Here is a 58495-nt window from a genome sequence, read left to right on the forward strand (position 1 = left end):
CCACTAATCCACTCTATGCTGCTCATAATCCAACTCTACCCTGTTCAGTTTTACCTTTTTAAACTTAATTAAGTCACGTTTATATATGGCGATCTGGTTATTCATCTTATTAGCCCAATCAATATCATGATCATTACTCAAAATAGGCATATATTTATTTTCAAAGGATTCGATCCGCTCTTTAACTGTAGTCAACTCTTTTCTGGATTGCTCGATGACTAAAAGCATTAGATCGAATGAACATTTGTTGAGAATTGCAATCCATTTTTTGCAAAACTGTGGGTCATACCGGCCAATGGTGGGACAGTTATTCATTCTGAAGGCCCTAGGAATCATCTTGGCACGGAAGTAATCTCTCAATGATATCCCGTGATATTGGAAGTCAATTTCACGTTTTTTTAGCTTTAATAAATCCCTATAAATGACATCAGTAGATAAAGCTTCCATTTGCTCGGGCTTGCATTCTTTTTCAAGGATATTATCAGCATCAGACTCAGAGTAACTAAAAATGTCACCAGCAGGAAATAATAGGGGGTTAAATGGCAATTCAGAATCTGTAACCGCCTTTTCAGCCATGATGATAAACAAACCAATCACAGTCACTCCTCAGAAAAATCGGAAATGAATCAACAATCAGTCATATCATCCAAAACTTGAAAAGCAGCAGCTGAAATAATAATAAGTTTGCAAGGTGCACCACCGTGCTCATAAAAAAACAGAACCATGAGGTTCCTATACAAAAAATCCAAGAAGTGGTAGCAGTATAATAATCAAAAGATGATGGGTGCCTTGACTATAGGATCCAAGCAAGGGTCCAAACATGTAGTCAAGCAGCGGTCCGGCACTCCCAATAGCAGACACAATATATAGAGGTGCCCTCAAATTTAGAAAGTATAACCATGCGAAGGTGCAGCACTCTCAATAAATAAAGCACGACAACTGTGTCTTAGTTATCAACGTTTCAGTACATTGACGTACTCCGTCACACGCCCGCGACGGTGCGGACGTGATGACGTCATCTATAGCCGACTCCGGAGGGGTGGCTGGTCCCGCTCCCGGCGTGGTTGTCACTAGTGGTGTAGTATTTAAGGTAAGAACTCACTGTATGTATTTTTATCCTGAAGATAGTACGTCAATGTACTGAAACGTTGATAACTAAGACACAGTTGTCGTGCTTTATTTATTGAGAGTGCCGCACCTTCGCATGGTTATAGTTTCTAAATGTGAGGGCACCTCTATATATTGTGCCTGCTATTGGAAGTGCCGGACCGCTGCTTGACTATATGTGTGTGTGTGTGTGTGTGTGTGTATATATATATATATATATATATATATATATATATAAAAATCATACTTATCGCCTCTCCCAGATGAGCAGGGCAATTGCCCCATCGTGCCACAATGTTCCCAAAGCTTGTCACAATTATATGATGATACTTTGGAGACAAAGGGGATTCAAGATCGGGGTGGGGCAAGTACAAGGCTGTCTGGTGGCTTGTGCTTGCCGAGGAGGCATAACCATGCCCACCATGATGTTGCAGTCACAAGGGAAGCAGTGGAGTGGAGGCTGGGCAGTCCAAGTTGCAGTTAGTAGGTTGAAGTTGGTCATGCTAGGTGCAAACACAAAGCACTTGGTACAAAGTGGTAGGGTTCCAGACCAAGCAAAGTCTCATAATAATGTGTGCAGGCCCATATTTGTAGAACGGCTATGTAACTCCTGGTCTAGATTCATCACTATCATCGATGTTTATTTGCAAGGTCCCACAAAACTCTACAGTGTGGACAATCAAGTACTTATTGGGTTGATGAAGGGGGTGAAGAAGTGAGTGCTTAGTGACAAAACACTGCATCGTATTCTACAACTTACTGCTTTGGTTGCTTCTTTTATAACTTTCAGTTAAAAAAATTCCAAAAACAAAAAACAGCTATATAGCAGCAGTCCCCCCAATGTCACATGTTGTTTGGCACTTACAAGATTTACGTGCATGTAGATTACTTTGGGGTATGTGTATATTCTCCATTCCTGTCACCGTATCAGTGTGCTCCAGGCCAGAGTTCCCTCCAGAATCAGAGATGGATGCAGCCATGACAGTCAGGATCAGGTGATTAGTCAAAAGCCAACCAGAAGCCAGTCTGCAATCATATGATACTCTCAGCCAATCCCTGGACAGCCTGGGGTATATAGAGAGCTTCTTGAACACTCCAAAGCTCCCAGTACTTTGTTGTTTTCTTAGCTGTTTGCTTTGTTGTTATATCCTGCTGCAAGCTGCTAGTGTATTATCTCCAGTTCCTCCAGCATTGTGACTTCCAGTGCAGTTCCATCACCAGCGCTCTTAGCTCCATATGTTCCTGTTCAATCCCGGTGTCCAGTGCTTCGGTTCAAGTCCAGTGTCCAGCATTCTGGTTCAATCCCGGTGTCCAGCGTTTTGGTTAAAGTCTGGTGTCCAGCATTCCAATTCAAGTCTGGTGTCCAGCATTCTGATTCAATTCCGGTGACCAGCATTCCGGTTCAATGCCGGTGTCCAGCATTCCCATTCAATTCCAGGGTCCAGTATTCCTGTTTAATCCCGTTGTTCAGTTTTTCCGTTTTAGTCCCGGAGTCCAGTACCAGACTTTACCACGCCACTCTACTCCTCTCGACTGCATGAGGAAAAGTTATATCAAACTCCCAAGCTTCTGCCCAGACCTCACTGACTCCATTCCAGCCAGAACCCTCAGTCCGGGTTCACAGCCAAACACATCCTTGACATTGGGTAAGTGAATTGTAATGCTGGGTACACACTTAACAGATATATCAGCAGATGGTGGTTGTTCATACACACTGAACAACCATCATCTGTCTTCTGGCCGCGGGTCCCGGTGGCCGTGGGGGGGGGCGTGTCGCACCCCCCTCCCCGCTGCCTCTTCTGCAAGTGTGTGGGCGGTCGTTTGATCGCTTGTACACACAGCATGATGCCCCGATATATCTGCAGATATATTGGGCATCGGCTGTGCAGCACAACCGACGCGATATGTCTGCGAACGACTTTGTAAACAGACATATCGCTGGTACACACTGGCCGACGCACACAAGATATATTGGCCGATTAATCAGCCAATATATCTGCCAGGTTTTACCCAGCATAAGAGTTTGGCTTATTTATTTTATGTTTAATGCTTATGCTTTACTCTACAAGTAATAGCTAAGGGACTTTTGTTGTATTAGGCATTTAAAATCGTTCAGTGAATGTATGTAAATACAATGCAGTGGAAACTGGTTTACCCATTCATCAAATATACAAGTGTGAACAAACCATTATGATTCACCTAACCTAGATACAATTACAGAGATGATTTTCTAATTCTGTCTATGATTTATTATGATCTCTACATTATTTTTAGAATCCTAGAATGTCCACCTGTTCCGACATTAATGTGGCTGCCTAGCAGTATAATTCCATAACTGCAGAAGACAATACAATCACATTATTTAGTTACAGCATTCCGTGCAAGGAACCAGACCTAGAACAGCTTATTGTAATGAAAATAAATTACCTGAGCTTGGCTGCAAATCTTCCCAACATTTAAATGAGTACAAAATGCATTAGAGAAAGTTGCCTTTCAGCTTAAATAAACCGTTGAATCTATCAAAGTTTATTTCAAAATGCAATCTGTTAAATGGTCCAATGTACAGTAATGGATCAATGAAGAAAGCTGCCAACGATTTGTCCTGCCAAGAACCTAGAGAAGACGTGTAGATGTTGATGAATGAGCTATTCTTTAATACAACAGTATTATAGCCTGTATAATCATTGCTACCACTGCGGTATCATATACCTGATGGCAATATCATATTCATTTAAGGACACAATAGTAACATGTTACATTGTTCAGGACATACAGTACATTAGCAACATTTACCTTGGCAGGATCCTCAGACTGAAAGAGGCTGGCATTGGCACCAGGACACATTGCCCAAGGACGCTATTAAAGATAATATTTTTATTTGAATTAAATCAATGTATTTAATAATAATCAATGTGTTAATATTAGTCAATGTATTTGATATTAAACTGTCACAATATCAGGACAGTTATTATAAACAGTTTATTAGTGTATAAGCTTTATAGCCTTTGACTTTGCACCATGACATATAGTAGTGTAAAAGAAAAGGTGAACTCTAGTGAGCATGACCATATTAAATGGTGGCTGGGGTTTAATTGAAGAGTGGCTTGTGTATGATAAACATAATAAATATATAGCTTATAACTCATAACTTGGCATATAGAATAAGAGAATGGACACAATGTATTTGCCAATGCACCAAGTGGGGGGATTCAGGCCCTGATACAGAGCCGGACGCTCTGACAGAGCGCTCACTCTGAATCAGGGCCATCCTTCATTTTTAGAGCGGCCTCCTGGCCGCTCGTATACCTGTGGGTGACCACCCACAGCTATAGCGAGCGGCCAGGAAGATGGTCGCGATGGTCAAGACCATCGCGACCATCGGGCTCGCAACGAGACCCTTGTGGTACGGTCTCGTTGCCACAAGCCCTAGAGTGCTTTCGGCTCAAACAGAGCCGAAAGCACTCCCACTGACATCACTTGTGATGTCAGTGGAGCCGGCCCCAGATGGTAGGCGTTCCCATGGGAACATCTCCGTCTGGGCAGCCACGCCCCCGGCCCGCCCACCAAAGGGGGCGTGCTGACACTCAACATCGACAGCACGCCCCCTTTGGTACGAGACCCGGAGCGACGGTTTGCCCTTCGCTATCCGGGTCTCGCGCATGCACACGACGGAGCCGGCTCCGTCGTGCACATGCGCACTGGGCCACCATCGACCCGCTTGTGAGCGCTCAGCGCTCGCGAGCGGGTCAGTTCAGTGCAATGCTCGCAAAGTGTCTCTGATATGACCGGCAAAGACACTTCATGGTCAGTAATATCAGTAACGTTCCCTCGCATCCCATCGAGGAGCGCAGGAAAATGTGCGATGTTTGGCCACCATATTAACCACTTAACTGACTATTTTCTTTTCTAAAAACCGCTCCAAAATTGCCGTGTTTTTTTGAGTGAATTAGGTGAGGAACATCTATTTTAACTTATCCAAAATGATTTCATAAAAAAAAGAAAAAGTGTTTTTTTTAAGATTTGTAAAAATAAAATTAAGAAAATAGTTTTTTCAAACATCGAAACCACCATCGGAACATCGGAAACATTGCGACTTTCAATTTGAGACCGGTTTCAGGCACCAGGGGCCTGATTCAGAGATGTGCGCTAGCCCCCTCGCAGTGTGTCCCAGCCGCAGCCTGCTTGACAGGCTGCAGCATTTGGTTGGATGAGCGGGGCATTCCCTGGTAGCATTTCCGGAAACGGGGCGTGTCGCCCCCTTTTCCCGGGAGGGACGAGGCTAGGGTCTGCGTGGGTGCACGCAGACTTCCTGGCCTCGCAAGCTGCCAGGACCCGGACAGGCTGCGGGAAGCTTTAGCTCCCAGAGCCTGGCCAATGGAGCATCGACAATCGCAACCGATGGTCGCGATTGTTTCGCTGGTGACCCCAGGCTAAGACCTGGCTCGCAGCGCTGGGATCACGCAAATACTGCAATGAGGTGTGTGACACCTCCTTCTGCATTTGCAGTTTATTGCTTGTGTGCAGCTGTGCCATTCTGTCCATCTCCGAATCAGGCCCCAGGTACACTAGGGGGGTGAGGGGGGGATGTTAATTTACTTTTTCCCAGCGGCTGCTAATCTTTGCAGCTACTGGGTGGGGGGTCCTGCTTTGCTGACCAATCAGCAGTGATCGGCAGACACATGAGGACAGCAGGCAAGCAGAAGGACCAGAAGGTTCCTCTGAGAGCAGCAGCTGTGGGAAGATTCTCTATCTGTAGCCGTCCTCATATTTATCTGACTGGTCGAAATTTTGCGACCAGAGCAGATAAAAAAGTGCCTGGTGTGGTCAGAAAATTACGACCATGCCAGGCAAGTGGTTAAGCAGTAATGTGCGCAGAAGACCATCATAGCGGCACCTCGCACTGAACTCAGGGCCTGATTCAGACCCACTCGCGAGCGCTGAGCACTCGCAAGCGGGTCAATGTTGGGCCAGTGCGCATGCGCACGACGGACCCGGCTCCGTCATGTGCATGAGCGAGACCCGGATAGCGACGGGCAAGCCGTCACTATGGGTCTCGCTACAAAGGGGGCGTGCTGTCGATGGTGAGTGACAGCACGCCCCTTTTGGTGGGCGTGCCGGGGGCGTGGCTGGCCAGACAGAGCCGTTCCCATGGGAACGATTACCGTCTGGAACCGGCCCCACTGACATCACAAGTGATGTCAGTGGGAGTGCTTTCGGCTCTGATAGAGCCGAAAGCACTCCATGGCTTGCTGCAACAAGACCCTACCACAAGGGTCTCGTCGCAAGCCCGATGGTCGCGATGGTCTTGACCATCGTGACCATCTTTTTGGCTGCTCGCTAAAGCTGTGGGTGGTCACCCACAGCTATGCGAGCGGCCAGGAGGCCGCTCTAAAATCAGGAAGGACAGCCCTGATTCAGAGCGAGCGCTCTGTCAGAACGTCCGGCTCTGAATCAGGGCCTAAATTCCCCAAAAGATTGAGAAGTGGGAGCAGCTTAAAAACCATGGGTTTCCTTTTGTAAGTTCCCCTGAGAGCTTGTAAGGACAGAAGGCTTTCTTTGAGTGGTGGTGTATATGGCAGGAGCACCTGGAAATGAGGTGAGTTTGATGGAAGAAACCTGGCCAGATACTTTGAGGACTTAGGGGAAATGTATTAAACCTTTTAAAGAGCTCACAGTGGAGTAGTTGCCCATAGCAACCCATGAGCTCCTAGCTAGTATTTATCTACTGCAGCTAGCATTTATCAAGTACAAGTCCACAAGTCCGCTCTTTAAAAGGTTTGATACAGATTCCTCTAACAGTAAAAAAGCATAGATCTAGTATCAGGGGCAGAACTATGGGAGACAATAGAGGCGCCTGCCGCCGGCGCCAGCACTGAAGGGGGCACCTCCTCCATTGCCCACAATATATTCACCCCACTTAGGGCAGTAAATATGTATCCTGAGTGTATCGTCACGGCTGCCCAATACTTGGCGCCTCTTCCTGGCACCTGAGAAGCCACCATAACCATATACTAGTGGAGGGCTCCGTGTCAGTCCATCAGATGCAGCTTCCATCTATCTATAGCCTGTCCCCGCTCATTGATGTCACTGCTCCTCAGCAGCTTCTCCTGCCAGTGTGACTTTGGCGCCCCCCCTCACCCACAACTCCCTGTCCCACTCCTCCCTGGTGGCAGCTCTATCAGAGGACCTGTGCTGCGGGCCCGAGTATAAGCGCAGCTGCAGATCTTCCAGGAGCTGGATGTCAACAAGGATGCGCATAATGGAGCTGCGGGTAAGAGGGCATGGGAGGCGGGGGCCTGGGGCGCCAACGACTGAGTCTGGGGGCAGATCGTTGGTGGAGCAACTTCCCGACGTGAAGCAGTCGGCAGTAGACTGGGTATTTTGTGATTTGTAGTTCCACCATAGTAGCAGTCTTACAGTATCTTGACTCAAACTCAGGGCCTGATTCAGAGCCGCTCGTAAGCGGCCGCTCGTTCGCTCCGAGCGATGTTCGCACATCTGCGCATGCATATGGGTCGTAATGCGCATGCGCCAACCAGTCAGTGCGGTCGTAAATCGAGCGCTCGCTAAATAGTGAGTGCCTGCTAATTTGAGTGACAGGATGAGGCGTTTGTGGGTGGTAACAGGGGAAGGTGCTTGAAAACGGGGAGTGGAGATCCGAATGCAGGCGTGCCAAACGGTCAAAACGGGCGTTTTAAGGGTGTGCATAATTAACAAAGCAGCGTCATCGACCACGTCACTTGGTTGTTTCTTAGCCTGAACTGTTCGCATGATTGCGGTAGGAAAATCCAACCACAAGCCTTGCGAGCAGTTCAGACGCCTTTCGATGTACTTGATTAATCAAATAAATAGCGGAGATGACGTAGGATGCGAGCGGCCAGGGGGCGTCTTTACAAAATAGCGAGCGCATGTTTTGTTCGCTCGCTCAGACATAGAGGCGTCAACAGACCGCAAAGAGCGAGCGCTCAATTTAAATATCCGGCCCCTTTTTCTGAACGAGCGAGCGCAAATAGCGTCCGGCTCTGAATCAGGCCCTCAGTCCTCAAAGCCCCCACATCAGGTGGTTTTCCCCTCTATCTGGGGTATCAGGAGGGCGCCTCACCCCACATCAGTTGGCTTTTGCTTCCATCAGGAGGACTCTGAGCCTCATGCTAATTGCACTATACAGGTCACTATCTTATCTGTGACTAACGCATAGCTGTATATACCTGAAAAAGTGCGGGGAATATCCTGCAAATTTACTTTAGTAAATAGGCCTAATAGAAACAAATTTACATATTCTATTAGTGTTTTTGTGCAGATAGATGGATATGCACCATATTTATTTTCCCCTTTTTTAGGAGGGGGGGCGGACTAAATTATCACTTGCCTTCGGGCATTTGGGATGAACTTATGCCACTGCCTAGTATTATGATATGCTTCTGTACAGACAACCAGGGCTATTTTTCTGGAAAAATTGCTTCAGGAACTGTGGGTGGAGCTATCAGGGACGTACAGGCAGCACGTTTCCCCGGGGGCTTTCTCAGGCACCACTCACAGGGTACTTCTGTGCGCATAGGGAACCCCCGCACCAACAGACCTACTGTATATACCACGGAACTATCACCTAACAGATATCTTTTACTATTTTCACTGTTCTCTCACCAGTTGCTGCGGAGTGCTCAGTTCCTGCACTGCTTAGTAACAGGATCTGAGCCCCATTTTCAGCGCTGGCAGCAGAAACAGCTCTATTGTATCTTTCACTGTGCTGTTGCACGGGACTCTCATCACCAGTCTGATTTTCTGTATGACTGGTGAAAGCAGAACCATTTATCTGTTTTAGGAATCACTCCTGTCTCTGAACTAATTTAATGTCTAGTTGACCCTACGTCACTACTGTCTAATTTGAACCTATTTGTAAATTGTGTGGTGTACCATTACTTCTCCTACCACTTTCCTCTGCCCCTTTTTCCTCCCTCCTAACAGATTATGGCCCTCATTCAGAGCCACTCGCTAGCGGCAGTACGCTCGTTCCGAGCGATGTTCGCACATCTGCGCATGCGTACGGTTTTTAGTACGCATGCGCGAACCAGTCAGTGCGGCCGAAAAACATTTGTACGTAATATAGCGAGTGCCTGCTATTTTGAGTGACAGAATGAGGCGTATGTGGGTGGTAACAGGGGAAGGTGCTTGAAAACGGGGAGTGGAGATCCGTTCGCAGGCGTGCTTAAAGGTCAAAACGGGCGTTTTATGGGTGTGCATAATTAATATAGCAGCGTCAATGACCACGTCACTTGGTTTTTTTTAACTCAGAACTGCTCGCAAAATAGCGGTTGAAAAAACCAACCACAAGAATAGCGAGCAGTTCATATCCTGTTCGATGTACTCGATTAATCTAATAAATAGCGTACATGACCTATGGTGGGAGCGGCCAGGGGGCGTTTTTAAGAAATAAAAGAGCGTATGTTTTGCTCGCTCGTTCAGACTTAGAGGTGTGAACAGACTGCAATGTGCGAACGGATCATTTGCATAGCCACCCCTTGTTTTTGAACGAACGCAAATAGCGAACGGCTCTGAATGAGGGCCTATGTTTCTAGCCTGTACCACCTCGTCTGTCTAAGCCGCACCTCGGCCTGCAAGGCCCCACCTCGCCTCACTAGCCGCACCTCGGCTGCCTAAGCCGTACCTCGGCCTGCAAGGTCGCATCAAAGCCTGTACCACCTCGGCTGTGGGACTGCATCTCAGCCTGTACTGTCACGGCTCACTAGCAGCACCTCAGCTGCCATAACCCCACTTCAGCCTGCTTGGCTGCATCTTAGCGTTACCATCACGGCTCACTAGCCGCACCTAGGCTACCATAGCCGCACCTAGAAGGCTGCATCTCAGCTGGCACCATCTCTGATCTTTTGCCGTACCCCGGCTGTCACTAGCCACACCCCAGCCTTCTAGGTTACATCTCAGCATCTCTCCACCTCAGCTCTCTTATCACTGGTTGACTGTCTTAAGTCATATATTAGTAGCCACAATATACTTATGTAGTCCTAGGTATACCGTGTAAGCCTCTACTATCCCGAGTTAAATCCAGGTGGCCGTCTAAGTGCCGGTGAAAGTGTCGTGTTCTATGGGAACAGTGGGTGGTTGCTATTGGTGAAGACCTCGGTTGTTGGTTCTAGAGGTCTTACACGGTTACCCCTAGGTTACCGTAACACTTGGATATGTCATGTGATCAGGAAGTGCACTGCAGTGTTTAGAGATCAGGGCTCAGCCAGCAGAAGAAAGAGAAGACAGTGATGCATGTAGGAGAATCAATGGACACTGAAGCTTAGTGTAGTGAGGTGAGAGTTACACTGAGTAGGGGGTGAGACAGGCTCCCAGCACTCAGACCCATCTCCATGTGTGCCTCCCCAGCCATTGACCTCACCACACGTCACTGGCAGCTATAGAAAATAAATAAATATATATATATATATATATGCTTAATATTTATAATAAAAGACTCAAAGGGGACCTTAAATTAAAACTTATCTAATGGAAAATACACTTTGACCCAGGACATTACGTCATAGTTGATGAGAGGTACAGGAACTGAGTTTCTGCTGAAATATAGCACCAGAGACAACTAACACAATCGTCTCTGCTACAGTTTTGGACCATGGCTACAAAATAGATAATACCCAGGGTGAGAGTGCAGTAAAGGCGTATCCATGTCCCCAACATAGTACAGCCATGAACCCCTCTGCTGGGCAACCTCTATGCCAGCAAAGTGAGCCACGCCCCCACGAGTGGCCAAGCCCACGTAGCATCAAGGCCCAACACAGCTCCTGACAGCTCTTGTCTCCAATACCCTGCCACCAGTGGCGTAACTAGGGGAGGGCGAGCGGGGTGCGTGCCCTGGGCGCCGTTGGACCGGCAGCGCCCGCCCTAGTTAGCCAGTGTAGCGCCGACCGCAATGAGTGCGGTCAGCACTACACATTTACACAGGACCGGCGCTAGGCTTCCAGCGCCGGTCCTGTGCTGCACGCCTGAGCCCGTTCCCTCCCCCTGAGCGCTTGCCCAATAGCGCCAGGAGGCGGGCTCAGGCTGTGCATAACACACGCATCGCCGCCAGCACTGGCGGCGATGCGTGTGTTAAACAGCAGCCAATGAGAGTCAGATAGACTCTCATTGACTGCTGCAGCACCCACTGCAAGAGCCGAACTTCCGTCCAGCTCCTGCAGTGGGTAATGGGACTGACGTCATGACGTCTGTCCCATAATGCTGAGCACGCCAGCCCGGGCGGGAGCGGCGTCGTGACCAGGACCAGGAGCAGAAATTCAGGTAAGTATATTTTTATATATATATATATTTATTTTTTTAAATCTATCTGCACAAAGGGGGAGGGGATTGGCTACTACTGGGGGGACCTCTACTGGGGGAGGGGTGGCTACTACTGGGGGGACCTCTACTGGGGGAGGGGTGGCTACTACAGGGGGGGACCTCTACTGGGGGAGGGGTGGCTACTACTGGTGGCGCCATTGGGAGGACCTACTCTACTGGGGACTACTACTTGGGGGGGAACTACCACTGGGGGCATTATAAAAGGGGCCTACTACAAGAGACACTGCACTCGGGGGACCACTACTGGGGGCAATAATAGGAAGGGCCACTACAGGGGGCACTGGATAGGGGGGATCACTACAGGGTGCCTGCATAAGGGGACCACTACTGGGAAAACTGCATGGGGGGGACTACTGCTGGGGGCACCATATAAAGGGCACTGCATAGGGGGGGGGACTACTACTGGGGGCACCATATAAAGGGCACTGCATAAGGGGATACCGCTACTGGGCGCACTGCATTGTGGGGACTGCTACTGGGGGCACTGCATAAGGGGGAACACTACGTGGGGCACTGCATTTGGGGGGGCCTCTACTGGGGGTACTGAGTAAGGGGAACTAATTGTGGGCTGTATAAGGGGGACCACTACTGGGGATACTGTATAAGGGGCACTACTATGGGCCTGCATAAGAGGGACCACAACTGCATACTGGGGGTACTGTATAAGGGGTACTACTGGGGTTAAGGTGCATATGGATAGGAATGTTCAGCTTGAAAATAAAGGGGTGTGTCATGTTGACATGCCCCATTTTTAAGTCACCACGCCCATTTTTTTTCCCGCGCGCCAAAGGTGCGCGCACAGCTCGGGTTGTTGGGGTGGGGGGGCTCCCTTTTCAAATTTGACCTGGGCTCCAAATACCTTAGTTACGCCACTGCCTGCCGCTGTCATGTCATACCATCTTTTTGTACATAGACCACACCCCCAAGTCTTTGTGATGTGAAAGGATTATTTCACATGAATTTGGCAAGAGGACTCCGGGTAACCTTTATATGCCTTCATTAATTGTGAATACTGGGTGGGCATAAATATCCATGAGAATTAATGAGTATGAATATCCCATGGACTGCCAAGAGCATGCTCACTGGGCTCCAGGGACACTTTCTGGGAGATCATCACAGTAAGAGAAGCTCCCAGCTTTCAATACAGCCTCCTTGCTGGCTTTAAATGATCATGTTACTTAAGCGCCACAGAATCTTCAGCCCACATCAATAGCTAAAATAAGTAATGCCTAGAGGGGAGATGTATCAAACCTTGGAGAGAGATAAAGTAGAGAAGCTACCCATAGCAACCAATCAGCTTCTAGCTGTCATTTGTCTAGCATAGCCTATAAAATGACAGACGCTGTTTGTTTGCTATGGGCAACTTCTCCGCTTTGTCTCTCTCAAAAGTTTGATACATCTCCCCCTAAGGTGCCTACACACTTGGTGATGTACTCACAATCCGACGTGTCTGATTTCCCCTTGAACTCTCCCCAGCAGCTCCCCAGCAGTCGTGGGCACAATTTGGTGTTAAAAACTGTCCAATGTGACAAATGATCTATCGTGCCTTCTAACTATTCCAGTGCTTCGTGACTGAGATTGTCAGATCTGCCCTACAGCACGGCAGATCTGAAGAAGCGATGTACGACCTGCGGTTACGCGCATCGTGATCGTGAGTGGACACTCACGATTTGGGCATATTTTACACAATTTGTCGTCACAATGCGTCAGAATCAGGCAAATCGTGTAAAAATTGCTTATGCTGGGCATACACTATGCAATCATCTGTCAGATATCTGTCCAATCTGGCTGGTTGGAATGAAAATCTGGTAATGTATGGAAGCAAATAACAATAGAAATTTGCTCCCAAACACTAGAAAACGGACCAGATTTTCCTTCCCACCAGACAGATATCTGACAGATAATTGTAGAGTGTATGCCCAGCATAAGTGTGTATGCACCTTGATGCATTAAACCAGCAGGTGGTGTAAGACAGAGAGGTGTTATGGCGGAATGTCTTATAAATAGTATGTTTGTTAATACGTGTACATTGCAATTGGGCTTTTGTCAGATTTCTGTTATACTGTATTATTACACGTCAGCTTTTATACTGATTCAGTTCCTGAAATCTGTGCCAAATACTAACTAAATGACCAGTCAATTGATGCATATTACAAAAACCACTCACTGCCAAGATTTTATCTGGGTAATAATCTTCTATACACCAGCATGAAACTTTCCACTCTAATTAGCTGAGATATGAACCGACACCAATGTAGGTTGCCATGCGCAGAGGCAGTAGTTCAGCAAGTCCATGAACACTGTTAGTTCTGCATTTGCTGTGTTTCTCACTTCCATATTATATGCTATCATATTGATTATAGAATTCATATTTTAAGAATATAACATATATTGATATTTATATTCTTTTCTCCTCTGCAAGCAGAGTTCTGGAGTTATCCCAATTATATTGCAGAGCTCAAGGTGGTTTAGAGGTCGTTGCTTCTCTGAGGCTCTTAAGACTTGGCCTTAAATATCGTCAGACGATGTCAAAGCAAAGAACATTCATAGATGAAATTAAAGAGCTTTTAATTTAATCAATTAATAACAATTATCCTGTGTTCCCTGAGTGTGGTACAAGTCAAGGTTGTTTAAATTCGGAGGGCACAACAATAATACCTGAAAACAGTTGGGGAAGCAATTCATTCTCTTATAAGGTATGCACTTTTATAAACATTGCTTTTATGCTTTGTATTTATAATATAACAAAAGCTTGAATACACAAAACAACAGACACAGCTGGAGTAGTAAGTGTAGCATACATAATCCAACATTGTAAAGATTTACAAGCATATATAAAAAGGAATAGTAGATTCAATATATGGGGAATAGGGAAGAGAGGCGGATGGGGGTTGGTGGTTGGTGCATTTCAGTTACAAAGCGGAGATGTGGAGCGTATCAGAAATGAACACTGAGCTCAAACATAGATGTCTCTGGGGGATCAAGGGAGCAGATCTAGCAAGAGTAGGGGGCGGGGGTGTTTAGATTAGGAGAGGAAAACTTTTTTAAGAACTCTCTTTGGGAGTGCAGCCATGAGGACCAGGCTTGATCAATGGTGGCATGCTGGTCATGGAGATGGTAAGCAGTGGAGGATTAAAGAGTCCCTATATAAGGAGTAACACTGTGGGATCACACTGTGGAATAGTACTGCAGAGATTCACTGAAGAATATCACTGGAGATAGTTCTGCAGAAAGTCACTGAAGAATATCACTGGAGAATGTACGCAGAGTAGCACTGTTGTATATCACTGGAGATCACTACACAGGAATAGCACTGAAAGGTATCACTGGAGATGGTATGCGTTTATGATGCTGGCGGTCGCTATGCCGACCGCAGGCATCTCCACTACAGAATCCCAGCGAGGGTTAATTAACCTATGCCGGGAGACTGGCGCCCGGTACCCCGATCGAAGGGATATCGGGCGCCGAGTGCGGACAGCCGCGCGGGGGGGGTTAGGTTTAGGGTTCCGGGGTGGGTCTTAGGGTTAAGCTCCCCCCCGGAGGTTAGGTTTAGGCTAGGGGGAGGGAGGGTTAAGCACCCCCGGTGGGAACTTAGAGTTAAGCACCCCCCCCAGGGGACTTAGGTTTAGATGGTAGGGAAAGGGGAGGGGTTAGGTTTAGGCACTTAGAGGGGGGGATCAGGGTTAGGCACAGGGGGGGGAGTTTAGGGTTAGGGTTAGACATCCTAAAGGAGGGTTAGGGTTAGGGGGTAGATTAGGTTAGATAATACTTACCTTTCGCACGATCAGGATTTCCTTCCACGTCGGGCTGGCGCTGCCGGGATTTGAACCCATGCGGCCGATGGTGTAATATATGTATGTATTCCCTGGAGATCAGTACACATAAATAACACTTAAGTATAAAACTGGAGATAGTCACTGAATGTATTAAATGTCGAGTCTGGAATGAAGCTTAGCAGCAAGCCGCTTCTAGGTGTAGTGAAGAGTTCTTCAGGCAACTTCCTGTTTCCTGGAGTCCTGCTTTATACCTTAAGGTAGCTGTCCATTGGAGGAGAGAGTCAGCTGAGAACTGACAAGGCTACCATTGGATAAGGATCCTATCAGGTGATACAGACAACATGGCTGCGCCCATGACCACCGCCGTGGAAACTCCGATATGGAGAATTGCATGGAAGTCACGGGCGACCTGGGGAGAATGCACAGCGTGTCACTCATCGCCGCACCTGACATCTGACTGTGCTCGTGGTAAGTAACAGCTGATCCCAGACTGAATCCTGACATATAGGAGCTATGTAAAGTCACGCAACAGGAATATTATATCACATTCATGTATTGATAACTACATTAGACCAATACAAAGGACAAATAAGAATAAACTATAACAGAAAATTGGTTTAAATGTAGAACTAACAAATTATTTATCTGAAATTGTCTGTAATTAGCTGTGTTATGCTATGCATTACACTGATTGTGAATTACATTGTTTGCTAGGTACATACAAAGAACCGTTAGGGTGCCTGGAGTTTGGGTACCACTGCCCTAACCATTGTGGGGGCCACATGCTTTCGTGCATGACTTTAACTGGTTCTAACTTGCTTATCATCACCAGAAGGAGAAATTTGCAGGATTATTTTCTCCCAGGCTTCAGATATTTTACTAATATAGGACCTGAATCAGAGATGTATATATTGCCGATGTTTACGGAGCTGAGCGATTACAGTATATCGCACATGCATCTAAGTCGCACTGCGCATTCATCCAGATACTTTACCGCACTCATGCGCATCGACTTTTTACTTGCAGTGTGATTGACATTCATGCTGCATTTGGGGAGGTAATGGGTAATGGCGGCAAAGCACGCAGACGTGTCACGATCGTTTCAGGGGGGTATCGCACCCCGCGTACGTAAGAAAAATGGCTCCAACGTCTAAGTTCCCGCGTCCAGTCTGTGCTTCACTCAGTACTGCGAAAATGAAATGTTCTGTGACTGATACTGCGTCTTTCACTGATGCCTGGATTTGCAAAGCAGCCTGTGGGCGCCTCAATACATCTCCCGGCATCCGCAACAATTGCCTATTTTCCCACAGCAGCTATATACAAAGACACAGCAGTGGCTGCATTATCTGTATACAACCAACTACCTATGAATCACCTGTCAGAGAGGTTTCATGAACAGTGATGAATATCTCTCTTCTAGGCCATTTCATTTATTTGTTTCAAAGAAGCAGATTCAATTTCTGTCTACTGCATAAATGTACTCCCAAGCAATTTCACACTTTCCCCTTCCACAATTGCAACCCACTCTGTCATTTGTGGGGGCTCATTAGTATCAACTTTGGTTTTGTCATTGTGAAATAGAGCTGTCCATCACTTGGTTACCATGGTGAGGACCAATGGCAAGCCTGTGTGTAGGAGTCTTCATCTGGCTGTGAATGCTGCATAACCTGTCTGATCGAAGCAGAGGGAGGAAGCAAAGGATGAGAGAGATCCAGACTGAGAACTAAGAAGATATGTAAGTTGGAAAAGACAAAACAAGGTAATGACATTTTCTGCATTGCTTCAGCTTTTGCCATCTCTGTTTTCTGCATTGAATGGATTTGTCGTAGTGTTCTAATTACATGTAGTGTCAGCACAGTCTGCTGTGCTACAAGGTTATAGCAAGGTATGATAGGCTACTCTAGCAGATAGGTGCGTGATACAGTTATAATGGACCGTGTAAGAATGTAACCAGTGAATGGAAACTTATGCAGGAAAAAGAGCTGCAATGAACATAACGGGTAATGTGCATTAGTCAGGGCGGGTGATCTAAAACTACTGTATCTGTATAACTGTCTCTATATACAGATGTGCACACACACATCCATAATCCATTCATTGCCTTGTGGCTGTGCAATAGTTAAAATAGTGTTTAGTAAACTGTTTTATATATATATAATATAATTATATAAGCAGGGGGTGGATTTACATTTCAGGAATTAAACTGGATACAACCGTATCTCCAATACCTGCTAAGGTGTTTTTTTTCTTCATTGTTAGATCCTATCATTTTGTCCTAACCACTGAGCCATTGAAGAGTTAAATGCATGTGTGCTAGTTCCATTGAATTACATATGTATTGACTGCTTGAACCATGTAAGCAACACAAGCGAAAGCTGGGCTGCTCCTGCGTTGATCTATATTGCTGTGAACATTCATAGAAAAATATGCACTTGAATTTGACAAGTAGATTTTTTTTTAGGCAAAATCTAAATAATAAATCTTTACTGACTTGAGCGCTGTAGTTTGCAGTGTAGGAGGCTCAACAATAGACGTCTGTAAATTAGGATTATTCATACTTATGTCCCATTGCTTATTACAAGAGTACAGAGGTTGTGCTTTGCTGTACAAGCATTGTATTCTCAGGTCTTCTGAGCTGTCCTCTCCGGATCTTACATGGCTTGAAAACACAGATTTCATTTTTACCTGGGTTGTGGTGGTTTTCGCAGCTTCCAGTATAATATCACCAGGAGCTGGAGATGTGGAAGTACCTAAAATCATGTGCAGCTGCTTTTGTGGCATTGGAGATATTACAATGTTTATTTCACTATAATTATACACAGTCACACTTAATAGCATTCCCAATTTAAGTTTTGTACCTAAAAAGGAAATAGGGAAAGATTCTAGAGACTGAGTATAATCTCATTTTCTTTTTGAATTTCTGGGTGTGTTACTAATTAATGGCTTTTACTCTGTAGCAAATGTCATCCAGTCTACTAAAAAAATAAAATGCACAAATACTCAGAGAGACACACACACACACGCACGCACACACACACACACGCACGCACGCACGCACGCACACACACACACACACACACACACACACACACACACACACATTATTTCGTTAGTATTGAACTAGATAGTAAATAGAGCAAAAACGCTGAGACTTGAAATACATTTTCTTTAATTCTAATAATAAGTTTGCAGTGTATTAATATTGCCTAACAAGAGACTGCATGAAGGATCAGAAACAATATGCCAAACTACTGACAATTACACTAAGCAGAGCATGTAAGCCAGCGAGAACCTATATTTCCATACCTGACCCTCCTTCTGCTAGATGGCATTATCTTGCCTTATTGACATGTGTTAGAATTACAAATGTGATGAAAAATGATTGGAATCGGTAATTTGCGCTACCAATCTGCCTGATTATAAGTTGCACATAGAGGTCCTGGTTGCAAATAGATGGTAATTGCCCTGAAAAAGTTGCATGTACATATAGTGTATTTACAGCTATATGCTGAGGTGTATGCATGCATGTAAGTCGCTGCCAGTAGAATATGCCGCAATGTTTTCAAACATTTGTTTTGCTTACAAAATACGAATTTGCTATTCGGCAACTCTCCGTCTCTGGTGCGAAAACTGACACACTAATACCCCTTTCATACCTCCTTTCCATTAGAATGTTGGGATGCACCCTGGATTATGTTCACGCGCCCGACCCGGCTGAGACCCCATACAAACATGCGGCCCTACCCAGCAATAATGCTGGGTCGATGATGTGACCCGCCAATCCAACCCTGGTAGCTTGCAGAGTTTAACACGGGAACGTTCCGTGTAACCTGCAGTGTAAACGGGTCCCCTTTACAGCACGGTGAGGTCCGGATGACATCATCTCCAAGCGCCTGCAGACCAGTTCCACTGCACCTGTGTGCAGTGTGAACGACGCCGACCCAGGAATAACCCAGGTCGGGCACCATGATCTGAAGGGGGTATGTCCCGGATCCGACCTGGGTTTAGAACCTTGTTCCAAATACTGTGTCAGACCCGGGAAGTTAGTGTAAAAGGTGTATTAGAAAGCGCCTGTCGACGTCCGCGGAGCAAAAGCGTTTTGCTAGTGCATTTGACCATCTTCATGATCATCAGCCCATATTTACACCTGCCCCTCACCCTTCACAAATAATATGGCTGTCTCAAGCATATTACGCACCTCGTCCCACTTTGTATGTATTCGGAATCGCGGCCCAGATTGCGCCTCTCACAGATTGACCTCACACCTTATGAACTCTTCTCCACACTTTTTGATGTGCAGATCAGTAACTTAAAAATAAGGCTGCAGCAGAAATTAATTTTGCTTGATTACAAAGGAATATTGCTACTTGTTAAATGTTGAGGCTACTCTTTACAATAGTATTGCTAGCGATATGTCGTTTATACATAGATCACAATTATAGCAACTATTTATTTGCATTTTATTCTTTTAGTAGATAACCCATTACTAGGCAATTGTAATATAGCTGTGACTTTGAAATCCAACACATTACCAGTGCACACAATGATGATGGATTTATGAATGATAGGAGAGGTTTTTACTGTGCAAGTAATATAAATGACATAAAACTGTCACTAAATAAACACGAATAACTGAACTACTGTTCACTGTTCCATGAAAACGGTATCTGACAGCAAATGAGTTTAAGCATCATCATTTGTTTTTTTTCTCTCCACCGTCTTCGGTATATGAAAACAAAAAGAGCAAAAAAATAAATAGAATTCCCCACCCACAAAGCAGTCTATAAAAAATATGTGCCAAGGTCACATTGAGATGTGGGGAAAACATATGGACATTATCATTCCATTTCTGTGGAATGGGGCAGCTGTATAACCTTCCTGGTTTATTGATATGGTTCCAAGTAATCATATATTACTCCTTGGCTGTGACATGTATAGTGCTGTCTCTGCTTTTATCAGTATTAGCTGACGTCAAATTGTAAGAAGAAATATTGCTGTACCAGCACCAGCTTCAGTCTGCACAGCACATCTATCATATTGCAAGTTCCGGCCTTTAATGTATATTTGTAGGGTTATACTGTTTAATCAACAGAAAAAGACAGCATTTGCTCTACTGGTTCTTTGTATTCCTAAACTGCAAAAAAATCTGTCAATTTAAAATGTTATATTATATAATGAACCAAGTTGTTTATTTTATTTTCATAAGTAGTGAAAAAATACAAAATAGAACATGTTCAACTCCAGGGGCTACCTGAGTGATGAGAAGAAAACCCTTACACAGAAAGGAGTTAAAGAGCAGAACTCCTTAAACAAAAATAAAGCTTAAGGGTTACTATAATTCAGAAATATATATATATATATAATATATATACACAGGGGCGTCTTAAGAGAGGAGGGGACATGTGTGCATTCCCTGTGCCGGGCCCCCTCCTCTCTCCCTGGCCGCCGGCTGACGCGACAGGCCAGCCACCGCAGAGTTAGTAGACTCTGGGCACTAGAGTGTGCCCAGAGATTACTGCGCATTTTCCAGTGTTCTGTGCAGCACTAACACCTGACGCGGGACCACGGACAGGTGAGTTTTAGATAACATGGGTGCAAGGCGTGCGGGGCCCCTCTGGACCCGGGAGCCCATGTGCACCGCACACCCTGCCCCCATTATAGATATGCCCCTGTGTATATATATATATATATATATATATATAATTTCCAAAACGATCCAGCACTCCCTTGTAATAAATCCGACTCACTGCGTGCACATGCTTCTTGTAATATATGTCCTTTAAGGTGAATGAAAGAAACACACCATGCTCGGCACTGCAGTGTATCCAATGTATTTAGTAAAATTACATTCCAGCAACGTTTCTGGACCACGCAAAATCCTGTCTTCAGGTTGTCATACAGACAAATCGCAATGACAGCCTGAAGACAGGATTTTGCGTGGTCCAGAGACGTTGTTGGAATGTCATTTTTCTAAATACATTGGATACACTGCAGTGCCGAGCATGGTGTGTTTCTTTCACTCACCTTAAAGGATATATATATATATATGCACATACATATAGATATACCCACGCACATATGTATACAGGGATATCAAGAGAGGGGGGTGAGCAGGTAGCAATTAACCGAGCCCATGCTTGTTGGAGGGTTCGGTTCTGTTTTATTTTGACCGGTCAAATTGATATATTGTATTAATGTCTGTCTGATATTAGATTATTTTTTATAAATCATTTTAATTTTCAGTGGTCTATTTACTAAGCAGTGTTAGGAGACAGAGTGAAAAGTGATAAGGTGCCAGCCAATCAGCTCCCAACTGTCATTTTTCAAACACAGCCTGTGAGATGAAAGTTGGGAGCTGATTGGCTGGTACCTTATCACAGACTTATCATTTTTCACTCTGTCTCCTAACACTGCTTAGTAAATAGACCCCTTAGCCATATTTTCCATTCATTTTAATTAGCGCAGAGAATAAATTGGAAGTCCGGGTTAGGTTCCGTCACCACCTTCCTGTCCCCTCTTATTTTTCAGTGGCAGTAGCCTTTCTCCAAATCCCAGCACCCGCTAATCGCGTCCCCCCTTTTGGATCTGCCCCGGTCTTATTTTTTAATACCTTTTAATACCTTTTTGTAGGGGGCGTGGACTGGTCAATGCAGCACAATTAGGCCATGCCTCCTACAGTAACGGGACTAAATGGCCCTGCACATATACATATACAAAAACAAAGCTCAATAACAGTATGGCCAGGAAAGAACAATCACCAAATAAAAATAACACAGTGGTAGCTAGGGAAGGGGGGGACGCCGAGTCTATGATCTTAATGGACAGATTAGATTATGTATTTAGATTATAATAATAATAAAACTAGGACATAAGGCCACCAGTAGACTCATCAATGTAGCCTGGGTGCAAGAGGCCCTGAAAGAACTCTCAGCCAACGGGTGACCCATAATCTGTTAGTTTTATTATAAAAAAGACCCTTTGATCTGGGCCAACTAGGGCCAGGGCTGTATCAAGGACAGTGCCACTGGTGCTGCCATCCAGGGCTGAGGGAGTGACACAGTGGCCTGTCCCTGATTCCTGAAGGTCTTGACACTGTCTCTCTGCTGACCCCGGTGGAGCGGATTCAGAAAGAAAGAATAGCAGCCAAGTAGTGCCCTGCTGGTAAGTATAGGGAAGTGAGAGACCAGGGATGGGGCTTTGGTGGGGCATATATAGGGCATAAAAATAAAGAGGTACCGGGGACGAATCCAGAAGAATATGTCAGGGGGGGCACCACGATAGTGAAAAGGAGGGGGGGATAGCGATGTTACAGAATTTTTTTTCGGAAAGGGGGCAATGGTCTCACTGCATGGGGCATGGCCTCACAGGATATCCTGTACCTACAAGACACAACCCCCCCCCCCCATTTTTATCACGCTGGGGGAATAGGATACATACAAAAAACAAGGCTAAGACAAGTTATGTTATACTGCCTATGGGTACGGCACTGAAGCTAGGACAGAGAGCACAATGTAGCCTGGGTATATTACTTTCAATAATATCCAGGAGCACTTGGTTGGTGTAACCATATATGCAAGTACATACAGTCAGGTGCATAAATATTGGGACACTGACAGAATTTTCATATTTTGGCCTCTATTCACCACCACAATGGCTTTGAAATGAAACAAACAAGATGTGCTTTAACTGCAGACTTTCAGATTTAATTTGAGGGTAATTACATGCAAATCAGGTGAACAGTGTAGGAATTACAACGGTTTCTATATGTGCCTCCCACTTTTTAAGGGGCCAGCAGAACAAAACAATCATGTACTGAGTGTCTCCTCTATATTATCAGGAGATGCCTAGCACACAGCTCCCCTCAGGGGAGTCTGTAGCTGTCTGATCCTAATGCTGGGTACACACTGGCAGATATATTGGCCGATCAATTGATCGGCCAATATATCGGGTGCCCATCGGCCAGTGTGTAGCAGCAATATGTCTGTGAACAACGTCGTTCAACAGACATATCGCATCCATTGTGCTGCACAGGCCATGGCAAATATATCTGCAGATATATAGGTCCATTGTGCTGTGTGTACGGGCGGTCGCGTACACTTGCAGCAGAGGCCGCAGGGAGGGGTACGCGAGATAACCCCCAACCAGCGAGACCATCGGCCAGATGACAAATGATAGTTGCAAATCAGTCGATCTGCAGATATATCTTTTAGGTGTGTGCCCAGCTTTAGGGGAAAGGGGGAGAGTGAGCACTGTTATAGTGTCTGTCTGACCTGCTAGTGTGTCTATCTGAATGGTCAGCCTGTCTTCTAGCACTGTCAGTGTGACTGTCCATCAGTCCAGCTTTTGTATCTTTCTGTCCTGGCAGTGTGTCTGCTTCTCTAACCTGTGAACCTGTCTTCTATCACTGACAGTGTGCCTGTCCCTCACTCCTGCTTGCATCTCTGTCTGTCCTTTCAGTGTGTCTGTCTCTGGCCTTTGAACCTGTTTTCCATTACTGTCATCCTGTCTGTCCCACTTGTGTTTCTGTATGTTCCCAACACATTTCATTTTTTGAGATAATCCTGGACTTCCCCTGATGAAGTCCAGGATTATCTAAAAGAATGAAACACACAATAGGGTTGTTCCATTTGGACCCTCTTATTTTTCTAGATCATATATGGGCATTACACTATATTCAATGTTTTTCATTTTCATGTTACCTGAACTGAATAACTGGAGAAAGAAGAATTCGGGGTAACAGAAAAATATACTTTAAGTACTTATAATTTATCAGTTTGGTACGTTTGCACTTTAAAGAACAACATATTGTTTTAATTAAAGTCTAATTTTAATTTGCTACACTATTGGGCACCATTTCTCTCCATTTTTTTTCAGAAATTATACTTGTGGGAACTACAGTATCCATAGCAAAGGCTGCCACCCAGACAATCGGGGAGGCTATGACCGCAAGCGAGATGGTCCGTCTGCGCCTGTGCATGACAGGGAGACCCGGCAGTACCTGGAAGGCTTCGCTGAAGCCGGAAAGGCACCGCCGGGTCTCCATTGCCGGCAATGGGGCCCGCATCGCTCTTGCCATCTAAAAGATGACGAAAGCGATGCTGTACAAACAGCGGTAATCTAAGATTACCGCTGTTTACTAAATACAGAAAGATGGGATAACCCCTTTAGCGAGGCTAAAGGGGTTATATTTCGTTAATAAATGGAGCCCCTAGTAACTACTCTCTATGGTTGTTAGTCTACTTTAGAAATACTCTAAATATAAATAAAAGTTAAGTTTTGGAGACAGTGAAATTGGGTCAGAGTGCCTAAAGTACCACACACAAAGAAAGATAGTATGTAAATATAAAGTGCAAGTGCTAGCTGTGCATTTGAAATAAATGACCTATTATAAAAAGAACTGTAGCATACAGAAAAATTTAAGAATGAAAAAGTACAGTTTTTTATAATACAGTAAAATTGGGACAATTATGACAGAGACATTATTAAAACAAACAACAAAATCAGACAAGAAGATATAGTAAAAACATGGATAAGAACATAAAAGCAGAAGAAGAAGTCCACTAAGAAACGAAACGTGTTGGTAGCCTGTATCTCACTGATAGACTCCTCCAACTAAAAACAAGATAAGATATCTATCAGTGAGATACAGGCTACCAACGCGTTTCGTCTCTTAGTGGACTTCTTCTGCTTTTATGTTTTTATCCATGTTTTTACTATATCTTCTTGTCTGATTTTGTTTTTTGTTTTTTTGCCACTATGTTTATGTTTTACTGTACTCCTCTAATCTTTATTATATTCTCATCTTTGAAGTGCTACTAGTTCATATTGATTATCCAATTGATTCAAATTATGGCTTACACATACAAATTATAACTCATTTGGACTTAGGGGTAAATTTACTAATATTCGAGTCTGATCAAGTTTGTTTGTTTTTTTTTTTACTCGATTTGCATCACCAAAACTCGGGTGATTTGAGGCTCCTGAAACTCACAAATTTACTAAGAAGTGAGTTTAGCTGAAAATGTGTTTTCCGATGGTAAAGCAAATCGAGATATCTCCCCCGAGTGGCAAGTGTAGATGAGATTACTCACCCAAGATTGCAGTGTTTTCTCTCTGACAAACTCTCTCGAACAAGCAGCCTTCACATATCAGTGAGATATGTGAAGGCTGTTTGTGTTGTACCTGTAAAAAAAGGGTTAAATGTTTTATAAAAATTACTTAGGGTCCCCCCACAAAAGCATAACCAGCCCCAGGCTGCTCAGCCAGTCCTGGTTCCTAAAAATATGGGGGAACCATCACCTGGCTGCTGAGTCTGACCTGGTATGAGAAATAGGAGGGAAAAATTGCGTAGGATTCCCCCTACTGTATATTTATTACCAGTACCCCCTGAGATCCCCGGCTTGGACTGATCCGCTTGGGGTGCGAATGCTTTAGCTAGGGTAACCCGGTGATAGGGTCCCCTGGCTGTGGAATTACACCCCAGCTGGAATCGAGCCTGATGCTGGTTTTAGGGGAACCCTACGCAATTTTTTTCCCCTACTTTTAAAACCAAGACAGGGTCAGCAGCCAGGTGCTGGTTCCTAAAATACGGCGGGACCTTATTCCTCCCCCCCCCCCCGTATTATTAGGAACCAGGACTGGCTGAGCAGCAAGAGGCCGGTTATACTTTGGTGGGGGGAGCCTACATAATTTTTTTTTAATTAATACTTTAGAGAAGACCAGGACTGGCTGAGCAGCAAGAGGCCGGTTATACTTTGGTGGGGGGAGCCTACATAATTTTTTTAAAATTAATACTTTAGAGAAGGTTACCAAGCAGAGACTTACACAAATCACGATGATCTGTGTATCTTTCTGGCAAACTCGCAGCTCAGGAGGTGGTCTATTTGAAACTTCTAATTAGCTGCGAGTTTGCTACAATTACACCCAAGATTGTAATATTGTTTCTTAGTAAATTCCCGAGTTGTATCTTTTTCATGAAAAGTACTTCCGAGTTTGGCCGATGGTAAGTTTAATCAAGTTTGCAATCTCACCCGAGTTTTTCAGTGAAGAATGAGAATCTCTCCCAAACTCACACGAGTTTGTCTTTAGTAAATTTTTCGAGATGAAAAACATGCCTAAACTCATCGAGATTGCTATCTCGACCAAACTCGAATCTTAGTAAATTTACCCCTTAATGTGAAGATTAAATGTAGGTACAATGATATAAAATTATGTTACTGAGGATAACTTCTTGTTAATAAATTATTTTCTGCATTGTGTCCCTGTTACCAGGTTGTGCTTCATTCTTGAAATATCCAGTTTTGGAATGGAAGTGTGTCAAAGGCAAGACAGAAAGAATACAATATTTAAACAAGGTTCCTGCCCACAATTGATATAGATCTGCTAAAAGTTTTGGCTTCTATCCGGTTACCTTAAAATGTCAGATTGCAAAGCAACATCTTCTGACTCCTTCCAAGAAGAAGGGGAACTTCAGCACCAACCAGCCTATGAAAAAAGGCCAAACGATAATGCCAGCAAATTAATTGGTGGCTATTCATCCATGGTGTTCCACAGAAAAGGTAAAGACAAAAGAAAACAAAGTCGAAGTAATCCATGCAATTTATCCAAGGACTTTAAAGACAGTGAAAAAAAAAATGCTATTGTGGTCACTAAGAAGTGTGAGGTTCTTGGATTTGAAGAAGTCTCCAATGAGTTTACTTGCACCTCATCAATTATGGAGTCTTACAGTCTTAATACTAGCAAGGAGACAAAGTTCAGTTTCCGCAAACTGGATGACGGCACCTTTGCCTTAGAGACGAAAAACTCATGTGAGCTTAATCCCGAAAACTGCGAGTCTGGAAAAAAGAGGTCCACAAAAAGCAGACACAAGAAAGGCCGTTATTCACACAAGCCATTGAAAATCTGTTTTAAGAAAAGAAGCAAAGCCCTTAGGAAGTCTTTAGATTCAAATGATGACTACAAATCAGAAGATAAAACGTTGCCATCCTCCGTACAAGAGGACATCACATGTGTTGTTAAAAAACAAGATGAGTGTTCACAACATGATCTGACAACAGGAAAACCCTGGGCAACTTTTAAGAGTCTAGTAACACGTAGAAAGAAATTGCGTTCCTCACTAAAAGTACAATCCCAATTGAGTGGTGGACACCTTGAAGCCAACGCAAGCAGTACTTGCGTTCAGGGGGGTTCAAAGAAAGGACGGTTCTCCAACCTAAGGATTGCATGTATGAAGTTTTCTAGAGGAAAGAAATCAACAAATATCACGCTGCCTTCTGAAGAATCGCTCTGTGCTGCTAAACCATCAGAACCCTCCACATCTGATTGTGAAAGGAGTGACAATGCTTTGGCAGTTAAATATCAACTTCAAAGATCTTTAGATGTAGAAAATGGTGATCTCAGTAACAGCCTTGACATTTGTTCAGAGAAAACCCCAATATGTGAAATAAACTTGGATCAAAATCCAGAAAATAATGATAAAATGATTGAACCTGATCCAATGACTGAGCATGATGCCGGTGCTGTAATTTCTGCAGAAGGAAGTAGGAATGACTATCAGTTCAGAGAGTTTAAAAGTTTGTCTCCGATCCCTAATGAAAAACAAGAGTTACCCGATAAAGAATCAAAACATATAAAGAGTATCCAGGAAACAGAGGGACCTACACTCAGTGAAGACTTATCTCTCAAAGATGATCACAAACATATGATACAAGCCCAAATTAGAAAACACAAAAATCCCCTTGTTGACTGTGAAGATGGATTGAATGAACTCTCTTTGACCAACGATGTCTCCTCCACAGTTGAACCAACCTCAGATCTTTATGAAATGCTTTTAATGTCAACAGCTGTTTCTCTCGTCAGTAAAGTTATCCAGTCATCCATTCAACAGTTAGTTGAAGAGGAAGCTTTGCTTTCTCATGTACAAAGCAAAGACTCAGAGAGATTCTATATTTGAAAAAGAGAAGCAAAAAAACTGCAGGTTCCATCACCTGGACATATATATCGTGCCTTCAAAGTTAACTGCAGGTTCTAAAGTTCAATAATATGAGACAACCTATTGCCTAGAAGTTATCTACAATTTCTATTTGAGCCTGTGCTTCAATTCATGCAAAATGTGGCATATAGATAAGAAATATATGTTGTTTATATTTCATTTCATTCATAAATTTATTTTATTAAATATTTATTTTAAATGTTTGCTTTCATACAAATTTAATGATGATTAAATATAACTTATTGTAAGATCGTCTATTCAATTATTATTTCAACTTTTTTTTATTGATTTCTCACCAGTATATCGATAAAAAAGTTATAAAGTCATAAAAAGAGTAAACGTAATTCACTTTAGCAAAAGAGATACAAAAACATTAGTGGAGTTATCAATGCATTTTAAGCTTATTGTAATTAAGCCCAATAGAGAACATAGGGCCTAATTCAGAGATTTACGTAAACGTAATGCTTATGCAAATTTCAGATGTTTTGAGGTCTGCGTGTGCATAAGCCGCACTTTGCGCATGCAGATCTGGGGCTGTGATGTCGCTTACAGTGCCCCAAACGCTACAGAATGATTGACATGCAGCTGGCGATTGGGGACAGCGATAGGGTGCTCCCAGAAAACGGTGCGCGTGTCGACTTCGTTTCCTGGGCATGCCGAAGCCAGTGGCTGTGTCCTCACGGGCCCCAGCAGCGTGATTTCACCGGACATTCTCCATAATATGAGGGTGGTATTTTGATCACATGCTGCATCTTTGGACACAGCAATGGATCAGAGAAGCCGACAGGAGGTGCCTTTTTTTTACACAAGACTCCTTCTGCGGCATTGCATAAATTAGCACAGCCGCTGGTTACAAATATGCAGCTGCTGTGCTAATAGCATCCATGTCTCAAAATCAGCCTCATAGTGGATATAAAAAAAAGGAGAAAAACAACTATTTTATATATTTTCAACAAAGTTTGTGTTTTTAGAAGTTTTATAGACCAAGTATGGTAACAATACCTCTTATTACTATCATTATGGCGTTTAACATGTAACAGAAATCAATTATGAAAGTACCACCCCCTTTGGGGAACTGGATTGGCCTAGTTGGCGCAAAGAGGCAAGGTGCAGGTGGGTGGCATAAGCATGAGAAGGCAAAAGTTCTGGCTTATTTTTAAGATACAGTCCATGCAGCCTTTTGCTGCAGAGTATGGCCCCTGTCTTCTCTCTGATAGCCCCTGTCTTCTCTCTGATAGGCCCTGCATCTGACAGGCCACAGTGGGACCCCCTCTTACACTACACTGAACTGAACCTCTATTACACGGATTAATACAAGTCAGGGCAGATAATTGTGGGCAAATCAGGTTCCTTATACTTATGAACAGTGAGTAATTGGGGTAAAGCGTCTACATGTGGGGAGATGTTTATGACATCATCACAGTTAAAAATAAGTGAGTGAGAGAAGAGGGAACAGACTGGGGGAGCCAGCGGAGAATATTGGGGAGCGGGGATAGGTGGTGGTGGAAGATGAGTGAGGGGATAGAGTGGGGTTTATGCATATGCAACACTCTAAATCCACCTACTTGGCATTAATATTGTTGGGACTTTTCAGCTCTTGTAGAACCACAAGTCCCAGCACGTATCCCAGGAGCAGATGTTAGGACTAGCAGTTGTGTCAGCATATACAAGAAATTGTCATTTAACAATTTACCAAGTTAATAAATGCCCCTCTGTAACCATTGTTTTTTGTGTTATAAATGAACACAGGTTTTAATTACATTTATTAATATATTTAATTGATACAAGTTGTTATTTAATTAATAACATAACAGAGTATCACAATTTTGAAAGAGTTATTTTTGAGTAGGACCTCAGTGGGTGGGGGGCACTCATTGCTGTCCATTGTAACTTTGAAGGAAAAAATTATATATTGAAGAGGGTTGGAGAAATGAATATTACCCAAAGATGGAAGAAAATAACAGTATTGTAATACATGTGATATAATTTCATTTTAAGGTAAATAAATATATAGTTTTATCACTAGATAGATAGATAGATAGATAGATAGATAGATAGAACCTAGCTGTAACTGCTCAGGCAGGAGAACTGTGAAGTAAATCTCTTATATATTTTTTCTATGTACAGTATGGTTAGTATTTGCATATTATAGAACAATAACTTTGTATTGCACTGTTGTGTTGTGTTACTGATGATCTACCCTGGATGCTATACAAAATATCCAGTTCCTTTTGCATGGTCAATGGGGCTGATCAGTCTTTTTGCAGAGCGTACTTTGTCCGTTTTCACTTGCGCATGCTCTGGAACAAGCTAAGTCATCTACAGTTGATGCTGAGTTATACGCAAACTGAACGCATCTCCACAGGGCCGGATTGAGGGCCATATGGGCCTGGAGCTGAAAATGACCAAGGTCCTATTATGACTTATGAGAAGCAGAGTAGGTGTGACCAGTGCTGTGTGGGTGTGGCCAGTGCCATGTGGGCGTGTACACCCCTATACCCAATGTTTCCCTAAATATGTAAAAGCAAAAAATGCTTAAATTTGTGAGGTAAATAGAAATACAGTTTTACTACTTATGATTTATGGCTGACCGTGTGGAGAGCAGATGGCCAGTCAACGTCATGTTGTCATGACAATTGGCCTATTTTTATATGTAGGCCTGGAGCTGTAGCTCCATCCGCCCCATTGTTAATCTGGCCCTGCATCTCCACTTCTAACTGAAGGGGCGTGATGGGGCTGTAACAGGGCTGCAACGGGGCGTTCGCATGTAGGCTAAGTTCACTGAGGGCGTGTCAACAAAATTGTTTCCATGTGTATTTTTTGCGGTAAGAATAGTGCTCTGCAAGTGCGCACCGACAATAATAATGACTGGTATCAAACCAAGCTAGCGGATAGGGGCGGTCTGACCTCAAAGTTGCGTATAACTCTGCAAATGGGGTGAGCATTCAGTTCATGAACACGATGCAGGAGCAATTGTGGCCGACTTGCATTCAGTGCTTTATTAGAGCTCTTCTTTCTTACTATTGGTCTCTGTTAGATTCCCCTCTATCCAATAGGCCAGTGGTTCCCAAACTTTTTTGAATCACGGCACCCTAAAGTATCAGCATTGTTTTCACCGCACCCCCAAGTTTAAGTTTCTTACTGAGAAATTCAGGAAAAAATTGAGTAAAATAGTAAAGTGAAGTAAATTGTGTTTACCTGTCATCCATCCTTGGGTTCAGTTATATGGTGGTGGACAGGTTTGCACTTCAGTTTATTCACATATTAACATTATATTGAGTATAAATAATTTGATTTGGTTATGGACCACCAACCTGAGGCACCCCTGCAAGTGTCCCAAGCCACCCCAGGGTGCCATGCCGCACAGTTTGGGAACCACTGCAATAGACACCACTGATGTGAAGGAAGCAATCCCAGGCTGCAGGTCACAAGTGCTTCACAGAATAAATCAACACCCATTCATTCACAATGGCCTTATTACTCCATATGGAGACAGGATCAGTCTGTCCTGTCATGTCACACATATCTGTACAATTGCTGATTTAATAAACATTGCAGAAATGTAAAAACTGGATTTACTATCATATTGGAAAACATCGTAATAGGGCTAACATGCAAATACCTAAAACTTATATATACCCATGTTATTGTGGCTGTATTTGAAAGCATTATGCAGTACTACTGGTGACACAGTAAAAAGCTGCTGCTTTAGTAATGGAACCTTTGCCATTTATTTCAGAGCATTGTAGGAATTAATGTTTAGCTATAAATTCACTCTTGTGTGAAATTATATTTTGAGAACAGCAGAAGTAAATGATAAAAAGTCATGTTAAAATAGCCGCACACACCGGTCTGCCAGAGACTAAACAAGGCCCCAGAAAGGCAGAACATTATATTATGGTATGTAAGTGAATGACAATAACAATGCTTTCTCATGCTGTTCTGTGATAAGAATAATGACATTCAAAGCTTTGCAAAATGTGTTTTAAAATGTAAAAAGTCTTGTTTTTGTCTAGCAGTGGGTCTGTTTCCTTTTAAAATTGCATTTGACAAGTTTCAGAGCAATTTTTTAAGGACATTGATCCCTACTAACTACCTGCAGGCAGCCAAACAGATCATCAAAATATTCCATGGAATTTGGATTAATTATATTTTGTAAGGCAGTGACCCATAGACTGCTGTGTGTGAGGACAGGGCTATACCGGACAGTGGGCCTGATTCAGAGCCGGACGCTCTGACAGAGCGCTCGCTCTGAATCAGGGCCGGGCATTTTTTTTTTCAGAACGGCCTCCTGGCCACTCGCATAGCTGTGGGTGACCACCCACAGCTGTAGCGAGCGATGATGATGATGATCTCGATGGTCAAGACCATCGCGACCATCGGGCTTGCGACAAGACCCTTGTGGTAGGGTCTCGTTGTCGCAAGCCCCAGAGAGCGTTCGGCTCTAACAGAGCCGAAAGCTCTCCCACTGACATCACTTGTGATGTCAGTGGAGCGGGCCCCAGACGGTAGGCGTTCCCATGGGAACGCCTCCGTCTGGGCAGCCACGTCCCCGGCCCGCCCACCAAAGGAGGCGTGCTGTCACTCAACATGGACAGCACGCCCCCTTTGGTACGAGACCCGGAGCGATGGATTGCCCGTCGCTATCCCGGTTTCGCACATGCGCACGACGGAGCTGGCTCCGTCGTGCGCATACGCACTGGCCTACCATCGACCCGGTTGCGAGTGCACAGCGCTTGCAACCGGGTCTGAATCAGGCCCAGTGTCATGATGTAAGGAGGGACGGGAGGATAAGCATAAAGTAGCAGACTAAGGGCTAGATTTACTAAGGGACGTTGCTTTGAAACTGCACTATGTACTAGGGAACAAACCGATTGAAAATAGACAATTTACAAAACACCACAATATAAATCACCATCACCATTCTTTTACATAGTAAGAATACAAAACGTGATGTTTATCATGCTTGTAATTAAAGAGACTTAAAGCGCCAGGAAAATTAGGTGGTTGTGAGAGGCGAGATTATTCAAGCCGCATGCCGTCCGAGCAGGGCCGTAACTAGGGTAGTGTGACCTGTGCCATGGCACAGGGCACCACAGGGCAGGGGGCGCTGTTCAGGCCTGTCAATTTTCTGTTTATCATCATTCTCACTTGTAGGTTCCTCTTCTTTTATCCCCAGCATCTCCTGGCCTCTCCTATCTCCTCCCTGGCCCTTCCCCATGAGGCCATGGCCCTTTTTTCGGGTGTGTTATCTCACTATTTGAAAAATTGTGGGGGCGCCAATGCTCTTTGTGGCACAGGGCACCAACAAGTCTAGTTACAGCTCTGTGTCCGAGTGCCCTGGCCATTCAGAACATAAGAGGTGGAACAATACACTTATTAATTGGGAGGGCAATCATTACTTATTGACACGGGGGGCGCAAAAAATAACAAAGGGCCTAATTCTGAGTCACACACAAAAACTGCACGCAGCAGTGTCTACTGGTGGTCACCCATGTGCGATTTTATGCAAATGTCACTACAGGCCACCTACTTTGTGCAAATATGTTCGGGAAACTGTAAGACGCACAAGTTTAGCCTTCATTCATGCTGTAATACCGATTGGAACGTCTTTATACGCCACCACTGAAACGTGCTCAAGTCCTATGGCAGGAGCAGTTTCTCCGGTATGGCCGCAGCCTCCTATGCTTGTGCCTGACACTCCCATAATACGCCCACTGAATGGTCCATTTTTGTGTGCATTACTAGCCACCTCCCAGTCACTGTCCAGGAGCTCCATCACTTTTCCATCACACTACTAATACCTCGTCCCCATCACAACAGCATCTTTGCTCATGACCAGTTGCAAATAATCACTCAACTACATAAACACCTGCAGTGCGTGTACTCAGAATAAAGCCCTAATTGTCTTATGGGGCAAAATTTATTTTCTCAATATATTAAGAGCTCCAAATGAATGTATGATTATATTAAGAGGGTAACATCATTTGACCATATTAAGAGGGCAATATTATTTAGTAATTATTGGGGCAATTATTTTTGATTGTTATTGGGGGCAATACTTATTATTTTGTGATGTGGGCACCATTTAGAGTTCCATAAAATTATAAGTGTTGACCCCATCATAAATTTTATTTTTATTGTCCCCATTAGCAATCAAATATCATTACCCCCATAAGATATATAATAAATAATATTGCCCCCTTAATAATGTTAAAATAATAATACCCTCAAAATTAGCATACATCAATTTTGACCCATTATGAGAATACAACATTTTTTTCTGGTCATTTCTCTGTTGATTTGGAGGTGGAAACCGCAGGTTATGTGCGTCAGTTTGAAGCCATTGTAAAATAATGATTCAGTAATAAACCTAGCTTCAAGAGTTATATAGTAACACGAGCTGAGTCCTCCAACAGCACAGAGCAGTGATTCCAGTCTCCTTTGATATTATGGGTGGAATACACCTCTGTATAAAGCAAAGCTTACAAATCTAATTTGTATCAAGTAGTCCTTAGAGTCACTTATGGAAAAGGTTATTCACAGTAAACAACTGGTTTTATTGAAAACATCTTAGATATTTTATACAGAAAAAGGAGAAATCCTCAGCTGCTAGTAGTACTCTCCACAAACATTTCTGACCTCCCAGTAAGACAAATAGATTCATGCTTTAAAGGTATTCGGAAACGTAAATGCCTTTTGCCTCTCAATGCTTGTTTATTTACTAAGACAAAGTCATTGGATAGACTTCCTCAGAAAGATATCTAGAGGTGTTCTGCCACAAAGGAAATGTAAGGTAGTGCACATATATCTAAAACCAATTTAAATAAATACATATATTCCTATAAGAAATGAATACTGTGTTTACCTCAGAATATCTCCTCAAACTAAAGATGGCAGTGGGCGTGCAGTAGGTCCATAACGAGTATGAATAGTAACATAAGCTGTTTGTGGGAAGTTTAGAGAAGCAGGTAAGAGGCAATATAAGAGAATGCACCATGTGTGGTGAAATAAGTCAGGTGATTTTGATTCTGTTTACAGAGACCTAAACCCATAAATCTATCTCTAAACCCAGATTTCATTTCGTAACTGGAGCCAAGAACCTTTACTTTTATAGGCTTTGCATGTTGTATAGAGATGAGCTAAATATGTAATGCACTATGGGCCTGATTCAGAGATGGGCGGAATTGCATTGCCGCACACAAGCCATTTTGAGATTCCGTCCATCTTAATGCAAATGCAGAAGGAGGTGCCAGACACCTCCTTGCTGCATTTGCGAGCAACATCGCGATGGTTGCTCCTTTGCTCAGGCTTTGCGAGCTGAAGCTTCCCACACCTGATCAGGTGCTGGTCACCTCAGAGGCCAGGAATCTGCATCTGTCGGAGCAGACCCTGGCCTCGTCCCTCCTGGAAAACGGGGACGACATGTCCCCATTTCCGGGAACGGTGACCAGCCATGCCCCTGCGCAACCCCTCCAAACGCAGCAGCATGTCAATCATGCTGAGCTTGGGGGAGTCTGCGAGTGCAGTTGAGCAATTTTTTTTCTTCTGTGTCTAAGTTGCGCTGCTCATGCATCCAGAGCCTGAACCAAAGTTGCGATTGGAAAGCACAGTCTCAGATATGTTTTGAAAGTTTATTGGGCATTGGAGAAGGCTCCTCCTATGGGTGTGTTATGGGAGTGTCATAGCAGTGTAGCTGATAGTTGTTGCGTACTCATACACATAATCGCTTACATTGGAGGCCATACTCTGACGACAGTCTACACCTAGCATGGAACTGGTGAATGTTGCAATGGTGCGACCATTGCTTGTGTCTAAATGTGCATCAAGCAGTATTTGAGCATCTTAAGTGTGCGTCCCAGTCTTTGCACATTCCGACGTATAGATGTACACCAGGGAAGGACTTGTGGCGGTATTTGCATAAAGTTACAGAAGCAATTCTGGCAAAAGACGCACACATGGACACTGCCGCACCCGTCTCAGAATCAGGGTCTAAGTACAGTGGGTAGGTGTGAACTCAGTGAAGCTAATCTAAGGGTAGAAGGCAATCAAACTCATTTATGAAATGGCCTGAAATAGCAGAGCAGAATGCTTCTGATTTGTACGCATCTGTTTAGAATAGTCTTGCCCTGTCCATATATACTCTCGCTCTCTGGCGGTGCCTCCGCAGACTAGAACTGTGTCTTGTTATGCAGAGAAGAGACACACAATGCAAACGTGTTAATATGAAATCCCATCCTCAGTTACAGTGACTTCTTACATTAAAAATAACTTTTTTTTTCGTAGAATACTGCTAATTTTATCTTAATTTAGGGCTTAAACTAATTAATCATAGCATTGAGGGTAAACCAGGACTGTCTTTATTAAATGTGCACTTTCGTTTGTTTAGCTTTGTTTTATACAGGACAAAGTGCAAGTAAAAGGCGCGAAACACGTCCCACTACAAGTATTGAGACCCAATCTCTACCAGAGTCTTTTTGCAAAGTGAAAATGGTCATGTATCCTTCCGCACAGGAAGCAATGCTTCTAAAAGTATGCTATATCCACCCTTTTATCTTATTTCAATTATCTCACTCCACAAAGAGTAATATTGAGTTCCCACTGCTCAACAAAAAAAGTATACATTTTTGTAAGCCACGTCCTAATTTTCAAGAAAACTCCTCACTCAACCTAATTCATCATATGTATTTATTTATTAACATTTATAATGTCAGTATATTCTGTTATGTTTGACAATCAAGAACAAAACAGTAATAAAACAAGTCTGGGTAATAACACACAGACAAAGAGGTAAGAGGGCCCTGCTCGCAAGCTTACAAGCTACAGATCACATCGACTAGTACAAGTGTTTACTCCTCTGCAATCTTAGTCAGAGCATATTGGTGCCCTAGGCAAGATTTTGTGTGGTGCCCCCCCCCCCCCACGTGGAATCCTGAAAAGGAGTGTGGCCTCAAGGAAGGGGAGTGGTCTCACTGTGCTGTGGCCCCTTCCCCCATTGTGCTGTGCTCCCAACACCCCTCTCCCAGCACAGATCATAGTAAAGCGCACAGCACCCCTCTCCCAGCATAGATCACATCACCCAGCACAGCACCCCTCTCCCAGCACAGCACAGATCACACCACTCATCACCCAACACAGCACATCACCCATCACTCCTCTCCCAGCACAGCATCCGTCACTCTAGTTCTCACCCAGCACAGCACCCTCTCTACCAGCACAGCACGGTGTCAGCACCCCTCACCTGACCCAGCATCCCTATCGCAGCAGCGCCCCCCCTCACCCAGCACAACACCCCTCACCCAACACCCTGGCCCTCACCCAGCCTAGCACCCCTCTCCCAGCACAACACAGATCACAGCACCCACCACCCTCTCCCTGCACAGCACGATGGCACCCCTCACCTGACCCATCGCCCCTTCCCCAGCACAGCAGCCCCTCTCACCCAGCACAACACCCCTCACCCAGAACCGCACCCCCCTCTCCAAACACTGCATGGTGCTAGCACCCACCCTCACCCAGCCAGGGCCAGATTAACAATGGGGCGGATGGAGCTCCAGCTCCAGGCCTCCACATAAAAATAGGCCCATTGTCATGACAACATGATGTTGACTGGCCATCTGCTCTCCACACGGTCATCCCTAAATCATAAGTCAGAAAATTGTATTTCTATTTACCTCACAAAATGAAGCATTTTTTTTCTTTCACATATTTAGGGAGACATTGGGGCTTAGAGTATAGGGGGGTACACGCCCACATGGCACTGGCCACACCCTCACAGCACTGGTCACGCCCCCTCTGCTTCTCATAATAGGCCCTTGGTCATTTTCAGCTCCAGGCCCATGTGGCCCTCAATCCGGCCCTGCACCCAGCACACCTGTCCCAGCAGAGAACCCCTTTCCCAGCAGTGAGCACCAGAGCACCCCGGCCATCCTCTTCCAGTTCCAGACTTACTTTACTTGAGCGCAGCTTGCAGAGCTGCCCTACTTGTGGTACAGCAATCTGCGGGCGGGCGGTGGACTCACTTTTCCTGACTCAGGTTGGCAGGTCACGTCCCATTGCATGCCACCCCAGCGCTAACCAGTAGCCACCGTCAGGTGCACCATCCCCGCAATCCATCGCCAGCTGTTCCGTAACTGCCCACTCACTGTTTGCTGCTGCCGGGGCCGATCAGTGCTGTTAGCTGAGCTTTAATCATGGACACTGCGCAGTGGCAGTATCAGCTGCCAGAGTCTCTGCTCAGCCGGCAGCAAGTTTACTCACCTATGCAATAGTAAGAAAATACTTATTTTTGATCTTTGAGGGATAATTGGTATGGTGATCCTCTTTATGTGTTCTCAAAGAAGTGATTTATATAACTTAAAATAAAGGGCAAATAAAAATAAGAGACATTGGGAAAATTAGTCTGAGACATCAAAGCAATTACCTATCTCTCTTATTTTAATCGTTAGTACATTATTTACCAAAATATATGTATAAAATATGTTTATTATTTTTTCACCTGCTTTTTTAACTTTACCATATGGTTTTGTTTTCACTTCCATAGAACTCATTTGTTTGAGAACACTCACCAGACAACACTAAAGAGGCTCACCGCTCATCCGCTGTGCCGGTGGTCCTCAGGTATGCCCCCTGGTGAAGCAGAGCCATGCCCACCAGTGTGCAGCTGCCTGCGTCCTGGAGCGATCAAGACTGGCAGCCGCACCGCCAGTTCTATCTTCCGGCCCAGGCAGCGCTGGGATCTTACGGGTGGCTCAGACGCAGCCCGGGCCATCACCTATGGAGATGCGGTGGCGTGACATTATAGGTCACGCAGCCGCATGCCACGTTGCCATCCCACCCGCACAGTCTGTCACTGAGGCCACTGTTGGGTGCTGGCTAAGGGTTTGGGGGCTCCTCTCTCTCCTCTGCTACCAACAGGTCAGGTAAGTCTTTTTCTCTGGAGGCCAATGTGTTTTATTTTCCTGTGAGTGTCAAATTGATTTATTTTTTACCTGTGGGGGCCAAAATCTGGAAATAATAACAAATCTCAACATATATTAAATATATGTTAATATTTGTTATTATATATTATATTTGATTAAAAAAATAAAACTGATGGCATGCCTTGGCAATATCAATTGCCATATATGTCACTTCAAAAATGTCATGTTAATGTCATGGATAACAGATGAATAGATGCTATTAACCTCTGTGCTATTAGTGAATGTAATAACGGACTGTGAATAGGAATCGTGCAGGTTGAATAAGAGCTAGGTCCTTTGTACCGCCAGTGTGACCCTTCTCCATGACCTTGTGTCTCACTGATAGCACAAGTGGTCCTTAGCAGGACAAAGGTTTATTCTCATCCCTACATTCTGTTAGAGTCTGATTGTTGCTTGGACAGTTCCCTATTTCTTTCTCTTTTTTATCCTTTTTTTTTTTACCCCTCTCTTCTTCCTCTTGTTCTCCCCCCCAAATTTTATGTTTACATGGTACTTTCACATGGGAGCAATTCCATTTCGCCAAGGCCCCCTGCATCTCATAACAACATACACAATATCACCACAGCCCCCTGCATCTCACCACAGCCCCCTGCATCTCACTCCTGCCCCCTGCATCTCACCACAGCCCCCTGCTTCTCACCACAGCCCCCTGCATCTCACCACATCCCCCTGCATCTCACTCCTGCCCCCTGCATCTCACCACAGCCCCCTGCATCTCACCACAGTCTCCTGCTTCTCACCACAGTCCCCTGCATCTCACTCCTACCCCCTGTATCTCAACAGTTTCACCACAATGCCCACTACTGCAGGGTTGCCTACCCTCCCGATTTGGGTGGGAGCCTCCCGATAATCGGGTGCAGCTCCCACCCCTCCCCCCGGAAAGGCAGGCAAGCCTCCCGGTGGCCGCCGATCCCCCCGACATCCCCCGCAATTTACTCCTAACCCCCGTTGCGAGGGCAGCCAGTGACGTGATTCGCGTCATTTTGGCCCCGCCCCCTGCCTCACAATGCCTGTATTATCGGCGTGGTGTAGCGGGGGCGGGGCCAAAATGACGCGATAGCGTGATCCCGCCCCTGTGACACGCCCCCGCTGCCCTGCCGATCTGGCTGCTCCCTCCCGGAAGGAGCAGCCAGAAAGTCGGCAACTATGCACTACTGCCCTGCAACTGGCTGGTGCCCTGCCACTGAGATGTGCTGGGAAGGGCAGAAGGATCATGGATGAGAGCAGGGCTGCCACCAGAAATTGTGGGGCCCAGGACTGACAAAATAGGCAGGGTCCCCCCCTGTGTTTCTGCAACTCCGGCCCCACAGTGTCTCCCCCGCCAACACCCCTTCTGTCCCCTATAGCCCACAGACATTTACCTTCTCCTGTGTCTTCTGGCTGCTCCTCTTCGCGTTGCGGCTGGATCCTCTGTCAGTGGTGTGGCGCGCATGATGTAATGATGTTACGCGTGTCTTGAGTCAATAAAAAAAATGAAAACTTAATTGTACCGGGCAGCTGTAATCCCCCTACATTTCCCTCTCTCGCAGCCACCCCCCCACATTCCCCCCTGTCTCAGTGGCATCCCCACTCTCTCTCAGCGATCCTCCCACATTTCCTCTTGTCTATCAGTGCCACCCCCCCCCCCCACACACACACATATGTCATTAACTCCCCCTCTTCTGTCTGTCAGTGGTGCCCCTCTCCCCATTTACCTCTGTTTGTGTGCTACTGGGGGGCCCTCACTGCCGCCTGTTGCCACCTGGGGAGGAGTCACAGGAGTGTGCTGCTCGGCATATGCTGGGGCTGATCTAGCTGCTCTGAATGCTCTTTGTAAGGTGGCTGGTTCGGGGAGTGATGAGAGATTAGCCCAGGCAAACAGGTAGATTTATATATACAGTATATATAGAGAGAGAGATAGTTATGACTGTCTGTTGTTGAATGGTCGGTTTTTCTGACCATGCCTGTCTCACCCTAGGATTAATACTGCCTGTTTATTTCATCTACTGGGCTATGCATCCGCCCTAAGGGTGTGTAATTATCCTATTTATATTGTGGTTTCTGTTCAACATTTTATAACCTGCTTTTTATTAATTTTTTCTTACACACGTGTCCATTATTTGTGATACTTTAACAAAAACCAGGAAAGCAAAAGTAAAGTCCTCATCTAATATATACAATCAGTGCTGTAACAGGGCTCGCATGCACCCTATGCCAGCCTACCCCCTGTGCACCCGACATCATGACATTGCATGCATGATGTCATTACATTGCACACAGAGGGGGCAGGGCCAGCTGCACCAGCAAGTACAACGATGACTGGAACGTCCTGAATACCCTCCTATCCAGGGGCGGATTGACCATAGACCTCACAGGGAGTTTTCCCGGTGGGCCGGACAGTTTTGGGGCCACTGTAAACAATTTATTTTTCAGATTTATTTATTTTTTTAAATATGTGACCCAACCTACCAAATGAGAGTCGGCCCTGGCACATTAATTGCTGAAACTGACATGATTTGTTCATGGTGGCTGACCCCTCCCCAAGGACCATCCACCTATGGCTGTGCTTCACAGATCAGTCCACCCCTTCCTGATCCACTACTCACCCTCCCTTGGTTACCCGCTATTGGCGTCAGGTGCTGGAAAATAGGGATGTGAAGTGGGCAGCACAGGCAGCATCTCAAAGCCGGGGTCACACATATATACACTGACTGCCTGTCGATCTTATCTGCTGCTGCTGGGATTAGTGGCTGCTGCCCCTCCCGGTCGCTGCGGTAGAGGTCACCCGTTACTTCCGCTCCCCTGCCTGCATACCCCCGGAGATCATCTTCTCTCTCATCACCGGGCATGAGTTAGCCAGCAGTGGACACCAAGCAATGCCTGCCGCTGGATGAATTCCGGAGTGTGCATGCACCTGGGGGGCTGCTGTCTAGGGTGCTGCTGGGAGTTTACCCACCTGGTTGTATGTGAGGGCTGCAGCATCTTTCATTGCATTGTATTACAGGCCCCTGGAAATACGCCAGGCAGACTGGAAGTATGGTAGGGTATAGACTGGTGGTTTATGTGTTCCCTTCTCTGCCCTTACAGGACCTGGTCAAACTTTGAGGCTCTGGAGCTGGGTGGCCGCTACTCCTGGTAATCCAACTCATGTAGTGTCTGCAAATGTGTGAACAAGTTGTGACTCTTGTAGTAGCTGGGGACAGCCCCATGGGTACTCACTGCTAAAGGTGGTACCTACACTGGGGTCAGCCCCTTGGGCACTCACTGCTGAAGGTGTACCTACACTGGGCCCAACACCCTGGACTAACTGCTGAGAGGGTACCTACACTGCAGTTATCACTCTGGGCACTCACTGCTGAGGGGACACCTACTCTGGGGGCAGCCATGAGCATTCACTTCTGAGAGGGCACCTACACTGGGGCCAGTCTCCTGAACACTCACTGCTGAGGAGGTAACTACACTGGACTTAGGCCCCTGTACACTCACTGCTGAGGGGGTAACTACACTAGAGTTAGGCCCCTGTGCACTCACTGCTGAGGGCATGGGCGGATTGGCCATAGCTTCTCCAGTAATTCCCAGTGTACTGTTTTGTGTTTTATTTTGTATATACTGTAAATAATATTTTTACATTGCCCAGTGGTGTAACTTCCCTATGTGCAGCCATTCAAATAGGCTACATAACACAGTCTGCACTTACTGTGTACTGTGTAAATGTCTCTGCCCCCCAGCTGAAATTCCAAAACTTGCCCTGCCCCCATTGAAGTATAAGCAGCCTTGCTTCTCCTAACCATTGCTGACAGGCAGGGTTGTAATAAGGGCTACATGGGCCTGGGGCTGTAAATGTACAATGGCTTATATTGAGAAGGAGAGAATCTGTGACCAGTGCTGTGTGGGTGTGACCAGTGCTGTGGGTGTGGCCAGTGCTGTGTAGGTGTGTCCATTGCTGTGTAGGTGTGGCCAGTGCTGTGTGGGTGTGGCCACCCCCTACACTCTCATCCCCACTGTCTCCCTAAATACATAAAAAGAGAAAAGTTGCAGAATTTTGTGGAAAAAAAAAAATAGAAATACCATTTTAATAGTTAAGACTTATGGCTGACTATTTGATGCAGCTCTTCACCGTCATGCTGCCGTGATGATAGGCCTATTTTTATGTGGAGGCCTTGGCTCCATCAGCTCCATTGTTAATCTGGCCCTCCTGCCAGGAGGAGAACACACGCCCCAAGTCCAGCAGCTGGGAAACTCCTTTACAGAGAGGAAAGTCCTGCCTACTCTGTTACCTATGAGCTTGAGGATTCACCTCTGGGGATTAGCAGAGTGGGTCCCACCCAACAAGACCTCCCCTCCTCAACATTTAATTGACTCCTCCTCTCTCATAAATGTGGTGAGGGAAATATTACATAATCATCCAAACACACAGTGCACATATGAAGATCCCTTTATCAAAATAACAGAAGCACACATTGTTTAGATTGCCAGCAATCAAATTACAATTGTGATTAAACCAACTCAGGGATACATAATTTGGCATTTTCGTATTCTAGTCTGCAGAATACTAACTTTAACTAGTGGCAGGTTATGAGAAAACATACCTCTATATAATAACTTAAACCAAAATACTGGCTAATTTTTCTAATCTATAGGAAACAATTACTTAAACTACTGATGTAGACTAGAATAACTATGCACACCTAAACAGCAGGGAGGATTGGTTGTAGGCTTCACTGGTAGATTATTTAATTTGTTTTGTTCAACATGCAACAGTAATTGGGCAACAAGGGTCACTCAAGTATGGTGATCTCCCATGCTGGTCTCCACACAGTATGTTGGACATGGCCTATGGCCAGAGTGGTGTTTCAGGAGTTTGTCACCCAGAAGTGATCAAGCTACAAGTCTGGGGTGCTTTGTACATTATGATGTACTGTATGGCATCACCTTGATGCTCAATGTACTGTATGACATTCAATGGAATGCTGTCTATACATTATGGCAATCACTGGGATGCTGTATGGTGATGATGGGATATAGCCTTTGCTGTATGGTGGTAGCTGTTTGTGCTGTATTGTCACTAGGATGCTCAATTTAATGTGTGCCAGTCCCTGGAATGATTTATGTACTTTATGGTGGTAACCAAGCTGGTGGTGATGAATGAGATGCTCTTTGTACTGTAAGATGTTTACTGGGATCACAAGCAAGACCTATGGGGGCCCAATAGCAAAATTTCCAAAGCCCCCCACCCAGGCAAATTTTGATTGTAAATTACCTAATATATATCTACTTAGCTGACATGCAGGATTAAATAACTTGTAATTAGCATATAGTAAGCATTAAAAACGAAAAAAAAAAATTATATATATATATAAACTGCAAGGATGCAGCACTCCTCAATATGTGCAAATCACTGCAATAAATACCTAAAATCTGGTGCCTTCCAAACAGCTGTACACAAAGTGCAAAGAAGTTGTCATATATCCATGATGGCAGCACTCAGGAAAAAAGACAGACCGCAGGGTGAGTAGCCAACGTTTCAATGCTGTATTGGGTAGTGCATTTTCGTCAGGGTGCAAGACTGACGAAAATGCACTACCCAAGACAGCATTGAAATGTTGGTTACTCACCCTGCGGGTCTGTCTTTTTTCCTGAGTGCCACCATCATGGATATATATATATATATATATATATATATATACATACACACATATATATATGGCAATAAACTTCTACTTATTTAAGTCCTGTAGTGCCGTGTAGTGTTACTTACCCCGGAGGGTGAACACTATTCTATATATATATATATATATATATATATATATATATAGTCTCCCTAATCCTAAATGTTTCTGGAAAACAACATGGTATATAAGAAGGCTATGATTCACTAATAAATCAGTTAATGAAGAGAGGTGGAGGCAGAGACGACTGGGCCAGTGGCAGCAGATGCCCCGCAGTAACACTAAAAGGCCGTCTGGGCCCTGTAGCAGCCCCATTCTCTTTACCTACTGTCTGAGAATTGCTACAAAATTGTGCAGGTGTGTAGGCATATACTGGATGTTGAATCTGTATCCAGGTCTCCAGTAGGATTGTGTTAACAGTCTGGTCTGGAGTTGAATCCTCCACTTGGACAAGTGTGTATCCATCTAACAGGGGTATTCAATATGGGAGCGATAACATCGTTTTTGCGTTAATATCGCACTTTTGACGTCATTATCGCAGGTTTGACTTTTACACCGTATTCAATTTCAAAGACTTGTCGCAGTTTTGAAAAGTCTTTGATAAAAAACGGGGATAACTTTTCACCATTGAATAGGTGTCGAAAAAAAGTGCAGAATTGGGGTTTAGGGGTGCAGGCTTAAAAAAAAATAGCCTGCACCCCTGGGAATGACATTTAAAAAGTTTTTTAAAAAAATAGGGACACCCCAAAAAATTAATTTAAAAATTGGGGTGAAAAAAAAAAAATGGGAAAAAATTGTTTAAGAATAGGGAAATAGGTTCAGTGCTATTCTGCAAGTATGCGGCAGGTGTTTTGAAGAATAGATTTATAACTTTAGGGACATCAAAATATGCTAGTACCCATTTTCATGTACCCCAAATTTGATGGGACCACTTAAAAAACCGAAAAAAATAACTAATAAGTGCTCATCTGCATCACTTCTTCAATGTCGGGAAAAAAAACACCTGCTGCGGCTATTTAAATCCCCGACTTTCAATTAAAGGCTAAAACGGGGGTACCCATAGTGATCCCCCATGTTTTTACAACTTTAGGGGGGTCTTACAATTTTTTTAAGGAAAAATTCGTAACTTTACGCAAATCCAACTTCGGAGTTTCCCGTTTTCGTTAATTTTATATTGGATACGGGTATAAACGGGAGCGCGCCTGATACTTTAACGCAGGTAAAAACTCCGATATGAAACGTTAACTTCAACAGTGAAGTTAACGTTTCATATTGAATACCCCTCTAAGTCATGCAGTTTCATATCAGATAAATAATTTGCTTTAATCATTGTTTCTAAATTAAAAACTGCAGGTAAAATGGAGGGAGGGGTAAGGGTGGCAGGCCAAAATTTGTTATAAAGTCCTTACCTTAAGATGTTATTCAGATTCTATTTCTATAAATGTTGCTGTTCAGGACCTTATTGGGAGATATAATCCAAAATTCATATCAGTAGTCGTTATCCAGTCGCCTACATAAAGCATGAACTACTCAGAGAGTATCAATGTAGGACAAATGTGACCACAAAATGGCTGCCAGTAGCTGGGCATCCTTTATATAGGGCTGTGACCTGCATTGTGACATCACAATGCATGTATGCAACAGCTAGAGATGGCTGTAGCTTGGATCAGCTCTGGGTCCAGATGCCCTGCAGCAGCACTCTGGTGAGAATAGAAAAGTAGGGGCTCAGGAAATGGCACCTACTATAGCTATGCCCTTGGCTGGGATGCTGTTTGTGCTGTATGGCAGGCACAAAGGCGCTCTCTGTATTGTATGGCTGTCAAGGTGGCTGTTTGCTAGCACAACTTATGATTGTTTTGGGGCGCCAAATTTGAATGAGGCCACTCTCAGAATTTTTTCCAGGGCCACTTTAAGTTCCCAATCCGCCCCTGCTCCTATCAACTGTCAGGCTGCTTGATGTCTGTCTGGAGTGTCCAAAGGATGCTCTGGCGTAGCTGCAGCAGCGATCCTCGCTGCAGGGTGGCGTTCTAGGCACCCTGCTAGCCACAAGCAAGTGCTGTGGGGGAGTGACTGTGCCACCAACAGAGCCCTGCACTCTGTACGTCGCACACAACTACTCACGGCCTTGTATACCATTCAATCCAGATGTCCACCTGAGCTAAAGATTATGGCAACCTTCTACTAATGCCTTTGGGGAGTACAGATTTCCATGATACAGTAGTTTATGATAACGCCCATGACAGCCTCTTTTGCCTTCCTGAGGTGTCATTCTTGCTTTGCGTAGGTGTGGTCCCATACGGGAAAAGGTGGCGTGGCCAGGAGTCACAGGGCCTGGCCTTGCATTATACCCTGTTTAAGCATGCCAGCTGAGCAGAGCGCCGTGAAGTGGAACTGCTCAGCCTCCAGACAGTTGGACTGACCCATCAGGCAAGAGATGAGGGTGGGTGTGTGCCATCTCTGTGTAGGCCCCATTGACACGTAGACTCTGGCACTATGTTAGAGTTTACTGCTCCATTTCCCCTGTGATTTGTGCAGCTTCAGTGGAAAGGTAAGTATAGTCTATGGGTGCGGGGTGAGCAGTGTGTGGGCACTCATTATAGATATGCTCCTGAAACCAGTCTAAGCTATCCAGTGCTGGTCAAGTATTTGGGGGGGTGGGGAGCGGGGAGCATGCTGTCTATTTTTTTTTAGTATTTTTGTATTTATTTTTACACAGTGCAATGTTTATGGGAAACAATATGTCTAATAAAAATGATGTCCTTTCTCTACATGATCAGGGAAGCTGAAAGGGGAAAGAGGTGGGAAACGATTACCCGGGCCCGGGCTTGTTGAAGGGCCCAGCTGGGACTCAGGTCAGCTGCTGAGGGGTTACTGTGCATGTGCATAACCTGTTCTGTGCATGTGCAGAAGGGGTCCTGCGTCATCGCATGCAGCATCCCCTAAGCCACAGCCTGATTGACAGTCTGCATCCATTTGGGGGCGGGGATGGGGTGGCCCCGGGTAGTGTTCCTGAAAACAGCTGCGTGTTGCCGCCGTTTACAGGGAGTGCAGAGGCCAGTGTCTGTCTGCATCTTCCGACGCAGATTTACAGATGGCCTTAGTTCTCGCTAAGTGCTCCGATGGCTGTGTCCTTGGATGCACAGAGTCCGGCAGGGTATAATACTCTCTGCTGCTGTTCCACAGATATCAAAAATAGTCAATTGTAACCATGCAGTCCTCTCTCCAATTCCTTAATTAGCGCTATGGCAATTGTCAATATAACTTTACCGCCTCCACCATCAAGGTACCATGTGTAACGCGTTTCTCCGCCTAGTGTGCACCATCAGCGGCTTCCTCAGACACAGTGTCTGCATGGTTACAATTGACTATTTTTGATATCTGTGGAACAGCAGCAGAGAGTATTATACCCAATATGTGGTGAACTAAATGGGATTACAAATGGCTACTTACTATAACATGCATGATCTTGAATACTAACACCACTCCATAAGTGCTTACTAACCGCAATAACCAATCAGAGAAGCTGGAATTGCATGATATATAACTTTTTCATTTCCTGGATTATTTATACTGACTAACTGTCTCTATACAAAAGCCATCCTGCTATTTTGCTTTAGGGATACTAATCAGTTGCAAAAGGAATATTGATAGCTGTTGGCTTTAAACAAACCTTGCCTACTAAACTGCAGAATCTTCAGGTGTTCATTGGGACACATGTTGTTCCTGGTTGCTGCTAATTAGGACCAAGGTCCTCATACATGTTCATTATTGGAATTAAGCACATTGATATATAGATTTTTTATTATTTTTAAGTATGAGAAGATATTATTAATATCATATTATATTTATTTAATTATTTATTGTTGCCGGCATTTTTGTATGTTGATGTATGAATTGGTATTTTTTAATGGGAATAAATTTATTATTTGAATTGCATCTCAATCAATTGAACAGTGCTCTCTGGTAAGGCTATTGGCCTTATAATTTTTGCTCCACATTGTGATTACAAAGGGCACAACACCCTTTTTTGAGAGCGGCAGTTCTATTGTAGCGTATACTGTCACCCACTAGATTAGCGCCCTAAGTTTCTTTTGTTTTACGTTTAATGAGAGCTCAATGTCAGGAAGCTGGATTTAGCTCTCCCGAGGGACCCAGACTCCGCTCCCTGCATGCCCCTGGGACCTCCCAGGTGGCTCCTGTGCATTTATTAATCTGCCATCGGGCATGTGGACTGACAATTTGCCCTGCCGCTCTCTGAGGCCTACTGATCCTGTCCTGTCTGCTGGAGAATCCCGACAACAGTGTCTACCCGGCTCACTTTTGGCCGGACTGCCCCGATGTTGCATCGTGTTTGTCATTTATTCTTAAATTGCAACATCAATACAAAGATCACCTTCTTCAGGATTAAAACCACATTCTACAGTCATGGCCAAAAGTTTTGAGAATGACTCAAGTATTGGTTTTCACAAAGTTTGTTGCTTCAGTGTTTTAGACCTGTGGTATACTGAAGTAAAATTACAAGCATTTCATAGGTGTCAAAGGCTTTTATTGACAAGTACAATAAGTTTATGCAAAGAGTCAATATTTGCAGTGTTGACCCTTCTTTTTCAAGACCTCTGCAATTCGCCCTGGCATGCTGTCCCCGAGCCACTTGGTTATTACTTTTGCCTTATGCCAAGGTGCTCCACCATGCTGGAAAAGGCAATGTTAATCACCAAACTGTTCTTGGATGGTTGGGAGAAATTGCTCTTGGACAGGAGTTAAAGTGGGCCGGAACAGAGCAGAACTGTGTTCCGTCACTTCTATATGGTGACGGAACCAGTTCCGCCTCTTCTGACTGACCTTAGCCCGGCACCGCAGGGAGGCTCCATTTGCCGGGCGCCAGCTGAGATATTGTTACCAGTGGGAGCCCGGCTCCCACCCCGCAGCGCCAGACAGAGGCTGCAGCTCACACCTGAGCTCCGGCTTCCGGATCCCGCAGTGCACTATGGGAGAGACGTCATGACGTCTCTCCCATAGTTCCAAGGAGCGGCCAGTTTGACGGACGCGGACACGGGAGCCGGGCTTAAGGTAAGTATTGTTTTTTGGGGGTTTTATGTGTAAGCGGCTTCCATATTGAGGGCATTTACTCGGGGGCACTACCACTGGGGGCATTTACTTGTGGGTATTACTACTGGGAGCATTTACTCAGGGGCATTACTATTGGGGATACTACTACTGTGGGCATTACTACAGGGGACATTACTATTGGCATTACTACAGGGAGCACTACTACTAGGGGCATTACTTCTACAGGGGGCATTACTACAGGGGGAACCACTCCTGTGGGCACTGCATAAGGGGCACTACCACTACTGGGGGCACTGAATAAGGGACACTCACTGTAGGCACTGCATAAGGGGCACTACCACTACTGGGGGCACTGCATAAGGGGGATTACCACTGTGGGCACTGCATAAGGGGCACTACCACTACTGTGGGAACTGCATAAGGGGCACCACTACTGGGGTCACTGCATAAGGGGCACTACCACTACTGTGGGCACTGAATAAGGGGCATTACCACTACTGGGGGCACTACATAAGGGGCACTACCACTACTGGGGGAACTGCATAAGGGGCATTACCACTACTGGGGACACTGCAAAAGGGGCACTACCACTACTTGGGGAACTGCATAAGGCGCACCACTACTGGGGGCACTGCATAAGGGGCACTACCTCTACTGGGGGAACTGCATAAGGGACATTACCACTACTGTGGGCACTGAATAAGGGGCACTACCATTACTGTGGGCACCGCTACAATAGGCATTGCATAAGGGGCACTACTGCTGTGGGCATTATGTGTAAGGGGCACTACTGCTGTGGACATTGTATAAGGGGCACTGCTACTGTGGGCATTGTGTATTAGGGGCACTACTACTGTGGGCATTGTGCTCCCACCCCGGAACAAGGGGCACAAAAGTGGACATTGTGTAAAAGGGGCACTGTGTGTCATACATGAATAAGGGACACTACTATGTGGTGTAATGCTAATCAGTGGTGAATCAAGATTGTGCTACTGTGTGGCGTAATTTGAATATGAAAATGGGAATACTATTGTGTGACCACGCCCTATTTTTAAAAAGACCATGCCCCTTTTTTGGTCCCTTTTCTTAAAAAAATGGCGGGGGGGTGGGGGTACCACCACTTCTCTAGGACCACCTTAAGCACTGCTCTTGGAGGAAGTTTTGGTACCATTCTTTATTCATGGCTGTGTTCTTAGGCAAAATTGTGAGTGAGCCCACTCCCTTGGCTGAGAAGTAACCCCACACATGAATGGTGTCAGGATGCTTTACTGTTGACATGACACAGGACTGATGGTAGCGCTCACCTTTCCTTCTCTGAACAAGCATTTTTCCAGATGATTCAAACAATATGAAAGGGGATTTATCAGAAAAAATAACTTTACCCCAGTCCTCAGCAGTCCAATCCCTGTACCTTTTGCAGAATATCAGTCTATCCCTGATGTTTTTCCTGGAGAGAAGTGGCTTCTTTGCTGCCCTTCTTGACACCAGGCCATCCTTCAAAAGTCTTCGTCCTGTGACATGCCAACATTCTCAAAACTTTTGGCCATGGCTGTACTATATTTGACTGGTGATCTCCCTACTGACTGGGGCCATTTTGTCATTGTCATCTATCTGCCATATAGGGCAGTAACAATGAAGTCACCATACCTGGGAATTTTAAGCAGGGACTACTATTACTGTCCCTAGTGCACTTTGCTGCTAGCCCACATTGCTGACTTTTGCCTAAAGAGAGAGGAAACCTTGTCAGGCAGCATTCAAGGTACCAAAAGAATCCTACCTGGGACTCCATCATTGCTACCAGTAGGTGACCTTTCTACTAGTACACTGTGCCAGATCCTACTTCAGGTAAATAGAGAGGACTTTATAAAGGGATCCTACATGGTGCAACATCCCAGATACCAAGAGGACCCTTTTGTTGGCAGATTGCACAGCTATTGGTCAGCTGAGCCAGTTCATGTATTCACCAAGCAGGGATTACCAAGAAACCTGGTATAAAATACAAAGTTACTAGGATTATGGCTGTTTGGAGATTTGTATCAAGATCTCTATTATCACAGAATTAATCTACTAGCATAGTAAACTTGGTTACATTTTAGAATAGCTACAATATGTATCTCATTGTCTTCATATAGTTAGATTTCACAGACTTCTAATGCAGGCACAAATAGCTCCATTGGTAAGGTGTCTGACTGCAAAGTGCAAGGTGACAGGTTTGAGTCCCAGATATGACAGTATTTTTAATTAAGGAGTATATGAAGTAGCATCATATAGTTAGTATTCACATATTTATAATGCAGGAGCAAATGGCTCTATTGCTAAAGTGTCTGACTGCATAATGTGAGGTGATGGGTTTGAGTCCCATATATGACAGTATTTCAAAATGTGTTAAATTAAGGAGAATATGACTGAAGGTGCTTAGGGTTAGAAGGGGAGGAGATGTGATCAGCTGCAAAGAGGATGCTGGGTCTCACAGAGCAGAAAGATACATGCAAGAATTGTTGGTGGAATGGGGAAGGCATGCTTACCGCATTGTGCTGGCCCTGCACATGGGTATTAGTGTACAGAGCCATAGGATAACTTTTCTCAATGTTATTAATCAGCCTAAAGACAAAGTAATAAGAGAGACTGCAGGAGGAATAGAGAGCATAGCCACTAGGCACCTGATACTTAGTAACAAGCAGTGACAGTATTCTCAATATCAACAACAATCCTGGTATAAAGGGCAAAAATGCAAAATTACAACCACAGCACCAGCTGTGTAAATCCTGAAGGACACCACCTGTACATTGAGACAACTTTTCTCAATTTCATCAACAGCAAGCTGCTTGGAGAATCAAACCTGAGACTCCCACACCACAGTAAATAGAGAATTTGGACACTAGTACACTGAGCCAACTGCCTGCTAAACAACCCAAGCTACTCTTACCAGTTTCATCAATCATCCTGAAACAACAGTTGTAGTATTAAAAATAAATCTACAAGGGGAATTGAACCTGGACCTTCCCATCACTAAAGCATTAAGCTACTAACCCTGTGACCCAACACAGGGGTACATAAAGGGGCTGATCCTGATTTATGAGTCGGATGCAGCTGTAACGTTAATGTCTTTTGCTTTAGGTCGTATCTGCATCTTTATGCTAATGCTGGTTTATAGCCACCCAAATGTGTAAAGGGCTGGTGGCCAGATCAAGACCAGGTGAAATGGAGACTTGAAGCCAGTAAGCCACAGAATCTGTGTAATTCATGTTCCCCTCATTAAAGGGATGAGGTGGCAATCCTAACTGTGACGCTCACTTTTGAGTGGCTGCAGTCGTAACCGTTGTAAGCACCCTCAGCACCTGAACAGGACCCATGCTACATGCAGATTCTCCATCAAAGTATGGTCTCCAATGTACGTCGGGCGGGATAGCAGATGTGCTGCCCTGCAGCAGCACACTTATAAGAATTAAAAGTTGGCCATCAGGCTCAGGAAGTGAGTGCCTGCTAGCTAGCAGCGTAACTGGGTACAAGGGGAGTGCTGGGCTCCGGAGGCAGCCCCGTAGCAGCTGCACCCCTTGCATCTATAACTATGCCCTTGCCTGGGACCGGATCTGAGCTACTGGCTGCTGACTTTTTGGATTCAGCTAAGCGTCTATTCACTTTTTATAATATACGTTTAATGTGGTTACACTACTGTACATGCAAAATTAGCCAGTATTTACCATTTTTGCAAACATAATACATGTATTTGCACTAAGAATGTGCAGGCTCGGATTAGTTCGGATTTTCCCGGCAAGTTTAGATTTTTTCCCCGCCAAAAATTGGGTCTCAGAAAGAGTCAAAACCTCATCTTTCATGGACAAATATCATCATTCCTACAAAACCGGACGAGCTGTCGATCAACATCGACAGCCGCCTCGTTTTGCTGCGAGCTGCGGAGCGAGTGAAGGTCTCACCCAATCTCTGGGGCTTGCACACGCTGCGCGTGTGCACTGAGCCACCATCGATCCTCTTGTGGGCGGGTCTTAATCAGGCCCTAGATGTTTGGCACCACATTGTGCAAGCTGTGAACAAACTACAGGGGGTATATTTACTAAAGTGCAGGTTTTTAGAAGTGGAGTTGTTGGCCTTAGCAACCAATCAGATTCTAGCTTTTATCTTCTAGAAGGTGCTAGATAAATGAGAAGTAGAATTTGATTGGTTGCTATGGGCAACAGCACTTCTAAAAACCTGCACTTTAGTAAAAATACCCCCAGGAGTTGTTTCTGCTAAGTCTTTACTGTTGTCTTTATTTATCTAATTCATTTACCCTTACTTAATGGTGCAAGACCCAGCTCCAGCTAATGTGAGAGGAATACCAATACCACTGACAGTTATGCTGCATACACACAGAACAACTTGAACAACCATAGATATTGTTGATAGATTTCCCAACTTTCTGTAGTGCAGGTGAAACGATTTTGGTTGTACACACTGATAGCTTAATTGAAATATCTATCATAGATATCTATCTTTTAAAGGCAAATCTTTACAAAATTGTCTAAGTTGGCCTGCATGCATGAAAGACCATAGATATCGTTATCGTTCAAGCGGGAACGCGCATCATTGGTCGTTGTCAGGATGGTGACTGCAAAAAAGATACTGGCCCTGATTCAGAGCCGGACGCTCTGACAGAGTGCTCGCTCTGAATCAGGGCCGTCCCTCCTACTTTTTGGAGCGGCCTCCTGGCCGCTCGCATAGCTGTGGGTGACCACCCACAGCTATAGCGAGCGGCCAAAATGATGGTCGCGATGGTCAAGACCATTGCGACCATCGGGCTTGCGAAGAGACCCTGCGGTAGGGTCTCGCTGCCGCAAGCCCTGGAGTGCTTTTGGCTCTATCAGAGCCAAAAGCACTTCCACTGACATCACTAGTGATGTCAGTGGGGTCGGCCCCAAACGGTAGGCGTTCCCATGGGAACGCCTTCGTCTGGGCAGCCACGCCCCCGGCACGCCCACCAAAGGGGGCGTGCTGTCACTCACCATTGACAACACGCCCCCTTTGGTGCGAGACCCTTAACGACGGCTTGGCCGTCATTATTCGGGTCATGCGCACTTGGGCAACATCGACCCGCTTATGAGCGCTCAGCGCTCGCGAGCGGGTCTGAATTAGGCCCACTGTTCAAATAGCTCATAAAAGTTGTACCATGTGTACGCACCATTAGGCTTTGGGAGGAACCCGCTAAAAACAAGACATATGTAAAAAAAAAAAAAAAAAAGGGAAAGGTAGCGCTGATAGACAAAATAAATAAAAGCTATTTATTATATCAGTGTGCAGTAGAAACAGTAAAAACAATGTATCAATTCAATACGTATAAGAATGTAAGAATAATTGATAAATAAACAAACTGCTAGTCTGATCAGACAAAAAAGTCTTCCCAGTATGGGCCTGATTCAGAGTTGGGAATAGAGAGAGATATCTCTCTCAACTGATCATCTTGGTGAAACCATGCTGCACTGCAGGAGGGGCAGATTTAAAATGTGCAGAGAGATTTAGATTTGGGAGGGAGGTGTCCAAACTGACATCTAAATTGTAGAGTAATAATAAAGCTGTGCAGTATTTGTGGGCTACATGCAAAAGCAGCCAGTATTTACCACACATGCAAAAAAAAGTATGTATTACACCCCTTGCATTACATCATGGTTTGTTCAGGTTCACAGTTGAGAGAAATATTTCACTCTATTTTCAAGTCTGAATTAGGCCCTATGTCAATTAGTATCGCTCTGGGATAAGTCCCTCCAGATAGTGAGTGGAAATAAAAACAAATCTTCGTAGATAGACAATCTCACCTACTTCAAATCCGATATATGCAGCAATGTTGGGACATTGTGCCTCGGTAATAAACTGCACAGATAGTACGGTGGAGCTGATTAAAATGCCACTGCAGGGGGTGGTGCAATGCGCAGTCCCGTGGACTGCACAACCGCCATAGCCGGGGAGGGTTCTGGCGGCTCCCTCAGCCGCTAATAGTGCGCGATGTAGCCCATAGGCTACAGCAGCTAACGCCATGTTCAGATGGTGTTATTTCCCAGGGCCAATATCTGGAATGCATTGCATTCCGGATATTGGTACATTTGGCAGCATTTGGCAGCATCTCCATGGCAGCAGCCATGGAGGGATCACAGCTGGTATCGGAGATACCTACTGTGGTCCCTCCTTAATACATCCGGGGGATACTTAGTATTTGAGGTGAACCCCTGAAAAATGTGTTTTCGGGGATTTTACCTCAAATAAATTTTGATAAATGGGCGTCTAAATGACAAACTGGGGAGACTTTATTGTCTGATCAGACTAGCAGCTTGTTTATTTATCAATTATTATTGTTACATTCTTATACATATTGAATTGATACATTGTTTTTTACTGTTTCTACTGCACACTGTGATATAATAAATTGCTTTTATTTATTTTGTCTATAAGCGCTACCAGGGGCGCCGAGAGGGGGGGGAGCGGGTACAGATTACCCGGGCCCGGGCTTCCTGAGGGGCCCGGATCCGGCGCCGCCCCCCCTCGCTCACAGCAGCCCAGCACACAACGTGTGCTGAGCTGCAGTTGGAAACTGCTCGTGGCTGCTGAGCAGCAGCCACAGCAATCTCCGTATGCCTGTGCGGGGGAGCGATCACACTGATCGCGCCCCCCCCTGGCTTTGCACCGGGCTGAGGGGGCTCAGGGGGCTCAGAGCGCTCCCCTCCCCGGCGTGAAGCGGCGCTGCAAATCTTTTTTATTTTATTTTTTTCAGCAAGGGGGCGTGGCCACACCCCCTATTACCGGAGCCCGCCTTGGGTCTTGGCGGCCATGAGCGCTATCTCCTGTTTTTTTTATTTACCTTTACAAGTAAGACCCGATTATAAACACAATTGTACATTCACCTCTATTACCAAAATCAAAATGAACAGTAACAAAAAAGGAATAACAGAGCCTTATTACTACCTGTATTCATATCATGGAGATAGGGGACCTGCATCTGAGTTGTAAACAGCATGCTAATGCAAATATATGTACGTCTTAATGCATGTGCATCGCACCGCCCTACTTTTTCCGTCCACCAGTGCAGCCGTCATTACTAGTATCAGCTCTTACACCTAGCCCATGCTAAGTGCAAGAGATATGAGGGAAATAGGCATTCCTCGGCATGTGTATATGAATGTGGTGCACAGTTCTCTTCTGGGCATATGCCCAGTTGCCACCCGAAAATCCCTATTTCATAGACGGAAAGAAATGTCCGAGACCCTACCAATCGCCCGGAGATACGCAAGCATGTGTAAGTTTGCTGCGCTACATGAGTAGTTGATAAAACTCCTTAGACGCGGCTACAGTCAGACCTGAGTGTGCTAAGAATCGCGCCCAGTGGATGAACCTTATACTGTATTTGTACAAAGACTCCTAAACACCTAGGACTTCATTTAGGAATCACACTGAACGAGCGCAGCAAAACGCTTATGTCCACCCAGTACACACCTTCTCTATGCTATAAGAAGATAACTAGAAGTGCATCTGGGTTTGCAAAGCATCTCAAGAGCAAAATTTTTAAAACTGGAATCGTAACATGCGCAAATCGCGATAGTATACAGTAGCCTATAATTGCAAATTTTCCTGCACACTGCTCTGGGGTGCTAGCGAAAATAAGGGATGTTACTGGGCTCAAATTGTTTTCACCTGACCGTGCCAACAAGCAAAGTGAGAAATGTTCCCCTATCCTATGTATGCCCTGACTACCTCCTTTATATCTCATTTAGTAGTCTCTCTCTCTCTGCAAATTGCTTACTTAGCCAGGAATGCCCTCACTCTGACCGACTCCTCCCATTGGTCAAAGCATGCTCTGGCTCCACAACCCCATGTGTTTGGGTAGAAATCTATGTGTAGCTATGCAAGCTGAGGGGCACAGCACATCAAGGAGGACTTTGAGTTGGACCATTGACCATTGTGCGGGTCAGAAATGAGGCCCAATATGTGCATGATATGACACAGTCATTTTCTACAATTTTGGAAAGGCGCTTTTAAGCAGGCAGTCAGGGATGATCGACACCTTTAATAATATGCAACTTTTTCTCCATTTAAAAGCATGATAATTAGTTTTCTGAGATAATTAGTTGCGTAATGACCTAGTTCTTTTTTTTCTTTTGAGATCTTTCTCTGAATACTCTGCAGGCTTTTCTTGTATCTGGGAATAACCAGACTAATCAGGACACTCGTTTAGAAAATCTATATTTGTTATTCCCAAAATGAGAACTAGAAACTGATTACCATTTCACAGCTGACGGAAATTTTGCAGTATTGTTTCTCATCAATAGCATACATCAAAGAAAATAGGTTATCGCTGCAACAACTAATACCCCTTTTACACCACAGCTAAAACCCAGGTCATTGCCGGGTTAACCCGGGTTGCTGCTAGGTGGAAAATGGAAATAAAAAGAAAATAAACAACATGATTATATGAAGAGGAATTAAAACCCCTATTCCTGTGATAAAGAATAGCTGGCTTTTACCCTATCTGTGGGATTTTGGCAACAATTGTATCAGTACCTGACAGTGGATAGTGTAATAGAT

The 58495-nt window shown here is 44.8% G+C and overlaps 1 protein-coding gene across 1 annotated transcript; it reads left to right on the plus strand.

Annotated features, from left to right (window-relative positions):
• Positions 1-16912: 16912 nt before the first annotated feature.
• On the plus strand, positions 16913-28349 carry AKAP5 (A-kinase anchoring protein 5). Its single transcript, XM_088471326.1, has 2 exons — positions 16913-16998; positions 26511-28349. Exon 2 carries the CDS (start codon positions 26656-26658, stop codon positions 28189-28191), a length of 1536 nt encoding a protein of 511 aa, XP_088327452.1. The 5' UTR covers positions 16913-16998; positions 26511-26655; the 3' UTR covers positions 28192-28349.
• The last annotated feature ends 30146 nt before the right edge of the window (positions 28350-58495 follow it).

Source organism: Taudactylus pleione, unplaced genomic scaffold (genome assembly GCF_031769625.1).
Source record: "Taudactylus pleione unplaced genomic scaffold, aTauple2 ptg000113l, whole genome shotgun sequence".
Classification (NCBI taxonomy): domain Eukaryota; kingdom Metazoa; phylum Chordata; class Amphibia; order Anura; family Myobatrachidae; genus Taudactylus; species Taudactylus pleione.

Excerpts from the sequence above, each read along its gene's own strand:
- AKAP5 (XM_088471326.1), top strand. The coding sequence starts at position 26,656 with ATGTCAGATTGCAAAGCAACATCTTCTGACTCCTTCCAAGAAGAAGGG.